Genomic DNA, 64540 nt, shown 5'->3' on the forward strand with positions numbered 1-64540 from the left:
TAATTACCGAAGGTGGTGCACGGGGAGATTTATTCTATGGACATATAATAATATTATGAACCCACATGTTCACCCCACATACTATTTACAATACAGTAGGTCTATTGTAGCCCCAACATAGAGAACCCAAACAATCGACCCTTGGGTTCATTTGGGCAAATCCATAATATAAATGTTCTTTAAAATGGACCTGAAATGGAATTTCGATTTTCAAGAAATTCACACATGTTATTTAAATGTATCGAATTAACACAAACCCATACAAATAAAAACAAAATGTATAGTATTTTGAGTAAAAACGAAATTTTAAGATACCATGGTAAATTAGCGAAAATTACTCACGCCATTGCAATATTCTATTTCAACGGCCGTCGGAAGCCTCTATATTCACGACGTCACATACACACGATGATATCGAGAGCGTGTATGCCGCCCGATAGTCAGTGAATGATCGACGGCCTGGGAAGATACGCGAAGCGTTGACACTAATACTAATTTATTCAATATCTAATGTTGTTGAAATATAGGTCCCTAAAATGTACTTCGTTTGTTCTAAAACCCGAATTTAGAAGGCCTACCTCCCAAACCTTTACTAGGCCTAGGCCTAGGCCCCCAATCCAGTGCGCGGAGTCGATCCACCACCCACATCATGCGGCGAGGCTCCGTTTCATGTGCATCCAAGGCAGGCCCGTAGCCAGGGGGGGTTTTTATGGTTCAGGCGAACCCCCCCTTTACAGCGAACCCCCCTTAACCAACTGTGAACCCCCATCCCCGACATGCCCAATACCTCACCCTCATCTCCAAAAATCCTCCAAATACGTGCCCCACAGTACAAAAAATTGTTTGTAAATTGAAAAATTCGTAAACTTGTTCGTGAACCTTCTTCTCTGTATGAGCGTCAACTAGTGATACGTGTCTGTAAATTTCTAAAAGCTGCAAATGAATTTCCGATTATTTTAACCTGAAAAATAAATGTTTGGTCCCTGCATGTAACATGATATTGACGCGTCTCATAGCGAGCTGGCGCACGAACGATTCGTACAAAGGACACCGCCAGACAACTGCGTACCTATAATTGTTTAGATCACTGGCAGTCAGGCAGCATGCATAAAGTATATAGCCTTCCGACCTACATCAGTATTTATGTGTGACTATGAAGTATAATGTATCATAGAGGATTATAGTGAATATTAATATTTTACACTATAATATCTATGGTATCAAGTACTGACGGAGTTCACATTATGGCATCCGATTATTTTTTTCTAGACCACCAGCCGATACGTACTAAAATGTATCAATATCACCTATTTACATATTTATATTCCTCAACAAATTGCTGTAAATAAATATTATAGATAGAGCTAGCAAATAGCATTTGCCTTCACCCAGTGTGCTTTTTTCGGGGCTGCTCCTAGATATACGTTTGCATTGAACTTGAACGCAAAACAAAATACGGAGTAAATGATCAAACAATCGGCGGTTCCGCACAGAGCACGCGCATCTAACATACGGCAACAAATAGTTATCGTCATTTAAATTATCGACGTGTTTGAGGAGGAGGAAAAAAGTATGATCTTTTTGCTCATTGGTTATATAGCATGCTGCACGAGAGTGTCTTTTCCGGCCATCTAGGGGTGTCATTTAACAAAATTCGCTTCGCATCAGGCTGGGTGAGAGGGGGGGGGGGGGGGTTGTCCCAAATATTAAGTGTCCGAACCCCCCCTTGACAGATCCTGGCTACGGCCCTGCAAGGACCAAAGCGATATCAACAACTTGCTGCGCTCATTGTCAAGCCAAAGTAAAATATGAATAAAATTCGTTTTCGAACTGCCTGATTCGTGACAAATAAATTATCATCTCATATTACTAATTTAATTCTGCTAAACTAAAAACTAAAGAAACTAACACATTTTAGCAGTATAAATTACAAACGATACAAAATACACGAACGGAAAATATGGATACGCATCATTGCGCACGGAGCTGTATCCCGGACAACGTTGCCAGGCCAACTTCAGTATTGCCAGAAAAAACCCGTTGATTTTAAGATTTTAAATCGTCATTTACTCGATGAATAACCGTTTATACGGTAATAATTTTATCTAAAAAAATTCTAAATACGTTTCTGCAAATTCACAAGCATTTTTTAGAAAATACTCCATAGATTTCAAGAGTTATAGCCAAAAAACTGCAAATTGTCCATTGGAGGGATAGGAATATATTCGCAAAGTGACGTCACCCGCGAATTTTTGATTTTTTATTTTCAAATGGGGCTTTCCCCAAAAGGGCCAATTTATATTTTGTAACAATATACATTCTAGCAACACTTAATAGCCCCCAAAACATCATTCTAAAATGAAAAAAATCGAAAATCCATTTCAGGTCCATTTTAAAGATCAAGGGTGCACATTTAGTTTCATTCCATATGGTTAAATCTGTTTACCCCATTTTAATTTTTAATACAGGGCCTTATGTAGCGGACCACATAGAGATCCCAAAAGGGTCCTTAGAGGGTTCATATTTGGGTAAGTCCTTATGGGTTATTATAGAATTCTGTGTGTACAGGAAACTTTTTCCTGTATGGGCCAGCCTATTGTGACCAAATGTTTGACCGATTTCGATTACACAGAGCCGGTATGACCCATAGAGAACAGAAAAGATCTGATCCTATATAAGGATCCCATGTGAGATTATTCGGAAAACTTTATAGGTTTTTTCATGAAGAGAATGTACCCTTTCCCCACCCCTACCATATAGGCTCGTTGTACAGTATTTAAAAGGTCAATACTCACAAAAGTTATTTTTCAAACATTATAATCCATTAGAGTGAATATAAGTATCTATTATTATTATAAACAACAATGTTCGCCTAGTATCAACTATTTTTTTTATTTAGATGAGAAAAGTGGGTCAAATGTTAATACACACAAAATACATGTTCCAGTCATTTTTTGAAAACATTTTGCATTATGACATGTATAAACATATACATTGCGAACAATTTGACACCAAAACTGGCTCCCTACGACAAATATTTATTATTTATTTATTGATTTATATTATCAAAGAGAATAAATTTATGTCAAAGGTCAATAACCATACTTCCGATCATTTTCAAGCAAGATCTTCTGTTAAACTGAATATAAACATATATCTTGGGAACAATTTGCACCTAGTTTTAATTTTCTCCGACCTGCCGTTACTTAGATATGACGAAGAGAGGTCAAAGGTCAAAATTGCTAAAAATGGGGGTTTCCTGTCAATTTTACATTCTGTTATAACCATATACATTGTGAACAATTTGACACCAAAATTAACTCAATATGTCTAGTAAATCCAGAGATATAGCATGTTTGCATGAAAATAGCGGCCATTTTGTTTATGCTAATTACGCAAATTGCTCAATGCAATGCAGTCAAAAAATTCTTCATTCTGATGATATCTAGAAGCAAAATCCATAAAAAAAAAACTATAAAAAACATTGCAAGGTTAAACCCCTTGGCTGACTGGTTCTTGGGAAACTCTCGCCTCCAACCGTACATCCTGGCGTTCTAAATTGGTAACTAGTCACCATTTATCTGCCAATGCATATGTTGCTGAATGTGAAAGGCTTCGCAGTATCCGTCACCAACAGAGTAGCTAAAAACCTAATTGCAGATGCTGAATACAAATAGTTTAACAAATAAAAGAACCCAACAGACTCATCCGTAGCAGAGAAGTACTTAGCTTAATTAAATAATATTTTGGACCTGGGGGTTATCGTCTGCCATGACGGGATTGGGCCATATAGTAGATATTAATTGTGTTTTATTTTTTCATATTATTTAGAGAGCATATTTATTTGAATATACATGTTACCACATTACAACCAAACAATATATGCCTTCACGAATAAACTCCTCCTATACATGGAATCCAGGGATGTGATACTACATCCCACCTATCCGGTATAGGAAAAGGGGTGCTTACAATGGAAAAGGTGTGCTTCTGTTAAACCAAACTTCTCTTAAAAGGAAATTTGCATTGGTAGCTATATACTGTATAAAGGGAACTATGAAGACTTTGGACAACCTAAATTATTGAAGGTTCTGTGAGAAATTAGCAAAAAGCAAAATTAATATAATAAATAAAATATATTCACCAACAACTAATGCTGCAACTATTTCCATGATACAGCAGTGGATACTCTTAATGACGTGATATGTGTCCACTGACGACGACACTACCACTGTTTGTGAAGAATGTCACGGCATCAGCACATGCTCAATTTCTATCTATAGACAGAGGATGATAACCTGAAAATGAAAGTGAATGGATAAATAGATGGCAAGATTGTAGTTTATTGTTGTCACAGACTACAATGTAAATGAACTAAGTTTTAGTAGAGACAGTGGTCATATGCATTATAATGCATATGACTATGTTGTCTATTATTATAACCGTTGTGATATTTTGATACTTAAATTAATATGTATATTGCAGTTGAAATGTTTGAAACTAAGAAATATAAAAGGCACTGTAAAAACAGCTATCAAGTGGTAGTGGTGTTTATTATCAGTCCGGTTGTATATTTATTATGTTACTCTGTATTTTGCTATATTATCTGTGGAAATAAATGTTATTACTATTCGCAACCAACAAAACGGACTGAATTCTGCTTTCGGGCACGCTCTCCAGACTGACCCCATATAAAAAATCTACGATCACTGCTTGATCCTTGTCGAAAAGGAGCCCTTCTCCCCCTCCCTGCAAAATTCTAGGCTTCCGTGTTACATATTCATTCTGTATTTTGACGTGCTAGCTCATTCGTCTAATAACTCTATTACACGTGTACGTATTTTGTATGTCCTTATGCTAAAGGTTAATATGTAAAATGGAAATAGGAAGGAAATACATCTTGGTTTGTAAATTACGGTATATGAATAGAGTATCCTGATCAGGCGTTTATTGTTTGCGTAGACGTCACGTGCTCCGTATTGCAAATTCTGACTATCTGTCACTTGGTCACATTCATTTCTTGGGGTTACGTCAATATGAACTTTCTCGATTTATTTTGTGGAATAAACTTCCAAACTAGTATTATTGGAATTACAATGTTGCTGTTTCTTTTGTACATTACAAGGGATCTGCGTCGTAACCTGCTGCCAGGACCATGGGGACTTCCTGGCCTTAGTATAATTTTATTCATGGGAAGCCAACCACAAAAGACACTGACACGATATTCTAAGAAGTATGGGCCAGTGTTTTCGGATTATTTTGGAAGCAGACTGGTGGTTTTCGTCAATGATTTCAAGTCCATGAAGCAGATGTTTGTTAAATCGGGAGACACTTTCAATGATCGTTCGAAACTGCTTATCGTTGACGAAGCGTCTTACGGAAAACGTAACGTATTGACTTATATTGCTTATCTTTCTACAAAACAACATCTAAAAAGATAATGATCACCTTTACTATTGGCCTCACATTTTCTTAGACCACCATATTTTGAAAACTCATGTATTCTACTTTGACTCAAGGCGCGAAGCATACAGTATTCCTTCTTTGACTTGTGTATTTACCCAGCCGAAACAATATAATAATCTCATCATTATGATTTACTTTTTAAGGACTAGCAAGTGGCTATTTGCATCTTCAGTTAAAAGGGAAAAGAAGGTTTACGATGAAAATATTTCGGAGTTTGGGAATAGGTAAATCAGAATTTGAAACTACTATTGTACACGAACTAGAATACCTGAAAAGTAAACTGATAGAAGTAGCTGATACGTCAGTTGAATACGACCCTAAACATAATTATCATTGAAAACGCCGTTTCAAACATCACATGTGGAATCGTCTTTGGAAAACGTTACAAGTACGACGATCCAAAATTCAAACGATTTCTCAGTTTAATGTAGGAAAATTTTGAATTATTATTCCAGTCTGCAGTTATGAACTTTCTACCGGTTTTCAAATATATTCCTAGGAGCGCTTGGAAAACGGTATTGACAAACCTTTATACGATTATGAATGAATTCATTAAAGTTGAATTGAAAGAGCATACATAAACCATTGACGTCAACAATCCACGTGATGTTATCGATGAGTTTTTAAAAGCAAAATCTGAACTGGAAAAACGTTGGTGAGAATACTGATGCATTTGACGATGAATCGGCCGAACAAGTTGTTGTTGATCTTTTTTTCGCGGGAACTGAAACAACCGCAACATCTTTAAAATGGGCAATTCTGTACTTAGCTCTCTATCCAGAGATTCAGGCGAAGGTGTATGAAGAAATAATGTCAGTATGTGGACAGACCGACCCTCCAACATATAAGGACCGACCGAAACTTGTTTACACTGAGGCAGTGATGATGGAAGTGACCCGTATCCGACCGGCCGTTGCTCCATTAGGTAAATCATCGTCTGATTATCTGCGCATCCATAGGCTATACTGTAATGTTTCTGAGTCTAGTAATATTTAAAAAAAAATAACATGACCAATTGGACAATTTATATACCTGTTATTTTCATTCATCTTTCATAAAAAATATAAAGTCTAGAAATTAATTACAGCCTAGTCTTAAATTATCGTTTTGAAATACTAGTATTTTTAATGTGTATTGACATTTTTTACATTAATGTTTCCCACAGGTGTGCCGCATGGTGTTCTGCACGATACGTACTACGAGGGGCATTTTATACCAAAAGGTACAACCGTTATGATGTAGACAGAGCTTTATACTAAATATTTGGGCAGTGATGCATGACCAAACCACTTGGCAAGAACCAGACAAATTTAAACCAGAAAGATTTATCGATGAAAAATGTAATCTCATTAAAAGTGAGGAGTTAATTCCATTTTCTATTGGTAGGTATTCAACATCAAGTTTATCAAAAGTAGGCCTAATGGTACATGATACATGATAAAGATGTATTATCTCCCTGTAAAATAATGTTTACAATTGTTGTTGTTGAATATACCATTTTAATGTTACGTAACTATCCACTTTGACCTAAAAATTGATCTAAACAAAACTTATTTACCTGAAAAAACTGTAATTTAAAGCAAAACAAAATTGTCAAATTGGCTGCCAGCCAATGGATTGGTTGAATTTAACCATTTATTATGTTATTTTATAAATATAAACATTATTTTTTTGTTTTTTTTTCTATGGAAGTGATTAACTTTATTAAAACTACAAAAATAACCTACAAACGTCTGATTTAATAACCTGATCTAATAATTCATTTGAGAGGACAATACACCTTTAATAATCAAACATTCATATAGCGCCAATTAAAAAAAAATGATAAAAAAAAAAGATGTTAATCAAAAATGATGATTCATGATGATACATGACACTAATAATGATACATGATAATAATAAAGATTTCTAATCTTTCACTAACGCACCCAAAATTACCCAAGGCGATTTTAATAGCTCCACATGACGAAGCTTACTCAATCCAATTCCAATCTAATTTAACAGTGTATTAATTATTACTTAAATTGTATATTATTCTGTCTTTTGCATTTTTATTTCCCAATAGGTCGCCGTGCCTGTCCAGGGGAGCAATTAGCCCGCATGGAAATGTATCTGTTTTTCACACATTTAATTTATCAGTTCAAGTTTGAATTACCTCCAAACAAGCCGAAACCAACAACAGAACCACATGTTGGATTAACGTTATCGCCCAAACCGTATCAACTGATAATCACCAACAGAAATTAAATTTTAATAATTGATAATCAGCAAAATATGATCATTTAGGTTACAGTTGAAAAATTGTTATACTTTATAAGTATACTATACACTATACGATATATAGTATACTGTACACTATATGATATAGTATACTATACACTATACGATATAGTATACTATACACTATACGATATAGTATACTATACACTATACGTTATAGTATATTATACACTATACGATATAGTATACTATACACTATACGATATAGGTATACTATACACTATACGATATAGTATACTATACACTATACGATATAGTATACTATACACTATACGATATAGTATACTATACACTATACGATATAGTATACTATACACTATACGATATAGTATACTATACACTATACGATATAGTATACTATACACTATACGATATAGTATACTATACACTATACGATATAGTATACTATACACTATACGATATAGGTATACTATACACTATACGATATAGTATACTATACACTATACGATATAGTATACTATACACTATACGATATAGTATACTATACACTATACGATATAGTATACTATACACTATACGATATAGTATACTATACACTATACGATATAGTATACTATACACTATACGATATAGTATACTATACACTATACGATATAGTATACTATACACTATACGATATAGTATATTATATAACACCTATATAAATTCCTGTCATTTGATTGGACGAATGTGGGTCACATGGCGTGCAATAGTACGCACTATTCAACGATCGTTAAATAGTACTTTTTGAAACATTTTTGTGTACGAAAAAAAAAACGTCTCGCGGATGAAAAAAAATCTAGTACACAAATTATCCTATGATATGGCTATGTACTGTGAAATACAACAGCGCCACCTGTCGTCTGGTCTCAGTTTCATTTGTAAACACCACCGCGAGATATGCAACAGCAGCAGATATTTGTGTACGATTTGGACATTATGTACTAATTTCATTCAAAAAGGCATTTAAATTAGCTTTAGATCGTTTTTAGGATTTTGATTAATTAATGGGGACATCCCTACAAGAAAACCATAATTAGCTTAGATAAGTTCCAATTGTCTGTCGAAGTTTTGCCTTTCAGCCAAGCTAGTACTAGGCTACTAGCTAGGTCTAGCCTAACCCATGCTAGTATTAGGCTAGGCCTAGCCTAGGCGTTTTAGCCTTGCTAGGCCTAGGATTGTTTGGTCGTTTGTTGACATAATTAACACAAAAGTAGGTGTGTTTACGAAATCCATATAAATATAACATTTAATATAACATTATTAAAAACCAAATGTTACTGTTTTTAATCAAATGTGTGTGAATGAAATGTAGTAAGCTTTGGCTAGGGCTACCTTTTATTTGATTCAAATAACTAGAATTTATTTAGATGTTATATAAAACAAATAATGAATGTTTTGTATTCATGTAATGGTACAAATAATGGCACTTGGTGAATGATGAAAGGTTATATCAACTCGGCTTTGCCTCGTAGATATAACCTTTCATCATTCACCTCGTGCCATTATTTGTACCATTGCACTCATAAACATTCATTATTTGTATACTATACACTATACGTTATAGTATATTATACACTATACGATATAGTATACTATACACTATACGATATAGGTATACTATACACTATACGATATAGTATACTATACACTATACGATATAGTATACTATACACTATACGATATAGTATACTATACACTATACGATATAGTATACTATACACTATACGATATAGTATACTATACACTATACGATATAGGTATACTATACACTATACGATATAGTATACTATACACTATACGATATAGTATACTATACACTATACGATATAGTATACTATACACTATACGATATAGTATACTATACACTATACGATATAGTACACTATACACTATACGATATAGTATACTATACACTATACGATATAGTATACTATACACTATACGATATAGTATACTATATACTATACGATATAGTATACTATACACTATACGATATAGTATACTATACACTATACGATATAGTACACTATACACTATACGATATAGTATACTATACACTATACGATATAGTATACTATACACTATACGATATAGTATACTATACACTATACGATATAGTATACTATACACTATACGATATAAGTATACTATACACTATACGATATAGTATACTATACACTATACGATATAGTATACTATACACTATACGATATAGTATACTATACACTATACGATATAGTATAAGTATAGTATAAGTGATAATAAAGTTACCGGTTATTATTATGTTCTATAACATAAATGTAGTAAATTAGTTCTTTACATTTATATATTTCTCCGTCATGTGAATTTACTAGACTCAACAATAATGTACTTAATTTTCCATAGATGAAATCTAGGTCAAGAGAAATGACGACATCTATAAACAAAGTGGACATTGGTTGTCTCCATTAAAGTGTCTTTCGTTACTGATGTCGATACCAACTCTATCCCGAAATTCCCTCAATCAAAATAATACAGGTGCAAATGAATCGATGGTCGTCTCCAATGAACTGTCTTTCGTCTGCGTAAAATGGTTCGATACCAGCTAGCTCTATTCCTAATCAAAATAGGCCTAATATAGGAAGATGGAAACCATCGCATCTTTGCACGCATTTGTGATTATAGATACAAATAAAATTTTATTCAACTACTTTATTTGAACATTTTTATTTCCGTTTAATCAATTTGTATTAAAATATCAACTTTTCAATCTAGAGATCATGCTAAAGTTGTTTGCAAAATTGAGAGAGTAGACCACCAGTGCATTAAATTTTCTAAAACATTGTTTCGCATTGTCAGTTTTAGGTAACTAGTTCTTAATATATGTTTCAATAACTTGTTAGAAGTTCGAAACAAGAGCTTGTATACTTTTTGACTATAACTATTATTGTTGTAACGCTTATTATAAAACACGTTTTTTATCACTTCTCTCCAACAAAAAATGTGAGTACTTTGACGTTCATTTACACACGCTCAAAGTTTGCAAGTCGGATTGTTTTACACATACTGGAGTTGACTAACACTAGGGGACTTGTTGTTGCCCGAATACCATCACGTGTGTTGTTGATGACTTGATAGCTATTCGGGTAATAGTTTTATATAGGTATTATAAGTTTATATATATACTGCGTTTGTACTTCGATAACCAAAGAATAAGAGGACACGATATTGATAATTAATGTGATACCCAGACAAGCATCTTTTTTTTGTTGTAATGTCAACATATGTTCATACCCTATATGTACATACCCTCTCATGGAGTTAAATAAACTTTTGTACTTTGTAGCTCAATATCACACCCCTTGAACATTATCATTGTTTCTCCAACTCGAGTTGATAAACCCGGATCGAGGACCCGAGTTCGGCGCCCTGGTGTGTTTTGACTTCTCTAAAATTTAACTCGGTGTTTGGATGTGATAGAGTAAAAAGGTAATAGTACGAATTGCTTTAAAACAGCATAGCGCTCCGATTATGGGACGCAGAGTAGAACAGTTAGGTTCTATACTGCATTTCGACTTAATATTTTTTAAATATTATAATTATTAGGTATAATCTTGAGCTCGAAATACAATTTATTTGTTATTTTTAGGGATCTTACGACACAAATATTTCTACTTCTAATTTGATTCATAAATTCTTTTTCATTTCTGTTTAAAGACTTTCTTTTTTTGAATATATGTTGAAGAATTAATATATAGATATATATATATAAATCGTGGTGAATTTAACGCAGACCATGAAAGCGAAAGTGCTCGATACAAAATGTAGAGCCAAATATAAATAAATAAATGAAAGACGCTAGTAAATTACCAACTGAACATTTTATTGCACTACAGGCTGTTTCATGAGTATGAACTCAATCTTCAGGTGCTTGGCTCTGAATGATAGTCACAAGTCATAGTCACTTGTGACTATCATTCAGAGCCAAGCACCTGAAGATTGAGTTCATACTCATGAAACAGCCTGTAGTGCAATAAAATGTTCAGTTGGTAATTTACTAGCGTCTTTCATTTATTTATTGATATATATATATATATATATCGCCAATAAATATCATTAGTTTATGATACGAAATCAACCAATCAAATTTCACGGATACACTCAGAGAAGTGTTATATAAAACACATACGTCACATCCTCCGCATTGCTAAGTTGTTGATTGTTGACTTCATTCACTGTTATCACTTGTTACAGCATTCAGCATTTCTAGGGGTTACGTCAAACATGGAGTTTCATTACGACGACTTATTTTCTAGAATCAACTTCCAAACATGTATTATTGGAATTACAATGTTGTTGTTTCTTGTGTATATTACAAGGGATCTACGTCGTAATCTGCTACCGGGACCATGGGGGATTCCTGGCCTTGGTATAATACCGTTTTTGGGAAGCCAACCACAACAGACACTGGTAAGATATTCTAAGAAGTATGGTCCAGTGTTTTCAGGATATCTTGGAAGCAGACTGGTGGTTTTCGTCAATGATTTCAAGTCCATGAAGCAAATGTTTGCTAAATCAGGAGACACTTTTAATGATCGTCCGAAACTGCTCGTGATTGATGAAATAAGTCACGGAAAAGGTAACGTGTTTCGTGTACAGATATTTTCTTTAGCTTTCTTGGGTTACTGTTATACTGTGTTAAAAGGGCCATGAAAATCAAATAAAAGAAATGATAATGTTTCTGAAACATGCTATTGGGAACTTTAGATATGCGACGACCTATAAGACCTTTTAATATAAAAACATCTTTCAAAGGTCGTAGGTCATGATAATGTCATATTGTGATAACATGATATCATTCTTGTATGTACGTTGTTATAAGGTTTGCAATACACCAAGTGTTTATAGTTCTGAAAAGAACTTGTGAGTTTCTCAACGTTTCGCTCAGGAGTGAGATTACAGAAGAGGAGAGCAGGACACATCATCCATAATTATGCATTCTCACAAACAACAACACTGAGTTAATTTGAAAGAAGCTAAACTGATTGCTACTGTTCCTTCTTGGCATTCCAGAGAAGACATTGAAATCTACGAACACAAATACCTTCATCAATACATTTGTTATTAGTGACATTTGGCTATCTTCAACAATAATCTACATCGACTGTAAACCATGCCATAGTCTTTGGCCTTTTAAGACTCATGGTTTTTGTTTACCCAGTCAAGACAATGCTATTGCTTTTAGCGTGTCTCACTTTTCTGTTCACACCTCTTTGAAACACGAATCTTGCTATAGTTCACACCAGTCCCACTCAATTTCACTTTTATTCTTAGTTTCCTGGACTTTCTCACTCCTGAGGACGATCAAAGTATATTAATCAAAACGTCGAGAAACTCAGTATCCCTAGTTCTTTCCCGAACTATATATACTTAGTGTACCACAAAGAACATTATTATTGATTCCAATATGCAAACCTTCAAACAATATATTCTCAGTTTTTTTTTTGGCCAAACCGATCTAATAATCTCACAATTTTTACTTGATAGGATTAGCAAATGGGTATTTGCATCTCCAGTTAAAAGAGAAAAGAAGATTTACCATGAAAATATTTCGAAGTTTGGGAATAGGTAAATCAAGATTTGAAAATACAATTGTAAACGAACTAGAATACATCAAAACTGAGTTATTAGAAGTAGCTAATACGTCAGTTGAATACGACCCACAACATATCATCGAAAATGCCGTTTCAAATATCATATGTGGGATCGTTTTTGGAAAACGTTACAAGTACGATGATCCCAAATTCAACAGATTTCTAAGTACACTGTATGCAATATTTGAAATGCTATCTCAGTCTTCAGTTCTAAACTTTCTACCGATCTTGAGGTATATTCCCGGAAGCGGTTGGAAGACGGTGATGAACAAAATAGATACGATTATGAATGAATTCATTAAATTTGAATTAAAAGAGCATACAGAAACCATTGACGTCAACAATCCACGCGATTTCATCGATGAGTTTTTGAAAACAAAATTTGAACTGGAAAACGCTGGTGAGAATACGGATGCGTTTGATCAGGAATCAGCCGAACAAGTTGTTGTTGATCTTTTTGCCGCTGGAACCGAAACCACCGCATCAACTTTAAAATGGGCAATTCTGTACTTGGCTCTTAATCCTGACATCCAGGCTAAGGTGTATGACGAAATTGAATCAGTGTGTGGACAGACCAATCCACCAACTTTGAAAGACCGACCGAAACTGGTATACACTGAGGCAGTGATGATGGAAGTCACCCGTATCCGACCCGCAGTTCCTTTAGGTAAATCACTGCTTTGTGTTTAATATCATTGCAAAATTCCTCCTCAGTCTATCAGTATCTTTTCGTTTCCATGACGCTCAACACGAGTTATTGTAGGAGTTGTATTGATTGATTGATGTATTGTATGCATTATGCGCACAACGTTTCTAAATATGAATCTGAAATGTGCAGAATAACTTTCTGCTCAACCGCTATGCGTAGTCTGGAGTAATAATAACATTAATTTTCAAACGCAATGTTTACATTAATGGTTCCCACAGGTGTGCCGCATGGTGTTCTGCACGATACGTACTACGAGGGGCATTTTATACCAAAAGGTACAACCGTGATACAAAATGTTTGGGCGGCGTTGCATGACCAAACCACTTGGCAGGAACCAGAAAAATTTAAACCAGAAAGATTTATCGATGAGAGATGCAATATTATTAAAAATGAGGAGTTAATTCCATTCTCGATTGGTAAGTATTGAATACAACTAATTTGTAATGCGTTTAACAGAAACCTGCCATCTAAACAGTGACAAAATCGTGTAAGTGTAAACTAAGCTTAACACGAACTCTACGAAAATCCAAAATCAGTTGACGTGCGCGCCTCGTATCTTATTGTCTGCGCTTCCCAGAACAATCAATTGCTTATATTTCTGAAAATGATGAAGACACAAAGCAACCAAAATTGATTCGTTTTCTTCTGGAATTTTTCAAATGGTGGGATTTGGCGTTTTTTGTTTGCCGTCAATTAGTTAATTGATTTGAAAGTTTTTATTATAATATTTTTATTAATTAAATTAAAATTTTTCCAGGTCGCCGTTCATGCCCAGGAGAGCAATTAGCACGTATAAATCTGTATCTGTTTTTCACACACTTAGTTCATCAGTTCAAGTTTGAATTACCTCCAGACAAGCAGAAACCAACAACGGAACCACATGTTGGAATAACCTTATCTCCAAAGCCATATCAACTGATAATCACCAACAGAAATTAGATAGGCTTAATGAGCTGCAATAGTCTTGCATTCATCTGTATAAGTTTGATTTTTCTTATCTAAGTTTTAGTTCAATTCTTACGGATTCTTAGTACATTGTTTAGTTAAGCTTGATGATGATAATGAATTCCTACATACTTATCTACATACTACAAGGGGATTAAAACCTTAGAACCATTTTTATCCTTTTTACAGTTCATCAGTTCAAATTCGAATTATCGGCAAACCAGAAACCAACTACTGAACCATATGTTTGAAAAACGTTATCGCCCAAAGACTAATAAATACGAACAGAAATTACACAATGAGCAACCCTAATTTTTATACGTTTAATTTGTCTTGAAGTTCAAGTTTAAAATCATCTATTTACCATCTATATCTTAATACATTGCTTTGTGCTGTCCCATATATCTCTCAACAAGTGGCTTTAAAAACAGTTTTACCTTTTTTATCTTTTCTGCAGTGTTTATATTATTATACAAATAATGAGTGAAATAACTTTTCCAGTTAACATGGTGGAGTATACCCGCTGCCTACTCGGGCTCGAATCTAACCCCTAGCCTTCCGCGCAAGCTCGGTGGTCTAGAGGTATGAACTGGTGATCTGGATGTCGTGGGACCGAGTTCCACCGGAGAATTACTTACGTATATTTTCGCAAGTATTCTCAATGTACTTAGTATAAAGTACAAATTACGTCAGAGTAGGTCAAACACATCTGACCAACTAACTAAAAATACCGGTAGGCATACGGAAGTTAGTGAAAGAAACATACTATATTCATTGCTTGGTACTTTTCTATATTACTCTCAGCAAGTGGCTTTAGTCTCAGCAAGTGGCTTTAGTCTCAGCAAGTGGCTTTACTCTCAGCAAGTGGCTTTACTCTCAGCAAGTGGCTTTAACAGTTTACCTTTTTATCTTTATTTAGTTTTTGGCTTAATCTGTTATATTATTATACAAATAGGAATGAACAAATAAGTTCTCCAGTTAACTTGTGAATGTCTACCATTTTTAATTTCTCGTCTCGGTGTTTATCTATTCTGTATATCAACTGGTAACGAACTAAAAATAGGCATACGTAAGGTTCATGAAAGAAAAAACAAGGCCATATACATGGCTGCTGTCGCGTGCTCAAATTTGATTTAGTGTTTACCGACCGACCAACCAACCAAACCAACCGAGTGAGCTGTAGAGTCGCGTTTGCACATTCAGAACCAAACATCTGAAGATTGAGCTACTCCTCGTCAAACAGTATGCAGTGCATTTAAATGTTCAAGTCTTTGAGTATTTCTTTGTAGTGTTATATTTTTTTATTTATATCTATTCTTATACTTAATGACAATTTCGGTGCAAGGCATTGATTTACGAAGTGTTTCAGTATTAATATAATATATAGCCCAATAGCAACATACACCAAACAAATGACATAATCCAACGAATGTGAACTTCCACCTGATTTGCTATACGGCTATAATGTTTTATGCTTACTTTTCATTTAATATTTTGATTATACTATCCAATCACACGGTGCTACATAATATGTCCTACAAAGGTTATTTCTAAAGTCAATATTCTTACTGTCAACATGGAGATAAATATGCCTTTGTAACTAGTTGAATGTCACCCTGCTGATATTTTAAATAAAGCATGATTCTATTCTGATATATAATACACCTGTGCAAACAACAACGTTAGAAAATGAATACTAATGGTCGAAACGCGCACATGGTCCTTTATATTAATCCATGAACCCATAAACCCTAGCGTTTAATATGAAAGAACGTTGCGTTTCACCTACTAAATTTTCTCCTGTTTTAACCTGTATTATTTAAACTACTCACAAATAAGGAGATATGATTGATAAATTGATTGGATATTTTGATTATACTCTCCAATCACACTGTGCTACATAATATGTACTACAAAGGTTAATCAAATTCCGTGGAGATAAATGCACATTTGTATGTTTGCGTTGACGTCACGTTGCATTATAAATTGCATCTCACTCACATCATTCTCAGCCAAGATACTCTTTCTTGTAGTTGCGAGATCACACTCCTAAATCATGGAGTTACTTTACGACGAATTATTTGCTAGAATGAACTTCCAAACCTGTCTTATTGGAATTACAACGTTGTTGTTTCTTGTGTATATTACACGAAATCTGCGTCGCAACCATCCACCGGGACCATGGGGTCTTCCCGTCCTTGGTATAATACCGTTTTTGGGAAGCCAACCACAACAGACACTGGTAAGATATTCTAAGAAGTATGGTCCAGTGTTTTCAGGATATCTTGGAAGCAGACTGGTTGTTTTCGTCAATGATTTCAAGTCAATGAAGCAGATGTTCGCTAAATCAGGAGACACTTTTAATGACCGTCCAAAACTTCTTATGTTTGACAAAATAAGTCACGGAAAAGGTAACGTATTTAGTCTTTATTTATATCTAGGCCTATAACTTGTATTTCTCTTTCGTTGGGGCATCCTACTTTTATTTCATACCGGTATTGTACGATCTGCCAATTTTGTCAATATATATATATATATATATATTTGAAACGATGAAGTTGAGGAAATCACATTACATATGATAAAAAAGAACTGACAATAAATTAATACAATTGAATGCTTGTTTGAGTATTTTCAGTATATTTCTTTAAAAGATAATTTAAAGTTTAAACTTATATACACATACTTATATACATTGACGGGCGGGCACCGAACAAATTCTAATTCTTACATTGTTGACGACTGGAATAGCTAATTACCAATGATATGTGAAGCAATCACTGCCTCTCGCTTTGTTTTAAATATATGTACGCGTTTTTAAGGCCAAATGCCACAGGGTAACGGTAAAAGGTAAAGTAGGCGGAAAACCACGTGGCTTGCCATCATTTACATAGCGCGTGAGGTGGAAAGTATAGATTCTTGTAGGCCTCGAGGCTACTGCATGTTACAAGCACTGCTGGACTAGAATAATATGCCTGACTGTCATTAGAACTAGACCAGTAGCCTATGTTTTAGATGGACCTATTCCTACATGTCGTACATTCAGTCACGTCGTAGTTGTTGTTGTATTTCTGAATAATAACAGGTTCCAAAACTAGGCTAGGCATACTACGGCACTCGTATTTATTGTCATATTGAACTCGACGGACTCACACAAAAAAAGTTGTCGATAGATAACGTAAAATCAATCATGTCTTCGATTGACCAGAATATACAATTACATGGCGGTATTTTCACAAAATCGAAGTGTTTATCCTAAGCGAATTTCCGTTCAACCACCCGTCCGCTCTGAGTTATGTTTAAATAGTCATAATAAATAACATAGATTCTAAAATGTGTTCGTTTTCCACTTACCGTTACCACTCGTCGGAGTAAAATGACCTTTAGGCGTAAGCTATGACTTTATAAGTATCTAACAATTTGTATTTATCTTTAGGGTTAGTGAGTGGGTATTTGCATAACCAAATAAAAGAAAAAAGAAGATTTGCCATGAAAATATTTCGAAGTTTCGGAATGGGTAAATCATCTTTTGAAAATACAATTGTACACGAACTAGAATACCTGAAAAGTAAACTAATAGAAGTAGCTGATACGTCCGTTGCATACGACCCTAAACATATCATCGAAAACGCCGTTTCAAACATCACATGTGGAATTGTTTTTGGAAAACGTTACAATTACGACGATCCAAAATTCAAACGATTTCTAAGTATACTGTACGCAAATTTTGAAAAGGTATCCCAAGCTGCTGGCCTGAACTTTATACCAATCTTGAGATATATTCCCGGAAGTGGTTGGAAGACTATATTTAAAAACGCAGATACGTTTATGAATGAATTTATTAGTGTTGAAATAAAAGAGCATACAAAAAACGTCGATTACAACAATCCTCGTGACTTCATCGATGAGTTTTTGAAAGCAAAATCTGAACTGGAGAATGAAGGCGAGAATACTGATGCGTTTGACGATGAATCGGCCAAACAGATTGTGGCAGAACTTTTTATCGCTGGAACTGAAACAACCGCAACATCTTTAAAATGGGCAATTCTGTACTTAGCTCTCTATCCCGAAATTCAGACGAAGGTACATGAAGAAATAATTTCAGCATGTGGAGGAAACAAACCTCCAACATACAAGGACCAAACAAAACTTGTGTACTCTGAAGCCGTGATGATGGAAGTGATCCGTATCCGGCCCGTTGTTCCATTAGGTAAATAATAGTAGAGCCTATAAAAAACATAGGTCTTTTAAAGTTTTGTTTTTTTAATTATCAATACCACCCCACTTTTAAGGCCAATAAGCAACTTTGATAACTCCAGAGGGCGCAATATTTCAAAGCTCAATCAGGAGAAAATGTTTCATCGAGGCGCGCGCGCCTACCGCGATGATGTAAATTTTAGAACATCGGGCTAGCCACGCGCGCATCGATGGAACATTTTCTCCCGATTGACCTTTGAAATATTGCGCCCTCTGGAGCTATCGAAGTCGCTTATTTGACAATTCGCACCATACGTATTTCATAATTATTCCAAAGTCTTAGTATTATTAAACGTTTATGCAATGCATTATCGAATAAAATTAACATCTAAACATTTAGTGACTGTTTTATACCTACCTCGAATATATCATTAAAAATAATATACCAACACATTTTAAACACACTGTTTTTATATTCAGGTGTTGCACATGCTGTTCTACAAGATACGTACTACGAGGGGCATTTTATACCAAAAGGTACACCCGTGATACCAAATTTTTGGGCAGTGATGCATGACCAAACCACTTGGCATGAACCAGAGAAATTTAAACCAGAAAGATTTATCGATGAAAATTGTGATGTAATCAAAATTGAGGAGTTAATTCCATTCTCAGTTGGTAGGTTATTTTCAGTATGCCTATCTACCTAGTTTTAGAACTATACTAGAGTTCAAAGTATTTTCTCTAGAAAAAATATGTAATCTTATTTACTATATTATGACTTTCTTCATAGGTCGCCGTTCATGCTTAGGGGAACAATTGGCGCGCAAGGAACTATATTTGTTCTTCACACACTTAGTTCATCAGTTCAAGTTTGAATTACCTCCAGAAAAGCCAAAACCAACAACGGAACCACATGTTGGAGCAACCTTATCTCCCAAACCTTATCAACTGATAATCACCAACAGAAATTAAATCAAGATTAAGCAACCGAAACTACAACCCACCTGAGTAGATTCTTTTCATTCAATTGGAGGGTTGTGGGTCACATGATATTCAATAACTACTCCATTAAAGACTTACGTGATCAAACGCGCAATTTTAAATTACACGTTTGTGATGACGTAAGGCATTGATATAATTGTTAAGGTCTACTGTATAAAACTACGGTAGTTTGAGTGGTAGTGATGTGACGTCATCGTGTCCATGGGCACATCACATCACGTTTGACAGTGTAGACAGACGCCTGAAACTTTGAAAATGACGTCATTTTAATTTATAAACCGAACTAAATCGGCGACTAAATCAGGTCAATCTCGACTAAATCAAGACGGATTTGGATTAATTTTTAATATGGTTTTTAACGAAGTTTATAAAAAATGTAACATTATTGAGTTGAAATTGACATTATTAGCTTAATTCGATATCCATAGGTTGTATTTAATAATATTAATTATATATTAGGGCCTAGGCCTAATGCAAATCATGTTTATTTACAACCGTATAATTACATTATTTTCTTCGCGGCAAATCCTACTTGAATTAGGCTACTACGTTACGCCATAGCGACAATGGGAGGAGAGATGAGGTAATTCACCACGCGAGGGATCGTCTAGGGGCCTAGCTCTTTCTGGTCAGGCTATGAATTAACTACGTGGTTCGTCGAGATGATACTTGGCCAGAGGTCTAGAAAATATGAAAGTTACCGTACAACAATGGTTCCTATACACATTGTAGTTTTTGTTTTTTGTTAATCGGAAGTACTTCATTGTTAATTAATCATTGCTTACCTTGTTCTAATAATAAACTATTCGAATGATAGTCCTGATGTCTGAACAGTTTTCACGCTGCTGCTCTAGCCCGCTACGTCACAAGAGATGACGTAATCGGATATAAAGCAAGCAGCAGTTTTAGTACTGAGGGACTCACATTTTTGCGAAAATGCATACTCCACTATAATTTATAGGTCCCAGCTGCTAGACCCAAAAACGTCTGGGAATAGAGTCTAACGGTTGAACGACAAATCCCAAAGCATTTCTGGTATTTATGAGTCCCATGATATTATATAATACTGTAAATCGCTGTCAGAAAATCATTGAATTATTATTAAAGCAGTCCATGAAAGTTTTTGTTTGTACTAAAGTGACAGAAATTGAGTCTGTGTTTCATATCAAAGTTATTCACTTCTGTAACAACACAAAAAATATTTATTCACATATAAAAAGAGAAAAGAAACGTTTAATTATAACTCAAAAGTATTTTTTACTTTAAATTACATTTTTTCATGTAAAATAACTATTATGTGACAATAAAATGACACATTCAAAAACAAATTTGAAAAATATTTTTCAGAGGGACAATATATCTATAAAACTAAGTATATTACAAGGGATCTACGTCGTAACCTGCTACCGGGACCATGTTCGCTAAATCAGGAGAAACTTTGAATGATCGTTCGGAACTGCTTGTAATTGACAAAATAGGTCAATATTCGTACTGTCAACATAGAGATAAATATACCTATACCTTGTACCTAGTTGAAGGTCACCCTGTTGATTGTTAAATATAATCGCTAAAGCATAACATTCTAATACCGGTATTTAATCCATTTAATATTCCTTTGTGTATTATACTATGCACACTATACAACGATACAAAATAAATATCCATGCATGACTCGCACAATGTGTTTTATATTAATGCATGAACCAATCAACCATAGCGTTTATTAATACTATATGCAAGATAAAATGCTATGTTTGCGTTGAGGTCACATGCCTTATATATTGCATAATTTCCGGGATAATTTCTCGCTCATTTACATCATTCTCAGCAGAGATACTCTTTCTCAGAGTCGCGAAATCACACTCTTCAATCATGGAGTTTCTTTACGACGACTTATTTGCTAGAATGGACCTCCAAACGTGTATTATTGGAATTACAGTTTTGCTGTTTCTTTCGTATATTACAAGGGATCTACGTCGTAACCTGCTACCTGGACCATGGGGTCTTCCCGGCCTTGGTATAATACCGTTTTTGGGAAGCCAACCACAAAAGGTACTGGTAAGATATTCTAAGAAGTATGGTCCAGTGTTTTCAGGATATCTTGGCAGCAGACTGGTGGTTTTCGTCAATGATTTCAAGTCAATGAAGCAAATGTTCGCTAAATCAGGAGACACTTTTAATGATCGTCCGAAACTGCTTGTGATTGATGAAATAAGTCACGGAAAAGGTAACCACGTGTTAGTAGGTCTATAGTCTATATTTATCTATTTACCTATATTATGAGAAACAATCACTGTATCTAGCTTTGTCTTAGATATATGTACGCGCTAGGCGTAAGCTATGACGTTTTTTTGTTAGCCTTTTGTGATTGGTTGCCAAAACAAAGTTTCTAATAATTTGTATTGTATTTCAAGGTATAGCAAGTGGGTATTTACATTTACAATTAAAAGAAAAAAGAATATTTGCCATGAAAATATTTCGAAGTTTGGGAATGGGTAAATCAACTTTTGAAAATACAATTGTACACGAACTAGAATACCTGAAACGTAAACTGTTAGAAGTTGCTGACACGTCAGTTGAATACGACCCTAAACATATCATCGAGAACGCCGTTTCAAACATCACATGTGGAATCGTTTTTGGAAAACGTTACAAGTATGACGATCCAAAATTCAAAAGATTTCTAAGTATACTGTACGCAAATTTTGAAATGATTTCCCATTCTGCTGCTCTGAACTTTCTACCAATCTTGAGATATATTCCTGGAAGTGGTTGGAAGACTATATTTAAAAATGTAGATACGTTTATGAATGAATTCATTAATGTTGAATTGAAAGAGCATACAGAAACAATTGACTTCAACAATCCACGTGACTTTATCGATGAGTTTTTAAAAGCAAAATCTGAACTGGAGAATGAAGGTGAGAATACAGATGCATTTGACGATGAATCAGCCAAACAAGTTATCTCGGAACTTTTTATCGCTGGAACTGAAACAACCGCAACAACGTTAAAATGGGTAATTCTGTACTTAGCTCTCTATCCCGATATTCAGGCTAAGGTGTATGAAGACATAATGTCAGTATGTGGAGGAAACAATCCTCCAACATATAAGGACCAACCAAAACTTGTGTACTCTGAGGCAGTGATGATGGAAGTGACCCGTATCCGACCTATTGCTCCATTAGGTAAATAATTGAGCCTATATAATATATGCCTGTAATTACATACCTCGAATATATAATTTTAAAATAATAAATATATACGAACACATTTTATACACACTGTTTTACATACAGGTGTCGCGCATGCTGTTCTGCACGATACGTACTACCAGGGGCATTTTATAGCAAAAGGTACAACCGTGATACCAAATATGTGGGCAGTGATGCATGACCAAACCACTTGGCATGAACCAGACAAATTTAAACCAGAAAGATTTATCGATGAAAAATGTAATCTAATCAAAATGGAGGAGTTAATTCCATTCTCAGTTGGTAGGTTATTTTCAGTATCCACAATTATAGATAGTTTAAGAACGACACAGCGATTGTTCAAAATAATTTCATGTTATGCTCAGTTATCCACGATAAATATACTCAACAAAAACACCAATTCTACCCACAATTTAAAAGAACCACTAAAAAATAATTAAGTTTAGTTAGTAAAGGGGTTGAACTTTGGCGTGAAATACCTGAGACTCTTAAGTTACATAAGAATCCTATAACTTTTAGGCCTAAAATAAAATACAAAGATAAATTACTTTTGCAATACTCTGATTAATCTTTTTTTGTTGATAAGAAAAAAAAAAGATTTCTACTTATAAGCTGTGCTTCAGACATTCCCCCTTTCCATTCTTTCGTTTTGTACAGTAATGAATATTTATATATGTTTATGTTTTTGTTGTGAATGGAAATAAAGAAACAAAACACTAGAAGAATGTATGTATTTTTTTCCCAGAAAAATATCTAATACAGTGTATACTTATAATTCTCTCCATAGGTCGCCGTTCCTGCCCGGGAGAACAATTAGCTCGCAAGGAACTATATTTGTTTTTCACACACTTAGTTCATCAGTTCAAGTTTGAATTACCTCCAGACAAGCAGAAACCAACAACGGAACCACATGTTGGAATAACCTTATCTCCCAAGCCATATCAACTGATAATCACCAACAGAAATTAAATAATAATAATTATTGACGAGCAGCATTTGTAAATTTCAATTTAATCTACATTTTACTGGGTTTTTAATTTGTTCTTATTCTTAGTGTTTTACTCTATTTTTAGACACTAATTATAAAATAGTTTATCCTGTTAGTCTTGTTACACTTTCTGTGATATAAATCAATTAAAATTGATTTTTTAAACATTTTGAACTATCTATCATTTTAATCTTTTAGATTATTCCGTTTAATTGCATGTGTTATACAATAATATCAAATTATGATTTTGACCAAATAAATAAAAATGAAAACAAACAAAAATATAGGCCTATGCAGTATCGTGGGCAATACGGTAAGCGTTGTGATTAATGGTACTATATTCCTACATCTAATTTAGGGCTAATTTTCTACCGTTTAATTTAATATTTGGATTGCAGCTGTTCACCGACAGCACCCTGTGCTATTATACGTTGTTGCTTGTTTGATTCAGAACAAAAAGCATCATATTTTGTCTAGCTATCTATTTAGATCACGTGGTCTTTGTATTCTGTGTATCGATATACAACTTTTCCCACCCACCAAGTTCCCTCGCCAAAACTTTCTGCCGCCAGGTTCCTTCGCGCCAAACGCTTGTGCGTGGTTCGTCTTACGCGCGCGCATCTCTTACGTGATGTTCCTTCAACGCGAAACTCCAAATATATCTTCATGATATCGGTCTTCGTCCTTTAAAGAAATGTTTATGTAAGTTAACTAACAATATAGAAAATGACTAAGGAAATGATTTCATATGCCTATATGCCTACAAATTACTTAAAAAATATTAATTAGTTCTATTCGAGGAAATATCAGAGTTATTCAACATTTCTTTGAAGCTGGTTTGTGTAAAGCTCTGTCTACACTATCAAACTTAAAACTAAAAAAATGTGATATGACATCATCATTTCCATATATGGGCACATCCCATTTTGTTCACATAAAGTTTGATAGTATAGACAGCTTTATAATATTTAAACAAAATATGCCTATATTGTCACACTATGGTAAACAACGTATATGTAGAAAAATTAATATGGCTAATATGATATTGATATTTCCGATTCTACGTAAAGCTCTGTCCTGTCAAACTTTGACAAAAAAAAGTGTGATGTGGCTAAATATGGCATAGTGATATGACATCATCATGTCCACATATGAGCACATCACATTTGTTTGTCACATAAAGTTTGATAGTGTAGACGGAGCTTAAGATGAAGTAAAATAAAAGTAAAAATAATCGTTACCTTTAGTATCTGTAGCATAGCTTCGGCATTTGCTAATGTTGTGCATCCGTGAATTTGTATAATGTCCAATAATGTCGTTATTACGCCTCTCGCCATGTTTGTCCCACCACATATGTACACGTGACCTCGCTGCTCGATCATTTTCGTGTATACAGTTAATGAATGTTCAAGTAATTCATTTTGTACGTATCGCTATTTTAAGCAAATGTTTACATGTTATATATTAATATGTGTTTTCAATGCTTTCTTTTTAAATTGTTATTTATTTTTATGTCTTTAGGATGTGGCCAAGGATTACTAATAGTAATCAATAACTGTCCTATCAGATAGGTGGTAATCATCTGATACAACCAGTGAACCAGTTCACACCAGGGAAACCCCTACTTGTCTCGAATGATGAACTGGGTTCACGGGTTATAACTGTGTACACTGGACCTACGATTCATAGTCCTTACGGTTTATAAGTCTGTTTGGTGGATGCGAATATCCTCTACTCTTGGTGGGACCCATGGAAGATCAATGACTCGGAAGATCAATGACTCGGAAGAGTCGTTTTCATTGTCAAATTAAATTTGAGTATCCACTACCCCTAAGTCGTGCATTTGTTTTGTCTTACAGCAATGCCGTAGAGTTTAAATGAAATAGGTGATGTTAAAGTATGTTGCTTATATTACATTTATTCTAGCAAACCGAAATTGATAACTTTAGTTACAGAAAACCGATATTGTAAATGAATTCCTTTAAAGTGACGTAGTTGCTTCTGCGGAATAATTGGGGTTTTGTTGTTGAAATTTCCGCATAAACTTAAGGATAAAGCTAAAAAAGGTATTCCTACCTTTTGACCATTTTCTGTCTGTGAAAATGCTACATTAACACTTTCTAATACACCTGACTGCAACAGCGCCTTCAATTCATTTTCGTAAACGTAGTCAATAGAGGGATGACGACAGCCATAAAACAAAGTGAATATAGGTTTCTCTTTCAAACTGGCTTTCATCTGCTGGTGTTGAAAGAAGCCTCGAAATGGCGCAATACCTGCTCCATTCCCAATTAGGATAATAGGTGCAAACGATTCGGAAGGAAGATGAAAACCTTCGCATCTTAAACACAAAATCAATGACATTAAATAACGCAAAACACTTTTTTGTCAAACTAGTTTGATAGTGTAGACATAGCTTTAGAAACTTTGATGAAAGAAACAACCATGATTAATTAGCAAAAGAATCTTAAAAAAGTATAACATGATTCTAAAGAAAACAAAAACCTGAAAGTGACTCGTTTTATTGTTTTGTAGATTACCTTTTGATAGATAATGGAACGACATCTTCTGCCTTCATTTTTCGAAACCATCCGGAACATAGGCCATAACTGTGTTTTCCATTCTTAGCTGTTGTTTTTACACCTAAAAATAACAGTAAATTATAAATGTGAAATAAATTCTAATAACTTTTAAAAAAACGATAGCGTATAGGCCTACATTAATTTGGAAAAAGGAGGTATTAAGCTCTGTCTGCAATATAAAACTAGTTTGACAAAAAAAGTGTGATGTGCCCAAATATGGTAGTGATATCATCGTGTCCATATATGGGCACATCACATTTTTTTTGTCACATAAAGTTTGATAGTGTAGACAGAGCTTTATGTATCCTTAAAATTCCAAGTTGGTAAAAAGTCTGTGGAAAAAATTTGAAACCATGTCGGTATTATTGCCGCTCAAGCACTATACTTAAAACTGAAAGATATACTTACCATTAACTTTACCACTAGTGAAATGCTGCTGTAAAGCCACTGTTAGGTGAATCTCATTTGCATAGGTCAAAAGGCATGAGCTGACTGAATAGTATCGAGGCCTAATGATAGGAAACTTTTCAATGATGAGTTCTGCAGTAATCTTTACGTTGACAAACACGTCTAGGACGTCACATACAGATGGATTTCCAAGTGCATGCAACGTCTCTTTGTATAAATCTTGTTCCTAGTTGATAAATCATGAACAATAAACGTTTCAAATATGTGTTTAATGAACAAAGGATCGGATGAGGAAAGATGGAGAACGATTCACGCTTGTCATTGGTCAACTCACTAGTGGGAACCAAACTTAACGGGCTAGACTCGATAAGTCAATTAGATTTTATAGCTCCTCCTTATGCTACTTTACCAAAAATAAGAAAAAGAAAATAATTTTGAATTGAAATGAAGAACACAAAAACACATACGGTAGACAGTCGTTGAAGAATCTGTTTCTCAGCAGAATCTGACGACATTAATGCAAAAGTTGTCAGAAGTTCCTGAGTTGGGGGCGCACTTATGTCTATAAAATGTTTCAATGCTGTTCGTACTGAGCAGGGCGGTAACCTGCTGCATTTTCTCCATGATTTACTTGCGTCTAGAATAAAGTAAGAAGGTATATTGCAACGGTCGGTGGATTGTCGAGTTTAAATACAGGAAATGTATACAAGGTAGTATCAAACTTATTTGTAATCGTGGCACTTGCATTACTAGACCAAACATACATATGCAGTTTGCGTATGTAAATGTAGACTACTGTTTTTTTTTTATTTATACGCTGTGCTTTGAAAATCGTTTAATTTGAAATGTAACCGTAAGATATATGACAACTTCTTTATTTTCTTTGAACGATGAACATTTCAATATGACAATACAAAATAAAATTTAAAAATTCTACAAGCAAATGCTTATAAAAAAAGAACCCTATTTAAATACCAATCTCAATAAATAGACTATAAATACCAAGTTTTTCAACTTCAATGACGTCATCAAAAGTCCGTGTGTTCATTCTGCCAATAATTTTGTTCACAAGAATTTCATCGTTAGAGGGATAAACGATGACGTGGTCACCTGGGTCATACAATAAACCAGTTTCTTCAACATGTTCCAATCGAATAAGTAGCGTAGACCGACTGAAGAATAACAAGGTAATGAGAAAATGAGAAAAAATAATAATAAATAAATAAGAGAGTCAGTTTTTCTCTGTAAAAGAACAAATAAATTAAAAAATACCACACAACCAAATACAGTAGAGCTAGCAAAACAGAGTTGGAGGGGCAGTCTTCACATCATCTGAAGTTGGCTCCAATTACGAAGAAGAAGAATCAGCAAATTTCAATGGTTATATCGGTCGGTTGGTTAGTCAGTCGGTCGTTCGGTAAACACTAACTCAAATTTGCACACGCGACTGGGCCAGCCATGTATATGGCCTTGTTCACTTACAATTAGAAGTCTTGGTTTGGCTAGATTGGTAATCATGCTTCAATATTTAACTTTAAAAAAACCTTTGGAACGTCAAAAGAATAGATCTACACTTTTAGGTTTTAGCAGATCTAATTAGTTTGAACATTTACCTTGACGAATGTGATTGTAATTCTTTTTTTGAATGCAAACGACACGGTACAACCTTCCTCTTGTGTATCGACGAAAGAGAATCTATCAGATTTGGTTCTGAAGACTGACTTTTGACAACACGATAGTCTTTAGGATCCCATTCCAGTTCTTTCTTTATTTCATCGATTGACTTTAGTAAGATTGTCTGATCATACAAGGAATTCTCATTGCAGATAGTCTATAAAATACAAATGATTATTATAAGCTTGAGTTTGGCTTATTTTCAATTTTTTCAAAGTGTCCAATAGGCCTGCTAGTGTTATTATCAGAATTACAAACATTTTACTCCGGGATTTAACTCTAGCATACCTGAATCACTTTAAGCGTCCAAATCTGAAAAGACTCCGCCTGTTTGTACAGCTCATCCCCCTCACCGACTTCAAGTAATTGTTGTGCTCCAAGTTCGATGAGATTGTCGTTAACATCATGGGCAAATTTACAAAAAGTATGGTACGATCGAGATCCAAGACCAAACACTGCAAATCTAAATATTAAAAAAGCGCCATCTAACGGCCACACAATGAACCAAATTGTCTGCTATACTTCTAGTTGAAAATTCCTTACCTGACATTCTTGAAATTCCTTTTACTATCATTTGGGTTGCAATCGTTTCCATTTTGATACGTGACTTTTGTACGTAGCAACGACAATTGGCGACCAAATTTCTAAATGAATCAAGATTATAAAAAAAACAACTTGTTATACATACAAAAGATATACAGGCTAAATTATCACGTGAAACAAATACTTACCTACATGTAAATGAAACATCGTTGCAAAAAAATCACACTAGATACATAAAGCTTGGTTCTCAGTACGACGCAACGCAAAGACGCAGACGTAACACTAACGAGTTGACCGATTACAAGCGACAGTTTAAATAATCCATCGCTTGTGATTGGTCAAATCACTTATGTTGCATTACGTCCTGTGTTGCGTCTCTATTGGGAACTAATTCACAATACGTTTGCTGCCCTCCCTCTACAGTTTATGAATGTCAATACATACCAGTTATTGTTTTTACCTTTGCATTTTGTGGAGGGTCACCATTTCCAAATGTACTTGTGATTATCAGTAAGATATGCTCTCTGCTCAGTCGCGTTGTGTCGTACTGATCCATCGGGTATACCTTAAAGCAGCAAAATACAAGTTTAACGCCTCCACCCTGGACATTCGCCCAATGAAACATAAAAAGAGTACTATTTATCCGCACATGACGAAAGGTGGAGCTGCTACCGTGCAATTGATCGTTAGACGTAATTGCGCTAATAGTTACGTAATTTATATCGGTATGCTTACCTCAACATAAAATAAATTCCGATAGAATTCGGCAAATCTTCGTGCAAATTTTTCAGACTGGCCTGTCTCTGTTCCGAACAATATACATACCCTTTCACGTTGGGCAAGTGCCTTCATTGTCATGTATTGCACGCACATGATAAAACTGAAATGACAACATTAGTCAATTGTATTTTTTTTCTTTTCAAATTGTTTAAAATGTTTTTCTTTTCCAGCCTGTGTTTAGGGATCACAGCCTATAACAAAAATTAATGACACAAAGAAAAGAGAATGTCACATTTTATTTGTAATTGACATTAACTTCAGTGTACATGTCCGAATGGTCAACCATTCATCAGCTTCAACCACGCCACGTCACTTGTTTTGTCACGTATAGCCAAGAGACGTAAATATGCTTAGTCATATTAACTTTTTTTTTATCACTTTTTAACTTTTTATCATACTCATTCAACAGCGAGTAACTCGCCAATTACAGGATGGATAAACTATTTAATAATTTATCGTGCTTATAAACTAAGTCTCATTTGAGGCTTAGGGAGTGGAGTTGAAAGAGTCATGAGTTACAACCCTGCACTAGGTCAGGATTGAACCCGGGACCTTGGGATTGGAAGGCAAGCACGTTAACCACCAAGCTACAGCTCCACTACAGCTCCACTATTAAGTGTATATTGTTGTACTTTAGTTGATAAAGACGTACTAGGCCCTGAAATGAGATAATAAACATACGCCCTCAACTGTCACTCACATTGTAACTTCTTTCAATGTGTATCGCTTCTGTTTAAATTGCAATTTCAATGTTGGATCCTGCCATTCGTGCGACTCAGCAGCATTGTCCTGTAAAAAAATGTGTGAAATTGAACTAAAAACCGTCGTTCAAAAATTCAGCACGCCATATTCAACAATCATTGCTGTGTTTAGAGACAGTTGAACGAATGCAATTATCTTTTTTTTTTCAATTATTACTAGTGTGTTTATACCTGGTAATCAAATGAAGGTTTTAAATGATAATTCGTCATCTCCTGATGAAATACCTTGGTGGCGCTACCAGACAGTGGGGGAACTATCCACACCCAGTCAGCTGGACAACCTCCCCTTAGCGTCTGCTCTTGTTTAAAATGTTTCATGAAGGCATCAGACGCTGTATGATGATCCCACAGTGTAACGCCAGCTGTCTGAACAGAAAATAGAACAGGTTTAAAATCAGTTTTATGAATGGAGTTTAAATCAATACACTTTCCAGGAAGTTCTATAAATGGAGTTTGGACTATAATTTTGATTATTTAAGTTATCATATCAATTTTGTTTTTCTTTTTTTGTGTGTAAACCCTTATATTTTGTTTTTCTTCTGTGTTTTCTGTGTATTCAGATTTCTATGTTTCATATGACAATACTGTAACGTACGGCGAGAGTCAATAAACTAAACCTAAATCTATTATAAATTATATATTTATAGTAACATTTCTTCAAACGTCACTCACCTGAAAACTGTAATTAACAGCCAGTGTTGTCTCCACCATTGCTTTGTCCTTCCAAAACGATGAGTTGGTTGACGTATCAAGACACATTCGCTTTGCTATTGGCTACCAGTACAGAAACATAACAATGAGAATTTTATAAAAACTCACATAAAATCAATATTCGGATCGAACAGGTTATGCAGAGAAAAGGAAACTACATCTAATAAATCAATCAATCAAATCCGAAATTTTAAGAGGTCTAATTTAGTTTACTATGTATTGTTATTTTGTTCAAAGTGGGGTCAAAGTGGGGTCAAAGTGGGGTCAAAGTGGGGTCAAGGTAGATTACCACCGTCTATTTGAACCAAAGGTGTCTATACGTAGCAAATATTATTATTTCTGTAATCTAAAGATGTCTACATTTTGACCCTCAGTTGCATGCTGCCATTGTATTTTTTGTACGGGTGATTGCATGATAATAAAGAATACGAAGTAACTGTTTTACGAGAATAACAAGGTGTTTCTACGTAACAAAAAAATATTAGTTTTGTAATCTACAGACGTACAATGATATTTTGATATAATAAGTATACATACCTCTAACATATTGTACCGTTGTGGATCACAAATATCGCGTGTACCTATCTCTGTTACCATGTACCAGCCGCTGAATGGTGCGGCTGGAAATTGAATTCCACCGCAATCGAATACCATATCAGACACTGCTGGTACGGCGTACCACTGAAGGCCTAGTTCATTAAACCATTCATATCTAGAGAAAATAGAAACAGATACACAATTGCGTAAAGTAAAATTTGGGAACCAAGCTTTAAAGCAAATAATACCATCTTTAGAACTTACGTTGGATGTGATATTGATACTTGCAAAACTAAATTCGAAGGTATCTCAAAAACGTCTGGATCATTTCCATTTGTTGATAACACTAATGGAAGAATATCAAACATCCCTCTCTTTCCTTTCCATCCAAGTAATTGGCAAAGCTGAAACAAGATAAGATTTTATAATTTAGCACGTACAGTTGTTTCTCAATTATATATTATGAGAAGAATACACACGTCTATGAAAATATTTGGATTGCGCCAAGATGTGAGACCACGACAATGGTATTTGTAGGCTAGCATGGTAACCACCACGCACGTTAGATCAACTGTGCGTATGCACATAATGACGCGAAAAATGAGCAACCTCTAGGAGCTGGGCTGGTCGATACGCGCACAAAGTAGATGAGTAGACTTACACGAACATTGGAATGCGAATGTCAATGTTATGTTAACATGAACCCAGTTACCTCTAAAGTACACATACTTTTGTAAATTCAACATTTACTGGATCACCGATGGTCGTTCCGTCTTCCCTGATATACCCGGCATACCGTATCAACTGCGAGTTCCATATACGGCAATTCTTTTGTCCTGGTTGTCTTGCTGGGAATATTGTCATGGCCGATCTAGCAACAAACAATTAATTAACACATAGATTAGAATAATAAGACATTTTAGTGTCTAAATAACGCCAAACGTTTTTGCGCGCCCGTAAAAGGGTGTAATATCACTGAGTCACATCTCAATCGTACATATTCGTCAATAATAGGCTCAAATTACCTAATTTTTCCTTTATTCGTAGCAAATTCCAAGTGTCTACAAATGGCTTCAAACATGTCTTTTGTTGATGAAATATTACGGCAATCATATACTTCTAGAGTGTTCCACTGTTGTCTTCCAATGCATCTAGGTGCGTTTCGCCAAGCTAACTTGGCGCCAAATACGAGTTCTTGGCGGGAAAGTTCATAATGACCCGTTTTTGTAATAGATTCTTCAACACACTTTATTCGAGCCAAGTGCAAATCTGTTCCATTTCTAAGATAGAAAGATAGTAACGGTACGAATAAACACGAGGTGCAGTGCATATTATACGAATAGTTACTTACTATATTATAATATAGTCACAAGTAAAGTATTTATTTTACGTTTTGCATCATTTTTACATTGTATGAAATATTTAAATCTAAATGTTTTCCCTCGTACAATGTGTTTGATATTAAAAAATCTTAATCGTATCCCGTAACTTCTTTGCTATATCTAAATAAATGAATAATTATTTTTAATCAATTTCAATTCAGAATGATAACTTGTAAATTGTAGGCGGTATTCATTCATTGTATTTATATCCATTTTGTCATCGTGCTAACAAACAAAGCAAATACCTGTACTATAATTAGCAAAATTATATGTTGACACGTAAAAATATGGTAAAAATTGTAGATAAACTAATATACCTGAAAAGGATTTACATAAGGCATGAGGTAAAGTACAATTTAAAAAAACAAACAAAAGAACAGTAAAACAAACCGACTTATAATAATCTAAAAATATGTCAAACTTGTAGAACAGACACTCATATGGAATTTAAAATGGACCTGAAATGGATTTTCGATTTTTTTCATTTTAGAATGATGTTTTGGGGGCTATTAGGTGTTGCTAGAATGTATATTGTTACAAAATATAAATTGGCCCTTTTGGGGAAAGCCCCATTTGAAAATCAAAAAAATTCGCGGGTGACGTCACTTTGCGAATATATTCCTATCCCTCCAATGGAAAATTTGCAGTTTTTTGGCTATAACTCTTGAAATCTATGGAGTATTTTCTAAAAAATGCTTGTGCATTTGCAGAAACGTATTTAGAATTTTTTTAGATAAAATTATTACCGTATAAACGGTTATTCATCGAGTAAATGACGATTTAAAATCTTAAAATCAACGGTTTTTTTCTGGCAATACCGAAGTTGGCCTGGCAACGTTGTCCGGGATACAGCTCCGTGCGCAATGATGCGTATCCATATTTTCCGTTCGTGTATTTTGTATATCGTTCGTAATTTATACTGCTAAAATTTGTTAGTTTCTTTAGTTTTTAGTTTAGCAGAATTAAATTAGTAATATGAGATGATAATTTATTTGTCACGAATCAGGCAGTTCGAAAACGAATTTTATTCATATTTTACTTTGGCTTGACAATGAGCGCAGCAAGTTGTTGATATCGCTTTGGTCCTTGGATACACATGAAACGGAGCCTCGCCGCATGATGTGGGTGGTGGATCGACTCCGCGCTCTGGATTGGGGGCATAGAGGCCTAGTAAAGGTTTGGGAGGTAGGCCTTCTAAATTCGGGTTTTAGAACAAACGAAGTACATTTTAGGGACCTATATTTCAACAACATTAGATATTGAATAAATTAGTATTAGTGTCAACGCTTCGCGTATCTTTCCAGGCCGTCGATCATTCACACTGACTATCGGGCGGCATACACGCTCTCGATATCATCGTATGTATATGTGACGTCGTGAATATAGAGGCTTCCGACGGCCGTTGAAATAGAATATTGCAATGGCGTGAGTAATTTTCGCTAATTTACCATGGTATCTTAAAATTTCGTTTTTACTCAAAATACTATACATTTTGTTTTTATTTGTGTGGGTTTGTGTTAATTTGATACATTTAAATAACATGTGTGAATTTCTTGAAAATCGAAATTCCATTTCAGGTCCATTTTAAGCGGATTAACAGATGTTAGAACAATGAAAAAGTCGAGGGAAAAATAAAATAGTTATTACTTACTGACCAATGTGCCGGTAATACGAATCAATGAATTCAATGGCTTCTAGACTCACATCAGCGAATGATAATTGCTTCGTGACATTGCCTGACTGTCTCACCAGTGCCCCTATACAATGCTGCTTAGTAGACACAAATAACACACAAAACAGTGTTTTAGTTTAATTTAGCAACGAAATCTGCTGAATATTCAAATACACAGGAAATAGAAACCACGATAAAAAAAATATATTTCCAGTGCTGTATATGCACATACTATCTATTTGCAAAGTATCGAAGGAATATTTGGTAATACAGCATCTCATTTATATCACATGTGGTGCCTGTATCATGTAAGGTTAGGTTACTACTAGAAACACATGTGATGTTGTATTTCTATGATACAGTAACGAGAATGGAAAACAACTTACCTTATTGCTTTCTGTGTGCAAAGTATCCCGGCTTCTTGTGTTCGAAATGTAGTCTTGCAGAGATATGTGTTCCTTTTTCTGCATTCTACAGCCTCTGGACCTATCCTCCATTTACTTCTCTTTGTTAGAATATTAAGCAAGCACAGACTTCGACTCAAAGACTAAAGATCCTGATGAGGTGTTATTTACATACAGTTTATGGAATTTTGTTATACAAACCTTTTATGAGTGTTCCTACCCAAAGTTCATACATTGTGGTAAGGTTTTATCTTGTTAAATTATATGTATAAAGAAAACGAATTACTACACTGTAAATAGTTTAAATATCGCGATCAAATATTTAATTTAATTATTGTTCATGGTCGTAAAGTCTTGTTATAAAGTAGTTTTTCCGTGACACCATTCCAAAACAATAGATATAAATCCACAATATCAATACAATCAAGCCAAATTACTGTTTTATTATTTTCTTCTCAAATTTTTTATCTCTTTTATACACAATCCGATATTATTATTTAATTCTTTAACTTGTGAACATGCCGTAGTCTCCATCATAATAATAATATAATTTTTAATATCAATATATTTTAAAAATAAACGAACAAGCTAGAAACATAGGGAAACTATACCCAGCAATAAAATCTGGAGATATAAAAACGTTTTTGATTCAACATTGCGTTACTCCTTGCCTTGCCTTAAAATAGTAACATTTCTTCTTCGTCAAAAAAAAAAAAAATAAATAACACACACCGAGACTGTTAATGTAGCTTTTTATATCATCTGTTTTAAAACATTTCAACACTGATTTTGTAAAAAAGAAATTTAAAATAGTAGAAAGATCAATATTAGGAATTAGATGACACAATATCATTTCACGATTCCAGGCAGCATTCGGTACTACTGTCGTGTATTAGGAGAAGGTAAGAAGGCTCCATCCCAAGAAAGAGGGCTATGAAGTACATGAAGTTTGTAATACCTTAGTACCTTGATCTTTACGTACTCCTTGACAAGTTTGAACACTTTCAACAGGTTACAGTCTGACCAAAATCATGTCCAATCTTAACAAATTAATGTATGGTTTCAGAAATAGTCCTCAAATAAGCCCTAAACCTCTTCCATAACATGTTTACGTTAAAAAGAGTGATTCTATACATATAGTTGTGGAGTCAACAGAAATAAAATTTAACAAATATTTGATACAACTATCCGCTTTTGTAAAGAATCACAGATAACAATGTTGTTGAAGAGGATGATAATAAAATGTAGTACCTGATACACCACCATGCCATGGTTGATTGTTATGGACTTTGCCACAGCTTAACCAAACACACTGGAATAGGTTAAGTCTTCCTTGTACAGTTGAACCTCCCGTAAGCGGCCACCCTCGGAACCGGGAAATATGGCCACTTACGGGACCAAATGCACTAATTAGATAAACAGAACAAACGGGCTTTTGAAAGTCTCCGTTAAGGGGGGTGGCCGCTTACAGGAGGTGACCGCTCACGAAGGTTTAACTGTATTCTCTTTTTGACAATCCAGGGAATAGGAGGTTAAATATGGTTTTTGAGGATGCAGCCTACGCGCAACGTAACTAATTTAACCAATCACAGTTCGTCACTCGGTAATTCATTTCTATGATAAAATAACTTGAATGTGTATAGGCTACGTGTGTACGTTGAGTTATAGGGTAGGGAACCAAGCTAAACGGAGAAAATATATAATATATACTTTTGACATAATACTTTTTAAACGTTTACGATATTCACAAAGTAAACGTCATAGGATTTATGGCAAATGTAAAAAAAATTACCACATCTTTTTAAAATAATTTTTAGTTTACTGTGCCATTTTTAATCATAACCCCAGAACAAGAACTGAATTGAAAAAATCCTTCACGAGATTGACTTGCAGTCAACAATTTATACACATATGGACCAAATTTTTTGCAATGGCGTTATTCAATTGAATATTTTTTAAATGAAAAATAAATGTATAAATAAACACGTTAAAAATCACCATTTATCGCTTTATGCTGATGAACTAACATTAAATGTATATAGGAAATGACGCTTTTTTCTCACTTTTATTTTATTTATGTTATATTTTATGTAACAGTGTCCTGCGAAAACATAATTATATACTAAAATTCTAAAGTTATAAACGATGACTAAATAAATGTGAATGAATGAATAATAATAAGTGAAAATAAAATACTCACTTTAAACTGGAAATCATACAAAATGAAAATGAAAAAATGTGTTTCAATCTCGTAGCTCTTGGATGTATGTCTATTAAGGTACCTTTTTATAATAGCTTATAATATATATCTACGCATTTCTCTAAAAATAAATACTCAAATAGCTAACAACAACTTTAATTCTTAAAAAGTGGGTTGTCGTTTTTCTTTTGGTATGTCATTGTTGGTGAGACTTACGCCCGTATTCTTAAACCGGACTTTAGTCGTAGTTCGAAGTTCGACTTGAAAAAGTCGTAGTTCGAGCTATTACTTCAAATTCGATTAAAAAACGAAGTAGTCGAAGTTTGCAGTTCGACTTAATGAAGTAGAGCTTTTAGTCGAGTTGCACACGTCTGGGTAACAAAGGCTATACATTGGCCAATGACAAGAGAGTATTTGAGGAGCAGACGACATTTTGCGCATTGATATCACTTTCCATTTCTTACAACACTTTTTACGCATCAGGACTATGCATGAAAAATAATTTTAATCGTTAATTATTAGAACAATATCAGTATTAATTTAACAGTGAAGTATATTTGATTAACAAAAATAGAATCTTCAAAATATATTTAGGAACCATGGCGGTACGGTAACTTTTATATTTTCTAGGCCCCCAACAAAGTATGATCGCCACGAACCACGCACTTCATAGCGTGACAAGAAAGCGCTAGGCCCCCTAAACATTCCATCGCGTGGTGAATTGCCGCATCTCCCATTGTCGCTATGGCGTGACGTAGCTCAAGTCGGACTTGCGCGAAGAAAATAATGTAATTTGTATACAGTTGTAAATAAAGATGATTTTCATTATTATAACAATTAAGCTAATATAAATATAGATATTTCATTCTTCAATATCTGGCCAATATAACAACTCAATGACTGTTACGTTTTTTATAAACATCGTTTAAAAACCATTTAGTCGACCATTTAGCCTGCCCCCTCCAGGACTAAAAAAATCGATCAAAATCCGTCTCGATTTAGTCGAGGTTGGCCTGATTTAGTCGGTGATTTAGTTGAAGTTCGGTTTATGAATTAAAATGACGTCATTTTTTTAGTTTTAGCTCGAACTACGACTAAAGTCCGGTTTAAGAATACGGGCGTTAGCATTTTAATGCCCTATGCTCTAAATGTCTGGTAATTCAAAAGGCCTTTATGTTATTCTCCACAAACAGTACTAACAAGTGTGGCGCTATACAAAGACTTACGCCCGTATTCTTAAACCGGACTTTAGTCGTAGTTCGAAGTTCGACTTGAAAAAGTCGTAGTTCGAGCTATTACTTCAAATTCGATTAAAAAACGAAGTAGTCGAAGTTTGCAGTTCGACTTAATGAAGTCGAGCTTTTAGTCGAGTTGCACACGTCTGGGTAACAAAGGCTAAACATTGGCCAATGACAAGAGAGTATTTAAAGCCGATTTTCCACTAGGCGAATTTGTTCGCGCGAATCGAAAGCGTCATGCTCTGCGCATGCGTATTCGAGTTTCTGTCTGTCATACTCCCTTCTGCGACGAATTCTAGTTCCTTGAATTTTCGCTGTAGCGAAATTTACTAGTTCGAAGTGTTTCTACTTTTTGCGAAGCGAAATATTGCGCAACCAATCAGAGCTCAGGAAATGAGCTATGACGCTTTCATGAGCAGTCATGCGAATCGAAATACTCAGCAACCACGCGAGGAACATGAACGTCGCAGCTATTCGCTCATGTAGTGGAAAGAGAGTAGGCGATTTTTGTCTCTTCGAAACGTTTGATTCGCGCGAACAAATTCGCCTAGTGGAAAATCGGCTTGAGGAGCAGACGAAATTTTGCGCATTGATATCACTTTCCATTTTCTTACAAAACTTTTTACGCATCAGGACTATATATATACATGAAAAATAATTATAATCGTTAATTATTAGAACAAGATCAGTATTAATTTAACAGTGAAGTACTTTTGGTTAACAACAAACAAAATCTTCAAAATATATTTAGGAACCATGGCGGTACGGTAACTTTCATATTTTCTAGGCCTCCAACAAAGTATGATCGCGACAAACCACGCACTTCCTAGCGTGACAAGAAAGCGCTAGGCCCCCTAAACATTCCATCGCGTGGTGAATTGCCGCATCTCCCATTGTCGCTATGGCGTGACGTAGTTCAAGTCGGACTTGCGTGAAGAAAATAATGTAATTTGTATACAGTTGTAAATAAAGATGATTTTCATTATTATAACTTATACCAATGTATATTTAATTAAGCTAATATAAATATAGATATTTCATTCTTCAATATCTGGCCAATATAACAACTCAATGACTGTTACGTTTTTTATAAACATCGTTTAAAAACCATTTAGTCGACCATTTAGCCTGCCCCCTCCAGGACTAAAAAAATCGATCAAAATCCGTCTCGATTTAGTCGAGGTTGGCCTGATTTAGTCGGTGATTTAGTTGAAGTTCGGTTTATGAATTAAAATGACGTCATTTTTTTAGTTTTAGCTCGAACTACGACTAAAGTCCGGTTTAAGAATACGGGCGTTAGTGCACTACTTAAACTAATATTAGGTTAGGCATACGTGATATCAACAACTTGCACTATTACTAAAGTTACCGCAACAAAAATTCTCAAAAGAACAAATTATGAATTGATAGGATATGTTCAATTCAATATACTTTTTACAAAGAAATACTTAAGTTCGTTCATAATAATGGTGCCAGCAAAAATAACAAACATTCTGAAAGAAAATAATCCAATAATTTCACCTAATTTTTTTTGCCATAAAAAGATCGCGTGATACATTTGTATTAACATTACTATATAGCCATAAATATCACATCATCCATGACGTTAAATCACTTGTAAGATGCAAATCTATATTGATTTGATATTATGTGTATTTTATCGGTTCTATTATAATGTTCTATTATAGAATTAACATTTGATCTTTAACTGTTGTAATTGTTATACTTTCTGTACACTTAGTTTACACTTTTGTTTTATATTGAGTGTCTACACCGTATAAATAAATAATCAAAGTTAGTATCATGAATACGTCTTTACAAATGTCTTCGTGTAATCACTTTGAAGGGCGTTCTTACTTTAACTTTAACTTTATTATCGCAATTCATTATTTAGATAATATATATCATATAAAAAAATTACAAAACACAAAAATGCAATCAAAGGTTAACAAGGTGGAGGAAATATTTTACCAGTTCATGAAAAAACCATGTTTTTTAGTTTTACATAATTGGTAAACAACATTCATTCATTCTAAGATTGTAAGATTTAATGAACCAGTCGTTTCGGTAATACTTTTTAAGTCTAATTTCTTCTTCTAAATCTTTATTTTCTGGAAATATTGCTTGCGCCGGCACTACCAATATTATGTGGCCATATATGGAAATAATGATGTAATCATTACCATATTTGGGCATATGACTACCATATCAGTGGCATGGCAAGGAATAATTGGCCCACGCGCACCCAGATCTATTGAAATAAATAGAGTAACATCATTCACTTCATCTGTTTGATTTCTTAAATAAATTGTTGAAATTAATATTTACTTCATTTATGAACTTTGACCGGAAGCGTGTACTGTCCGTCCATCCTGCATTTTATGTGTGCCATAAAGTTGTAAACAAATATTCCGAAATCATTGTGAATTCGATTTGATAAAATCATTTCAAACCAGTATGTATTCTTACAGATTGTTGTTTTATAATAAGTAATTTTTAATCTTTTATCAGACTAGTGTGTTGTTAACATGCTATTCTGTGTTGTGCAAAGTTTTCTGGGTAATTTTACAGTTTTATTTATATCTTTATATGATGATATGCCAGTTTTCCGAAGCAAATTTCTGTTAATTTCAGTTTCAATGGACAAAGATACTGACTATGACTTTATTGGTGAACCTAGAATTATTATTATATAGCATAAATAATAGGCCTATCAATCGAATGGACCGAAAGTGACATCACCAGGCTAATCACGTGGTACTTCTTTATCTTGTATAACAATATCTTTCTGACCTTATGCACTTCTTGTTTTCCCAACAATCTTTCTTGTTAGTTGTCTGGAAATGATGGTGTTTTAAAAGAAAAGATATCAAGTCACTTATACGGTAATATTCTTACTTTATTTTTTCAGTTAATATTTCGTTAGTGGAAGTATTTATCACGGGTTTCGTCATTCTCTAAGTTAATTTATTTGCTTGGCAGTTACGTCTTTTTTTGGCTTTGTCCTCCTTGACTACAACGAACAAAGAAATACGGCTATGTTGGTGGTAAAGTTTACTACAAAATGGAATTTTTATCAAATCGAATTTACGATGTATAACATGTCTTATCTACCAACAAATAATTAACAACAAGGTAAATTTGAGCGTTGATACCACAATGACGTCATGATCACATAACACAATCCAATTCGGCTCGCCATTTGCTGCTGGCTTCAAAGAGAAAATAGATCATACGCGTATGGCGTTTGTACGCGCGTGCGTGCGTCAACAACTATGCATTTCGTGTTGAATTTGATATTAAAGTTTTATACTTGGTAATAAAAAAGTTATGCACGAATTAACCGCAATACGGTGTGTAACTTAATAGTAAAACGAGGGATGGATTTACTTAAATTGTTTATCACCCTATCGGTCAGATGTCATTTCGAAACCCAGTCCATAACACCCACCGTTGCGCCACATTCGATGTGGAATCTAGCCACATAATACTGATGTATTGGAATAGTGTCTTGAGTAGCTGATTCTGTCACATTCGATGTGGAATAGCCACAAAGACTACTGATGTATTGGAATAGCGTATTGAGTAGCTGAGGAGGAAGATACTTTAAGACTTTAAGAGGTAGGTCCGATATCCCGTCAAATTCATAGCAGCGTAAGTCACCTTTCCCCTAGTAAAATATTATCAGAAATGGTCACTGATTATTCTACGTATATTCATTATTATTATTCAGGAATTGATTCACAATATACAGTTGTGATGTTAGTTGGAGCAATTGTTTGATCTAGACTCGATATTATGTTAAGAAGGTCTCTTCATCTTAATCAACATATACACACTAAATCTAGACTGTATTGAGTTCTTTATGTTGGCTTTGTAGCGGTTTCTGAATGTTCAAACACATATCTAATAAGTTTTGTTTTTTCCTATTGATTTTGAATGATCTTTTAACAAATCAGAACTTCTCAAACATTCGTAAAATATCTAGAGACAAACTTTTCCCTTTTTTTGCGAAAACCCACATAAAAATGTTATTTTTCCAACGTCGTATTGAATTGCACACATCACAACATGTAACGTAGGCGCGCGCAATGAATTGATACATAAAGCGTGGTTCCACTCTAGCGACGCAACGTAACGCAATCTACGCAACGTAAGAATATGCCTCCAATCATTGTGTTTTCCCCCACCTGTTGCGTCAAATCAAACCAGCGATGTTTGCAGCACTGTTGCTGCAAACATCGCAGCTTGTGATTACGCAATACGGCACTTTGCGTTACGTTGCGTTCAAGTGGAAACCAGTTATTTGAGGTTTTAACGGATTTCTGTTAAGTAATTCGCTTCATTGGACCCCATGATACGTGGGCGAGTTGATTTGACGTTTATTTCCAAAGGTAATAGAATTTAAACTATGCTATATATTTCCATGGTTATATAGCAAATATCAAAAGCGAATGTTTGATAATAAAGATAATAAATCATACTGTATAAGAAGGCTTGGTGACGTCACTAGTAAATCACTACCCGTGGCAGTGATCCACACACCATACTGTATAAGAAGGCTTGGTGACGTTAATAGTAAACCACTACCCGTGGCAGTGATCCACACACCATAGTGTATAAGAAGGCGTGGTGACGTCACTAGTAAACCACTAGCCGTGGCAGTGATCCACACACCATAGTGTATAAGAAGGCTTGGTGACGTCACTAGTAAATCACTACCCGTGGCAGTGATCCACACACCATACTGTATAAGAAGGCTTGGTGACGTCACTAGTAAACCACTAGCCGTGGCAGTGATCCACACACGTACCATACAATGCCTGTATAAATACCATATGGGCGGCCATTAGGGCCAAAATCCTGGCATTCACTTCAGAAAATAAAATTACTATAACATGAACATTATTCTTCGTTATTGGCGTGACAATCCCTACTGCAGCTCAAATAATGGACGTAATAACTTTGTCCATGCTCAAACGAACCTAAGATAGGGTGCAGGTGAAAATAACTGGGGCTGAACATTATTATGTAGTTACAATATTATGTCCAGAACTCTAAGGATCTGTCTACACTCTATCAAACTTTATGTGCCCATCCATGGACATACTGATGTCCTATCACTACCATTTGGGCTCATCATTATTTACGATTTCTATATAAACAGTGTTTGTTTATACAACAGGTTAGAGTGTCCGGGCATTTCGTGGCCCTTTAAAATATCCGCATTGAGGTAGTTTACATAATACAATACTGTACATTGTTTCCGCTGTTAGTTGGAAATACGGTAATTTGCCTAAAGCGTGGTTACCAACTATTGAGACGCGGCGGACGGAAGGACGTGCGTAAGCTTAAAGGCGGCAACACAATCGACAGAAATCTACTGTATAGGGAAAATAACACCGCGTATGTTACATACTTGGAACATGGTGATGTAATGAGAATAAATGAAACCATTTTAATATAAAGTTTCGAACTCGGTTATTACCTGTCGTCAGCTGGTGCGGCCACAAATTACGTATGTCATGACTTTATATGTTTTAACTGTGTGTATTGTTTAACATAAAATTTATCAGCAACACGTTTAAGCCAATATTATTGAGACGGCGGGTCTCCGACGTCCCAATCTTTCTTTCCATAACTTTTCCAAACTTGGTTCAGTATCGTTTAGCGGTTAATACATACAAATATATTAGGTATTTATAACATGTTCTATAACCTCTTGGAAGATTTGCACGTGTAGCTCGTGACTAATTCATATGACTAAGTCATATGAGGATAAAGGTTTAATTTATGCGGTACCAGAATTTATGAGAAAATAATGTTCCGGTGTTATTTTATGTATTTAATAGAACAGTGCAACTAATGTTATTTCTCAGTGAAAGGTGTCATAATAAAACGGATATGTGAAAAGTAGTAGTAAATCAATTATTATTTTCAACATTTACATGTAGTTGGTTCCAAAGTCAATGACACGCAGGGTGCGCGCGAATCGTGGCTTTACGCGCACGTACACGATTCTGCTTACGGTGCAAATTTTGGTTAACATGGTATTTTATTACTAATACCAGACAGCAGAATCATTTTAAATATTAAATTAGGGAAACCAACGTTGAAATCAATATGTTTATGAATATTGGAATTTTATTATGGAATAAACTCTACAAATGTATACAAAAAATGTCTACTAGAAAATTATACAATATGAGAACATTAATTATAAATATTTAAACATTTCTAAGCCCTTCTTTTTTTTTATCCAGTTTGAATTTTTTGGTGTTGTGTTGTATTTTGGTGTTGTGTTGTATTTTGGTGTTGTGTTGTATTTTGGTGTTGTGTTGTATTTTGTTGAAAAACGGTTTGCAATTACAGGGACTGATTTTCATTGATATTTAAAATGGGTTTGGTTTGGCTTCTAGAATTTTCCCATTTCTTTGTTTAAATCAATTTTTATTTGTTAATATCATTTTAAAATTTTATATCTACAAAGAAAAAAAATTGTCATTGTCATAATTAGATACTTCACACCAATTATACATATAATAGTACATTTGTTCACACATCAAAACATTTAAAACATACTCATCTCGCTTGGGTGGGGCTAGGTGGGGCTAGTGCCTTTGGTATCGCCTCTGACACTTGCCAGTATTGTATCGCTATTGTTGTGTTCTCTTATAATACCCAATGTTTTATTATAATTCCTTGTCAAATTGCCCAAGGAAGAGGACGCCATATTTCTTAGAGCTGGACTTCGTTTTATATAGCACTGTACTATAGGCCCTATAGTTTTCCACAAGAACATAGCCAATATTAAATCTCGGCCGATACTAACAGGATGGGTGTCCATCTTTCTAAAAGGTTAGAGTTTAAAAAATATGTAAAGTTATTAAACTGCGAAATTTTTACAAATACATAATGACACTATATGACATTATATAGTTTTTTCCTTATTATATTTTTTTTGTCGTCAATATTTTATATTTATTAGTTTTCTTGTCATGTCGACAACTGTTCAGGTGGTCAATGCTTAAAGTAATTTTTACTTATTTTGATCTCCTTTCACAAATTGTGTTTTTTTTTCTTATAGTTCATATTTCTGTTCCTTTTGTTCAATGTGTGGAAAATAAACAAAACAAACAAACAAACAAACACACAATAGTTAGAATATTACCAACATTAAATATTCCTTTATCAGCGTGTTCTGAATTAACATCTTTGTGTAGAATGTGCTAATGGGGCCTATATGTAAGTAGTACAGTAAGACCTCACCCCTCCCCTCTCCCCTGTTAAGACCCCCTATTAAACACCTCGTTGAACTAATGAGGGGAGGGTTTAGCTTTTAATACTACGGTCAATTCCTATCAAGCGCATACCTCCTATTAAGGCAGATGTTGGGTCCCAAACACACCCTCTCATTTTGTTCTACTTTATTCTATTTGTTTACACCAGTTGGACAACAAAAACCTCTTTTCATTATCTTCCCACACTTTTAACTTATACGGTAAATATTTACACTTCTATTTATACTTATACTTCTACTTAACATCGGGACGACGTGACAATAAGCGATTCCTGTTAGGCCTATTCTTTTAAATCGCTTTCATATTTGTATCTAAATTGAATTGAAACAACCTCTAACAACCCACAATAATAAGCCTTTATTTATACAGAAACGCTTTCACCCCATCAAATCCAAAGCAGTGGGGGGTATACCTAGCATTCGAAACAAGGACACGCTGCCAGTTTAAATTATATTGTATATTTTATGAGTTTGAAATTCTTAACAAATAACCCCAGCAAAGTTTATCATATCTCAATATCTTGGTAAACATATGATATTGACAATATGATTATTGCAAGGTACAGTAGTATGTTGTGGGCGGCCACCACCTGGATCTGGATGAATACTGACGAAGGACCACATGGGTATATGCGCCAGGGGGTGCGTCTCTCGGTGTGCAAACATCATACTGAATTTGTTTTATAATTTTTTTTTTAACAAATTCAGTTCACCTACACAGCTTCTAAAGACGTACACATTGACAAGTTAATTGGTTCCAACTCATGAGAATGATCACTGTGTCGTGATTGGTCACATTAAGCCGATTTTCCACTTGGCAAATTTGTTCGCGCGAATCGAAAGCGTCAACTTATACGCATGCGTATTCATGTTTCCATCTTCCATATCTCTGTCTGCACATGCGTATAAGCTGAAAAATCGGCTTTAAGGCCAACTCAGCATCGTACGACGAGGCCTGACGAAACGTCTTGACTCGTCGGTGCTGTTTGAGTTGAATCCAGACGAGACGAGTTGTCTTGAGATAGCCGTCGGGCGTAGTTTTAAGGTCGTCGGGAGAATTTTAAACATGTTTAATTTTCTCCCGACGAGGCAAATCGTCTTACGAAGCAATCTGGTGTCCTTGCGAGGCGTTCGAATGGGAATTTGCAGTTACGCTAAGCTCTGTCTACACTATCAAACTAGTTTAACAAAAAGGTGCCCAAATATGATAGTGATATGATCATCATGTCCACATACGGACACATCACATTTGTCACGTAAAGTTTGATAGTGTGGACAGAGCTTAACAACAGAGGAAATATTATTCTATCCAAAGTTAAAAGTGATAGCATAATCCAAGGTAGGCCTAGCCATCAATGAATTAATACTGGAACAACGTTTTATTCACAATTTACAATTTCAATTATTACAATTTACAATTGTACACACAACAGTACACCTAAAAGAAGTGAGTGCTTGTCAGTTTGGTGACTATTATTTAAATGCATCTACTACATGTAGGCCTATACATACAGATATTGATTTAAGTGGTTATCTTTATACCAGTACCTTTTGTTTTATTAATTCATTTTAAGTAATTTCATTTTCACTTATTATGTCAACAGATCAGACGAATACATAATGTACAGTCCAAAGATAAAAAAGAAAGACCTGATTACGTTCGATTCTGCTCAGCTGATTAAAGCAAAAAAGTATGGAAGTCCCAAAACAAACATCACCACTGCGCAAATGCAAAAGCCACCTACAGGATCCAAAGTTAACTCCAATTGTAGAATCAAAACCAACCAAAGATTAACAGTGACTAGTCAAGCGTATCGACATAGTCCAAGTCCAAGACCAGTACCGGCACCACAGTTGATTATTGGCCAGTCAATGAAACGACGTGAACATCCATCGAAAACTACTAAAAACATAATCATGATTGGAGAGTGTAACGTAAACCCAAGTAGTACTCCTAATGATATTAGGAATGACGAAGACAGTAAGAAATCACAAGGGCCAACGGTTGGGGAATGTCCTGTCATGTCCAGATCGTCAACACAGCAAGGGCCAACGGTTGGGGGATGTCCTGTCATGTCCAAATCGTCTTCACAGCATCAGAAGTTTGTAAAGATACAGAATTTTTCATCTGGAAAGCAATACATCGATACCTTACACCAAAAAAGAGAGGTTGGTTGTTTTCCTAATATTCAAATTTGACTCACTAACATGCTCATTACATATTTCTATATGGAAATGGAATACATAATATTCCATGTTGTGAATACTCTCAACTTTAAGGTTGGTTCCCACTGGACGCAACGCAAGGACGTACGCGCAACGCAAGCGAGTTGACCAATCACAAGCGACAGTTTGAATAATCCTTCGCCTTGCGTTGTGCCTACATCATTGCGTTGCGTCCTAGTCAAGGGAACCAAGCGTTAAAGGTATAAATATTGCAATACTGTTTTCTATCTTCATAATACTTGCATATGGTTGTTGACTTTGACTAAATGCGTGTAAAGTACGTTTATTGTTGACTTAGTTTATGCATAATAACTATAATTGTAGTTTGGTATTTGACTGCTTATCGCATTCCTAGTTACAATACAATTAATACATGAAGATCTGACCAAGACCCGTAGTGACTTTTTGCATCGTGTTTATACACACCAAAACGTTTCTAGATCCTGGTCATCGGGAGGACGAATTTATGCAACTTTTACCAACCGTGGGACTACAGTCACCGCGCTAATAAAATCGCTTGATCAACTTGGTTAATTTCTCAATATTACTCAGACTGACTACAAAAATAACTGTTTTCTTTTGTTGTTTTTTTGTTTTTTCCTTGTGAACAGTTATTGCCGCTAACCGCCATTTTATTATTTCATGCATCTTGAATAAATTAGTCGGTTCTTGTTGTTTACGTCCTTCTTGAACATTCAAACTGTATTAGCATATGTATGTCTTTTTTCAATTAAATTCCGTATTTTGCATATCTGTACCACCTTTTGATATTTGCATATCTTGTTTTCTTCCTTGAATATTTTAACTGTATTAGCATATTAGTGTATGTCTTTGTTCAATTGAATTCCGTATTTTGCATATCTGTACCACCTTTTGATATTTGCATATCTTGTTCTCTTCCTTGAATATTTAAACTGTATATGCATCTATGTATGTTCTTTGTTCAATTGAATTCTGTACTTGCATAATTTGTACCGATTTTTCTCTCCGCATATATTGATTTCACTTGATCAATTGTACACCTATTTGTTTTATATTTACTGCTGTCTAATATTGCATTTTGAATTTTGCCTCGTCTCTAAACATGTCCTGAATCGATCTCGGCTGCTCTTTCATTTGCTAGTTTTTTATTTTATCAATGTTTAATATTCCGTCTAATTGTTCTGTGTCGTCTCGTCCTAAGCATCCCTCCAGGGGCACGCATGATGATATTGTATTTAACCCCTTCTCGAACGCTGTAAATTTAAATTCTGAAAGAGATCCTGATAATCAATTTTACGCCAATAAAATTATTTCTAAATACTACCACTCTGATGATTTTATAAATGCCACTAAAAATATTGATAGAAACAACTGTCTATCAATGATACACTTTAACTCTAGAAGCTTACAACGTAACATTGATTCTATATGTACGTTTCTTAAATCCATTAATTTTACTTTTGATATCATTGCAAGTAGTGAAACATGGCTTGACACTGATAATCCAGTTGTTCAAATTCCAAATTACGCTTTTGTTTCTAAAACAGATAACTTAAGCGCGGCGGTGGTGTTGGTATATATGTCCACGAACATCTTTCATTTAAAGTTCGACATGATGTCAGCATGCCTGAATCTGTTTGTGATTCTATCTTTATCTAAATTGAACAATCCTCACAATCTAATATTATTATCGGTTGTATTTATAGAGCTGGTAGTTTTGATTTCAATTATTTTTCTGATTTGTTTGATGATATATTAATTAAATTAAATGGTGAAAAGAAATCTGTTTACTTACTTGGAGACTTTAATATCGATTCAATTCAATACCAGTATGATAATCGTGTTAATATGTTTATGAATTCTCTTTTTAGCAACTCATTTCTACCTCTTATTCACAGACCTACTAGAATGACTGATACAACGGCAACCCTCTTAGATCATATGTTTTCATATCGAAATTCGTTTTGATATGAAAATCTAAGTGGAGCTTTCTTCTGCGATGCTACCGATCATCTTCCTGTGTTTAATATCGTTTACACTCCAATTGATAAACAATATAATAATCATGAACTTCCACACTCTAGAAATTTCAGTCCCGAAAATATTAACAAATTTAAATTAAAACTCTATTTAACGTCATGGGATCATGTTATTTCCAATAATGATCCGAATTCAGCTTACAACTTATTTGAAACATCTTTAAATGACATTTATAATACCTGTTTTCCTTTTAAGTCCAATTTTAAAAAGAATGTAAGTATTCAGCCAAGTAGCATTCTTAAATCGATCAAGCACAAGCAAAAACTTTATTCCAGATTTTTAAAAAACCCAACGTCAAAGAATGAAACGATGTTTAAACAATATCGTAATTTGCTCATTACTATAATTCGCTCTTCAAAATCTTAAGCTCTTCACCAAACATCAACACAATATTAAAAAAACTTGGTCTACAATACTTCTCCCAGCAAAAGCAACAATGTAAAACGTATTAATTGTAATGGCACCTTAATTAATTTTGCGGTATGTTCTATGACGTGTGCTACCGTTGTGTGTAGCTTCAATAAATATTATCAATAAATATTATTATAATAGTTTATCCTACTATAATTTCTTATTATGAAATAATTATGGAATTCTGAGAAAGACACAGCAATGAATAAAATACATTTCCATTGATACGTTATGTGTATTAGTTCCGAAAAGAACTGTTGAGTTTCTCGACGTGTTGGTCAATATACAGTAGGCTACTTTGATCGTCCTCATACATTTCCGTTTTAATTTCCTATGTTTTTATATTATTTCTCTTCTACTATTTCGGTTGAAAATCGTTGATAATTAAATACAGTTATGATTTTGTCAACTGTGTTTAGCTTTCCTCAATGACATTTAACCCTTATTACTTTCTGTTGGTTGTATTGTACTTATACACGACTTCAACACTTTACATGTATTGTACTTATACACGACTTGAATACTTTACATGTATTGTACTTATACACGACTTTAAACTTTACATGTATTGTACTTATACACGACTTGAATACTTTACATGTATTGTACTTATACACGACTTTAACCTTTACATGTATTGTACTTATACACGACTTGAATACTTTACATGTATTGTACTTATACACGACTTGAATACTTTACATGTATTGTACTTATACACGACTTTAAACTTTACATGTATTGTACTTATACACGACTTTAAACTTCACATTTTATTTTACTTTGGCTGTATTGTACTTTATTATTTATCTAAAGACGACTTTAATACTTGACATTTCTTTCTATGACGTTGCTTCTATTCTGTATGGGTACAATAAAAATAAATTGGTTTGTTGATTATAAATATGGTTTGTATAAAGTATACAAATTACAATTGCACAAAACATTGTATTCCTTAGATCGTAAAACCTTTAAAAGAAGCCAATGCACTTATATTTTAAGAATTCTCTTAAAGCCGATCTATCAGACAGGAGATAATAACAATTCAATAAATTAACAATTTATTATGTAGAATTACTTATGATCAGACTGTGTCTCCATCTTATGATCAGACTGTGTCTCCATCTTATGATCAGACTGTGTCTCCATCTTATGATCAGACTGTGTCTCCATCTTATGATCAGACTGTGTCTCCATCTTATGATCAGACTGTGTCTCCATCTTATGATCAGACTGTGTCTCCATCTTATGATCAGACTGTGTCTCCATCTTATGATCAGACTGTGTCTCCATCTTATGATCAGACTGTGTCTCCATCTTATGATCAGACTGTGTCTCCATCTTATGATCAGACTGTGTCTCCATCTTATGATCAGACTGTGTCTCCATCTTATGATCAGACTGTGTCTCCATCTTATGATCAGACTGTGTCTCCATCTTATGATCAGACTGTGTCTCCATCTTATGATCAGACTGTGTCTTCATCTTATGATCAGACTGTGTCTTCATCTTATGATCAGACTGTGTCTTCATCTTATGATCAGACTGTGTCTCCATCTTATGATCAGACTGTGTCTCCATCTTATGATCAGACTGTGTCTCCATCTTATGATCAGACTGTGTCTCCATCTTATGATCAGACTGTGTCTCCATCTTATGATCAGACTGTGTCTCCATCTTATGATCAGACTGTGTCTCCATCTTATGATCAGACTGTGTCTCCATCTTATGATCAGACTGTGTCTCCATCTTATGATCAGACTGTGTCTCCATCTTATGATCAGACTGTGTCTCCATCTTAGGAAACCAAATTTCAGAAATGAAGAAACTGTGGTTTGGTATCATCCAACAATCTTTTAACCCGAATTGTTCTTTTATAATTCTATTCAGACAACTGTAACATGTTCGGAACAACGTTGCTTCGGCTCTATGATGTTTCCAGAAAAAGCTTCGACAGATTCAAGACCAAAAGAAATAGTGTTGAGCCACGCTGTTGACTTTATCAATGAGTATTACGACCATATTAAAAAGTACGTTTTTACCATTGTACCATGATCGCCACGCTTAAACTCAAATTGTGCTCCACTTTTTCGTTAAGTTCGTCTCTAAATAGATGTTATAAGCCCGTTTTGAAATTACAATTTACTTTTGCACCCCATACACCCTTTCTACAACACAACAAATACAATTGTTTAATTGTCTTTCATAATAATTTGTTCTAACTGTATTGAAATGGAGTGAGAATCTGTTTGGGCTTTAGCCTATTCTCACTCCTGGTTATTTTTCATTGGTGACCGAATACATATTATTATTATTATAACCAACTTTCACGTTCTTTGGGCATCCTACAAATTGGTACTTAAAATACTCATAAATAATTACGAACATTATTACAATTTTTAAGACGGTCAACCCCACTATATGAAGGTAGGATGAAGGAAGTACAGAAGAGCATTGAAGCAACAGGAACGTACAAACTCACAGAAAAAGAACTAACATTTGGAGCTAAGATGGCTTGGAGAAACTCCGCCCGATGCATTGGCAGAATACAGTGGTCTAGATTACAGGTATACGACGTAATTTAATTTCTTACTAACGTTTTCATTTAAAGTGAAATTTGGAAAAAAATGATGGTAATGATGATGTTATTACTTCCTGTTTTTTGGCTCTTTATTATTTATGTTTAAATTGTTATTTTGTTTACCTTGAGAGAGAAAGAAATAAATGTTATTATGAATGAATAAATGGTCGAATAATGTTGATTGTGATGTTGAGTATTGGTGTGACAATGTTGATAACATTTATAATGTTATAAATAATGCTCTTAACACATAAGTATTATGTAACTTGTTATCATAATGTTGTATTGATAAGGTAAGGAGAGTGTAAATATTGATATGTTATCAATATAGGGTATTGTGCTATATACACCACACCTAGAAACCTATAATATCAAAACAATTGATATTAATAGATGCCTTATATTATTATATAGAACATAATGCAAGTGTCTTACATTTTAAATAGCAAACAATATGGGTTTTACAATGGTCAAGAGATGCATAACAGCTTGGTTCTCACTAGCGACGCAACGTAACGCAATTTACGCAACGTAAAACGTGGTTACCACTAGCGACGCAACACAAGGACGTAACGCAACGCAAGTGAATTGACCAATCACAAGCTATGGCTTATTCGCTTGTGATTGCTAACTGTCTATAACTTCGCTTGTCATTGGTTAAAACGCTTGCGTTGCGTTTACGTCCTTGCGTTACGTTCTAGTGGGAACCAAGCTTAAGAAAGTTCCCTTCCAATCATTGTCCCCGCCTGAGTGAAATCAAACCTACTATGTTTGGAGCACTATTGTTTCGTCGGTTCCCACTTACGCAATACAGCACTTGCGTCAATACGTCGTATCGTTACGTTGCGTCGCTTGTGGGAACCAAGCTTAAATGGTAATGTCCAACCAAACCAAGTGAACACACACTTTGAACAACTTTGTTTACGGCTGTACTATGGTGACCATTCTCGAATATACCTTTGATCGACATAAAGTCAATTTGTTTGATAAGATATTCAAAATACAATGAAGTCTACAATCAAATCATCATTATTATCTCGTTAGTTTGGTTTAGTTTAAATATGGTTTGTTAGCTTCTGTGGGAGTATTTATCTATTTGTTTCGAGGGATAGTGCCCATCATGACTAATCAATGTTGTAGAGGTTTAATCCACTCCACGTCATTTTCATAAATAGGAAATAAACAGACATATACTCATTTAAGCTTCCTTTCCACGTAACGACGTAATGTCAGCGTAACGCAAGTGAGTTGACCAATCACAGGCGACATGTCGAATGATTCTCGGGTCGTGATTGGTAAAATCATTTGCAGCGCGCTTATGTCCTTGTGTTGCTTGGAAACCAAGTTTTTAAAAAAATGACATGCTTTGTCTTTCTTCGTCATGTATTCAGATTTTGTAAATAGTCTATTGAAAAAAACATTTAACATTATTAAAAAGTTAATTCACTACAGTGTATTTTTTAATACTGTTTAAAATTTAAAATGTCAAAGGTCAACGCAAATGGTCACACCAATGCGTAAAGTCCACACTAAATAATAATCAACATTCAGAACGCTGTTATGAATACGTGTACGTAATAACTATATTATATTTATTTTTGTAGGTGTTTGATGCCCGGAATGTAAGCACGGCTTCCGAGATGTTCCAAGCTATCTACTCACACATTGTGTATGCAACCAATAAAGGAAATATAAGGTGTGTTTGATACACGCAGGCCTGTTTATACTTATATTTACCTATCTACCTTGTTCAAGCAGGGAAGAGTTCAACTACATTTAACATAAATTGTAATTTAACTCTTCCCTGGTCCAAATACTTTCACTTGCACTGATGTGAAGGACTAGTGTTACTAACTGTTTAGGTTGTTTTACTTTATGGTTTTGATTTACCTTTTCGCTTTTTTTTTGTATCTCCATTAAGATCCAGCCACTGATACCCACAGCATTTTAATTTTTTTCTGTAATTTACCTTTGGATTTATATATGTTCAAGTACATATTTTTACCTGGCAACGTTATGTATGCAAAGTACCGAGTAAAATATTAATCAAAACATGAAACACATTGTTTCAAAAGTTCTCTTAAACATGACAACATGGTAATGTAGACAATGGCAAACAAATACACATTCATTAAAGCATGGTGGAACAGATTATGTTAGAAAATAAGTGTTATAAAATCCTGACGACGTAGCAATGTACGCGTAATGTACTGGTACTGCACGCCTTTCATTTGAACGTTCTCAGAACATGCAATGGATCTATCAAACTCATATTGGTTTCGTAATAATAGTTATAGATTATTCTAGTAATATCAACAAATTCAGCTAGACACTTATTGTGTGCAAGTTTATACAATTTGACTCAGCTGCTAACGCAAGGCACACATATTACCACGTATCCATAGTGAATAATCCCGGGCTAACCGTAATTTTAATGCGTCTAAATAACAATTATGAAACTCTACCAAATCATTATAAAAACACATACAAAGTGACAACATACTATTAACGTTAAAGAAACATACCTTTATATAGACGATTTTCCTGGATAGCCTAAAAAACTATTATTATTGTTTCCATTGAGGTGGTTATTTTATAATCTAAAATAAATAATCTAAAATAATCGAATATAGGCCTACTTTGCGTTTACACATAAATATAACAAAAATATAAATGTCAAAATAGGCCTAAGTGAATTAAAAAATGACTAGTTATTGTTTTAAAGTACTGAGTTGTGATTTAACCATTTTCTTAAATTACTCTTGCTTTTAATTTGTTTAACATTCTGTTATGCATGAACATTTTTAAATATTCATAAAAAAAATGAACACGGATTTAATTTGCTTGTTTATTATGCATATTGCACGTAGACTCAAGGAGTGTGAGATTACTCTGGTAGAACAACTATACTAGGTCCAAGGATTTATCCTTGGTGGCAAGTTTGTTCTAAAATACTTCACCGGCAAATATTCATTTACAATTAATTAAACTTATCCCATCAATGATTTAATATTCTACATCATTCTGCTGACGAGAGAGAGAGAGAAAAAGAGTAGATAAATATAACATTTTTACGGTTATTTCCCTCCAGATCCACGATGACCGTGTTCCCGCCAAGGGCCAATGGAAAGGACTTCCGCGTTTGGAACAACCAGTTAATCAGTTACGCGGGGTACGCGCAACCGGACGGTTCCATTATTGGCGACCCGGCAAATGTGGAATTCACAGAGGTAAATATTACTTGATTGTGATTTGAATAGACCGCTTTGAAAGCTGTTGTAATCTATGCATTGTATAATTTATCCGGTATTTATATTTAAACAAAAACCGAGATATCCTCTTCTAGAGAACGTGATATGTCAAATCGACCAATCAGCGCTTTAAGTTCGGTATAATAACAATTCCAACTGAACTGTATCACTTAAAATTCAAAATATTTCATTATGTTTTATGATGATCTCACCAGGTGTGTAGGAGTCTTGGTTGGAAAGGTGCTGGTGGCAACTTTGACGTCTTACCCCTTGTACTCTCCGCCAATGGAAAAGAACCAGAGATGTTTGACCTTCCACTGAGCGCAGTTCTACAGGTCGAATTTTCTCACCCTTCGTAAGTTATAAGCGGTATCAACACATATTATTAATAATAGTTTAATATGCCGTTGATGGTTGTGTCTCAGTCTGTAACGGTATTTTAATATGACAATTACAGGAAAGCAAATGTTTGGATGGAATATTAAAAACCACAAATTCATGTAAAAGGACCCTTAGGCCTAAGTGTTTCTATTATTATAGTAGGTCTATGGTGCTATAGATGACAATAAAGTAACATCAATTAATCATTGATGCGAATAGCTTGCGCGACGCATGGTGGGAAGGGTTTGGGAGCAAACGTCACGACGCGTACGTACGTGTCGTGACCCAAAGCCGTCCCATCATGCATTGTGCAATGACGTTCCTCGCGAAATCAATCTATTTGCAATAAACCTTATAGATCAAGTATTTTTAATTGTAGTTTTGATTGGTTCGCTGCTCTTGGATTAAAATGGTACGCGCTACCGGCTGTTTCCTGCTTGCTATTGGACATAGGCGGGATCGAGTTTACCGGAGCACCTTTCAATGGATGGTATATGGTAACAGAAATTGGTGGAAGGGATCTCTGCGATCCACAGCGGTATAATATGGCAAAGGTAAGAAAATTCCCTTCATGTTTTAATGCACACAAATAAATTTTCTGCATGGAAACGTTTGTATTCTTGCAATTTAAACTTTTGGTGCAGACGGATAAAGTGACGAATCTACAGAACTTCAAAATAAAATACATTTACTGTACTACCAAACATTTATCTAATTTTCAAAAATTTGCTAATGGACATGCAGGACGTGTTACAGATTATTATCTCCTGAAAAAATAATTTTGAGTAAAAATGTCGATATGAAAGTTATTTATTACCCGACTAAACTAATGTAAAAAAATAGTAAACCGGACGCCCATAGCTTAGAACATAATAACTTTTATGTTTTTAGGATTTATATTGTGATTTAATTTTTTTTTCTCCAGAAAATAGCACAAGGCATGGGCTTGGACACCAACAGTTACGCGTCACTTTGGAAAGATCGTGCTCTCGTTGAAGCGAACCTAGCAGTTCTGCACAGCTTTCAGGTAACTAAACATTCTGTGTAGGACATGTACATATATAGATACATTTATACCCGTCTTATGTTAGTCCAGTCGGCGTTTCGATTTTTTTCTGGAAAAGAAAGAGCTCAATTAGTATACGTATGAAACGCCATATATGCCAAAATGTTTATCTTTTTACTAATATTAAAGTAAAAACTTCGTCTAGAACACAGACTAAGATATAATATGTATGAAAGACAAGCGAAAAGAACACAATAGTATGTTGTGGTAAATAAATCATGCAGTTAAGGTTGAAATAAAGTGAAATCTCATTAATTTACTAGTTAACATTTCGTTCAATAGAAAGCTGGAGTCACAATTGCAGATCATCATTCTATGGCGGACTCTTTCCTAAAACACATGGACAACGAACAACGCTTACGCGGAGGCTGTCCTGCTGATTGGGTGTGGATTGTACCACCAATATCTGGAGGCATTACACCAGTGTTCCACCAGGAGATGCTTAACTATAAACTAAGACCTTCATTTGAGTACCAGGTAGAGAACGTTCTTTAAAAAGAGTGGACAAAGTTTGATTAATAATTCTATAACATGTATAAACTGTTTCATTGTTTGAAGGTTTTTATGGCGAAATCATGACTGTATTGATCGAAACGTCGAGAAACTCAACAGTTCCTATCTGAACAAAACATACGTGGAGTACCGTGGTATATCAACATTTTCTAACTACTTAACGTTTTATAACGATCTTATTTTCTAAATGTAATACTTAATAGGCTGATGCTTGGAAAATCAACTCTGTAAGAAAGAAGGCTGAAGAAAGTCCAAAACACAAGATGAAAGGAATCACCTTCAAGAAAATCGCCAAGTACGAACTTTAATTTCTTAAAAATAAAAGGTTGACCAATTACACTGCTCTCCACAGGAGAGCAGGTATAAGTCGAATTGGCAAAACTTTTGATGAGTTCAATAAGTGAATTTTCTAAATGACGAATGACATTTTTTTTAGAATTTATCAAATTGGATGTTTATTTTTTTCAGCGCGGTTTCTCTTTCTACTGCAATGATGAACAACGCCATGGCTAAGCGTATAAAAGCGACGATTCTCTATGCCACAGAAACCGGAAAGTCTGAATACTTTGCCGATAGACTTTATGAGGTTTACAAGTACGCTTTTAATCCAAGAGTAAGTATTTGGTAGATTCAATAATCGTGGAAATTGAGGGCCTATCCCAGCCCCTGTTTTTCATAGTTGACAAAACATTGTGATTGTAGAACTACACGACGCTCCACTCGGCTGTTATGCGCCAATCGATATGCGCGTTGCCGCGTGAAAACGAAAATTGACGTTCGATTGCATTTGCTGGCGCCAGACCGGAACCGTGCCGGAACGAACCGGTGTGAAAGACCCTTAATGCTCTTAATTAAAATGTTTAATTTCTGCTGACTGTTAAGCATGTACTGGAATTATTAACAATTTACTACACGTACCAATAAACATTTTAAGCCAGAACAGACGTGGCTATCTAGCTGGTCTCTCCGCCGGGAGACTATACAAAATACAATATTTAACTCTTTACCAGCATTTTATTAGCCTGGACGTGTCGATTATTATTTTATCTTTAGATAATGTGTATGGAGGAATATGATATTACTGATCTTGAAAATGAGAACCTGCTATTGATCGTCACAAGTACATTTGGCAATGGAAATCCTCCATCAAACGGCGAGGTAAGTGATGGCTTTCTGACGATTGGGTTTATCGCAAATATCTTGATTTCGCGATAGACGTCATTGCACAATGCTTGATGGGAAGAGTTAGGAGCAACAGCGCCATCGTATAATACAAACTGATAGTGGAGCTGTTGCTCCCAAACCCTTCCCATTATGCATCGCTCACGCAATTTTCGATAAACCTTATTGACATCTTGGCTACGTATTCGTAATAAATTTGTCAAATAAAAGAAGACGACACTACACTTACGCGCGCGCCTATGAGCTGTCGATGACGCGGTGAAGGAATAAAAAAAAAATGAAGAGAAGGTCGTGCAACAACACCCTCTCCCCATGGAGGTATAAACCTCCATGCTCTCCCTCTCTTTATCTAAACTCTTTTTGATTTTGAATAATCTAAAACTGGCGTTTGCATTATTTCTCAGAGCTTCTATGAGAATTTGCAAGAACTGATGCTTGATGAAGAAAGATCTTTAATGAACTTAAGCATGCCAAAGTAAGTTGTATAATTATTATTATGATATTTATTTTAGCAAATAGAAAAAGTGAAGGAAAGAAAGTAATGCTTTAAAAACACGTTTCAGATATTGAGAGTGGGGATGAAAAAATATTACTTATGTTACAATTGGAAATTTGGAACCATTACATAAATAAAGATATACATTTTAATAGAAAGAGGATAATCGTAAATAGGCAAAGCTATTCGACTTCCGACTCATTTACGTACCTATTCATTGGTTGGCTGAATGGGGGTTTGTGAATTATAGAAGGTCAGAGCCATATATATAAAGAGTTACGACATTGAAGATTAGAAGCCATGTTTGTGTCAAAGAATTCGCACGCTGAGGGCGCGCGCGTCTATTTTGTATAGCGTTTTCCTAGTGTAGTTCATGCATTATTTTTAAATTTTTTTTGTCTATGAAATAACGCTTATATTCCGTTTTTATTTTAGTAATTAATTTTATTAATGGTATTAATTTTGTAACATATATATATTGTATTTATAATAACAAATAATAAATGCTAGGACCGACATGCAAGTCAGGATACATCAAAGCATGAACCAATACAAATTCACCCCTCTTTTTATACAGTATGCTCTCCGTGTGTTTTTGATACACACTTTCCGAGACTCGTTCATCATTTCATTTGTAATAATTTGCATTTAATTATTTTAATATTGTTCATACCCTATTCAATATATTAACAATTATATCCACGACACTTTCTTATTTTATTTAGTCATCAAAGCATGCATTATGAATTGAAAATATTACATAATTGTTATTAATAGGACGTAGTTATGGGATGTTTCGTTCCAAAATCAATCAATCGAACTTTATAATGTACTAGCGCACGCGCGCGCAATATTCTTTGCCGCAAGTACTTCTGTACGCTGTGCACATCGATATTTCACCGTAGAATGTGCAATTACATTTTTTTAAATATAAGAAAAAGTTTAAAGTATTTTCTTGCTCCTATACTTTACATGCAACGGAGACAAGTTTGACACAAATTGATCTGCATCACGTGACTATAATCCAATGTCGTAACTCTTTGTATATATGGCTCTGTAGACGGTTGTAAAACAACGCCCTCTTTACAGATTCATATTTGCAAATTTCTGTCAAAAAGTACAGATCTTTGATACACTATAATATTTAAGTACATTAATGTTATAGTACGTAAGTAACGTTGAATCCAATTTTGGTACAGGGACTATAGAAAGAAGCATGGAAAAATCAGGTACTTTATATAAATAATTACTAACACTATAATAATGAAATGGTTTCTTTGTTGTCTTTGCTGTCTTTGCTGTCCTAATAAATAAATGTTTAACATAATACGTTCTGGATGGCGATTCAGCTTAAAAAAACATTTGACACACATGGCGTGCCATAGACCTGAGCTGAAATAATAAAAACATTCGTAAAGAAATCTAATCTCTTTATTCAGTCTTTGGTATACATGTGTTGCTTGGACAACACTGTATTGTTGTTGGTCATAATAACTGAAAGGTACTAAAATTAACGTTATAACATCATAATGTTTTGTATTCTAGTATTATTCACCACCTTAGAATAATGATACACACATAATACGAAGAAAAACAACTTTCATAGCTATAACTTCTAGCTATACTAATAACTGCACAAGGTCAAGGAAAAGAATTAACAACATTGATAGTGATGAAACATAACTATTTATTTATGCACATTTCTTCTTTTTGAATTACAATTTGTTGTATTGGTAATAATAATTAATGATGTATAAGCTTTAATGCCCATAATGTTTTAATGTTTATATTTTTAGTATATACATACAATGATTTCAACTTTTGCTGCTTTTTGTATTATATTTTTATAAATAAATAAATTTTTCCGCCTTCATGAAAAAAGCATGAATCTTTGGTTTGTCTTAAGCTTGGTTCCCATTAGGACGCAGCGCAGTGACGTAAGCGCAACGCAAGCGAGTTGACAAATGGCAAGCGACAGTTCGAATATTCCATATTTGCACAGACGTTCTTGTGTCATATTTTCTATAGTGTAACAGCAATATTGTTTTCTCTTAGGTTTGCAGTGTTTGGTTTAGGCTCCAAAGCGTACGTTAAATTCTGTGCATTTGCTAAGGATCTCGATCGTATTCTCATTCGTCTCGGTGGTGAACGCATTTTCAAAGTTGGTGAAGGAGATGAACTCGGAGGTCAAGACGTGTCATTCAATAATTGGACACGTGATGTATTTAAGGTAAAAATTCGATAATAAATCAAACGGTTTCTAAAAATAAGATGGATCGATCAAAATGAAAAACAGTGAAGTAAAGAATGTATCACTTCCATGAGAAGATGCTACTTCTTTTTTTACAATATTGCAGAACATATATTTTTACTGTTTATGTTGAATTTCAGAAATCGCAAGAAGAATTTTGTCTTGAAGATGACGAGAACTATAAGGAAGCCGTCAAGATGCTGACAACAGAGGGACAGCAGTGGGACAAATCAAATTGGAGATTTGTTGAGACAAATAAGAAAGGAATAGATGTCTCAGAAGGACTCGGTACTATTAATAAAAAGACAGTCAGCGCATGCAAGATTTTGTCAGTAGAAAACTTGCAATCTGAAAAATCTGGGTAAGTCTGGGTTCTAAAAAAAGCATAATGACTTTTAACAAACAGCGGATATGTTTTTCCCCCGGGAAATAAGAAAGAAGCGTATAGGTTTACTGACGGCTTATACAGGAAAGTAAATGAGAAATAAAGTTTAAAACACTTTCCAGTTTTCCATTTTAATGTTGAAAAACAAACCATCCTGCTCAAAACATAAAAATATGGAAACAATTCGTGGGAAGCGTTGGAATGACGGAAAACGTTTCAATAGAGGAGAGAATGTCTAAGTTTTAAAACTTCTGCTTTCAGTCGTTCTACTATTCTAGTGAAGATGTCAACAGGAGGCCTAGATGACATGGGTTACGAACCAGGAGATCATCTGGCAATATTCCCAGCCAATGAAGACAGTCTTGTCAATCGAATAATCACAAGAACTGATTTACAAGGCATTCAACCAGATGTTGTCACTAAGTTGGAGAAACAAGAAATGAAAACGACTCTTCTAGGTAAGCTAGACTCCTACTCTACTACTTAAGCTCCGTTCACACTATACAATGCAGTTACGTTCTAGAAGGCAATGTTATCAATCAATCAAAGGACAGTTGTCAAATTAGTATCGGTTCGTGTACAAACGGAACCAATACTTGGAACAATTATTGTTGACGACTCCACCAGGAACCATGAAACGTAAAATTCAATGAATTACCACATCACATTTTAAATATTTTTAATTACTGTGACAGTATTAGGCCTACTCATAACCTCAGAACAGAAACTGAATTCGAAATTCCCTTCACAAGACTAACTTGCAGTCAACAGTTTATACACATATATGGACCAAAATTGTGGAAAGAATTCACTTGTAATGGTGGTAATAAACCGGTTATCTTAAAGAAACAAAATAAATGTATAAAAAAACAGGTTAAAAAATACTTTTTATCACTATATGCTGATTAACAACACCTTTGTTTATTTAAGTTCTATATACTTGTTCTTATGTAAAGGGTCCTACAAAAAAACGAAGCTACAGCTTTTTTATGCAGGATCCCTTGTCTCAGTTGTACTGTAATTATGATGTACTGTAATTGATGACTAAATAAATGTGGAATAAATGTGAAAAATGTGAAATCAATCAAAAAAATCTCTATTTTTTATTCACGGAAAAGTACAGCATACGAGATAAAAAACTT

General features: G+C 34.6%; 6 protein-coding genes and 1 pseudogene across 7 annotated transcripts in view; 5 read left to right on the forward strand and 2 right to left on the reverse strand.

Annotated features, from left to right (window-relative positions):
• Window positions 1-5096: 5096 nt before the first annotated feature.
• Window positions 5097-7713, forward strand: LOC140043448 (cytochrome P450 2U1-like; annotated as a pseudogene).
• A 4299-nt stretch (window positions 7714-12012) lies between these two features.
• Window positions 12013-15030, forward strand: LOC140043449 (cytochrome P450 2U1-like). The gene is made up of 4 exons (XM_072087959.1): window positions 12013-12367; window positions 13276-14049; window positions 14310-14507; window positions 14849-15030. The coding sequence occupies exons 1-4, from the start codon at window positions 12013-12015 to the stop codon at window positions 15028-15030; spliced, it is 1509 nt and encodes a 502-aa protein (XP_071944060.1).
• Window positions 15031-17092: 2062 nt separating this feature from the next.
• Window positions 17093-21342, forward strand: LOC140043451 (cytochrome P450 2U1-like). Its single transcript, XM_072087963.1, has 4 exons — window positions 17093-17447; window positions 18473-19246; window positions 19714-19911; window positions 20027-21342. Exons 1-4 carry the CDS (start codon window positions 17093-17095, stop codon window positions 20206-20208), a joined length of 1509 nt encoding a protein of 502 aa, XP_071944064.1. The 3' UTR covers window positions 20209-21342.
• Window positions 21343-22081: 739 nt separating this feature from the next.
• On the forward strand, window positions 22082-24520 carry LOC140044421 (cytochrome P450 2U1-like). Its single transcript, XM_072088918.1, has 4 exons — window positions 22082-22465; window positions 22653-23426; window positions 23538-23735; window positions 24241-24520. Exons 1-4 carry the CDS (start codon window positions 22111-22113, stop codon window positions 24420-24422), a joined length of 1509 nt encoding a protein of 502 aa, XP_071945019.1. The 5' UTR covers window positions 22082-22110; the 3' UTR covers window positions 24423-24520.
• Window positions 24521-26977: 2457 nt separating this feature from the next.
• Window positions 26978-29655, reverse strand: LOC140043454 (nitric oxide synthase 1-like). The gene is made up of 7 exons (XM_072087966.1): window positions 29649-29655; window positions 29394-29560; window positions 29045-29262; window positions 28407-28603; window positions 27899-28068; window positions 27432-27657; window positions 26978-27084 (listed from the first exon to the last, which is right to left on the reverse strand). The coding sequence occupies exons 1-7, from the start codon at window positions 29653-29655 to the stop codon at window positions 26978-26980; spliced, it is 1092 nt and encodes a 363-aa protein (XP_071944067.1).
• A 1469-nt stretch (window positions 29656-31124) lies between these two features.
• Window positions 31125-36130, reverse strand: LOC140043456 (nitric oxide synthase, salivary gland-like). The gene is made up of 9 exons (XM_072087968.1): window positions 36116-36130; window positions 35878-35996; window positions 33463-33717; window positions 33167-33308; window positions 32702-32841; window positions 32438-32612; window positions 31862-31963; window positions 31361-31555; window positions 31125-31217 (listed from the first exon to the last, which is right to left on the reverse strand). The coding sequence occupies exons 1-9, from the start codon at window positions 36128-36130 to the stop codon at window positions 31125-31127; spliced, it is 1236 nt and encodes a 411-aa protein (XP_071944069.1).
• Window positions 36131-48462: 12332 nt separating this feature from the next.
• LOC140044422 (nitric oxide synthase 1-like) overlaps window positions 48463-64540 on the forward strand; it is a 19795-nt gene continuing 3717 nt past the window's right edge. The window contains exons 1-17 of one of the 2 annotated variants that reach the window (XM_072088919.1): window positions 48463-48802; window positions 53183-53322; window positions 53697-53859; window positions 55478-55569; window positions 56965-57103; window positions 57340-57479; window positions 57885-58059; window positions 58431-58532; window positions 58854-59048; window positions 59288-59379; window positions 59553-59697; window positions 60138-60242; window positions 60671-60741; window positions 61962-61991; window positions 62818-62992; window positions 63154-63374; window positions 63660-63856. In XM_072088919.1, coding sequence (XP_071945020.1) covers window positions 48506-48802; window positions 53183-53322; window positions 53697-53859; window positions 55478-55569; window positions 56965-57103; window positions 57340-57479; window positions 57885-58059; window positions 58431-58532; window positions 58854-59048; window positions 59288-59379; window positions 59553-59697; window positions 60138-60242; window positions 60671-60741; window positions 61962-61991; window positions 62818-62992; window positions 63154-63374; window positions 63660-63856 — 2479 coding nt within the window. In that variant the 5' untranslated portion in view covers window positions 48463-48505. The remainder of the gene's footprint in view (window positions 48803-53182; window positions 53323-53696; window positions 53860-55477; window positions 55570-56964; window positions 57104-57339; window positions 57480-57884; window positions 58060-58430; window positions 58533-58853; window positions 59049-59287; window positions 59380-59552; window positions 59698-60137; window positions 60243-60670; window positions 60742-61961; window positions 61992-62817; window positions 62993-63153; window positions 63375-63659; window positions 63857-64540) is intronic. The other variant, XM_072088920.1, reaches the window with a different exon arrangement.

This window comes from Antedon mediterranea, chromosome 3, assembly GCF_964355755.1.
Source record: "Antedon mediterranea chromosome 3, ecAntMedi1.1, whole genome shotgun sequence".
Taxonomy (NCBI): Eukaryota; Metazoa; Echinodermata; class Crinoidea; order Comatulida; family Antedonidae; genus Antedon; species Antedon mediterranea.

What these genes read in the sequence shown, in the direction of transcription:
- LOC140043449 (XM_072087959.1), top strand. Translation starts at nt 12,013, where the DNA reads ATGGAGTTTCATTACGACGACTTATTTTCTAGAATCAACTTCCAAACA. An exon ending in CCGACCCGCAGTTCCTTTAG is followed by an intron (nt 14,050 to 14,309) that starts GTAAATCACTGC and finishes TGGTTCCCACAG; the next exon opens with GTGTGCCGCATGGTGTTCTG. An exon ending in GTTAATTCCATTCTCGATTG is followed by an intron (nt 14,508 to 14,848) that starts GTAAGTATTGAA and finishes AAATTTTTCCAG; the next exon opens with GTCGCCGTTCATGCCCAGGA.
- LOC140043451 (XM_072087963.1), top strand. Translation starts at nt 17,093, where the DNA reads ATGGAGTTACTTTACGACGAATTATTTGCTAGAATGAACTTCCAAACC. An exon ending in CAAAATAAGTCACGGAAAAG is followed by an intron (nt 17,448 to 18,472) that starts GTAACGTATTTA and finishes ATTTATCTTTAG; the next exon opens with GGTTAGTGAGTGGGTATTTG. An exon ending in GTTAATTCCATTCTCAGTTG is followed by an intron (nt 19,912 to 20,026) that starts GTAGGTTATTTT and finishes CTTTCTTCATAG; the next exon opens with GTCGCCGTTCATGCTTAGGG.
- LOC140044421 (XM_072088918.1), top strand. Translation starts at nt 22,111, where the DNA reads ATGGAGTTTCTTTACGACGACTTATTTGCTAGAATGGACCTCCAAACG. An exon ending in CCGACCTATTGCTCCATTAG is followed by an intron (nt 23,427 to 23,537) that starts GTAAATAATTGA and finishes TTTTACATACAG; the next exon opens with GTGTCGCGCATGCTGTTCTG. An exon ending in GTTAATTCCATTCTCAGTTG is followed by an intron (nt 23,736 to 24,240) that starts GTAGGTTATTTT and finishes TTCTCTCCATAG; the next exon opens with GTCGCCGTTCCTGCCCGGGA.
- LOC140043454 (XM_072087966.1), bottom strand. An exon ending in TTCTTCAACGACTGTCTACC is followed by an intron (nt 27,658 to 27,898) that starts GTATGTGTTTTT and finishes TTTATCAACTAG; the next exon opens with GAACAAGATTTATACAAAGA. An exon ending in CACTAGTGGTAAAGTTAATG is followed by an intron (nt 27,085 to 27,431) that starts GTAAGTATATCT and finishes TGTTATTTTTAG; the next exon opens with GTGTAAAAACAACAGCTAAG.
- LOC140043456 (XM_072087968.1), bottom strand. An exon ending in TAAATGTTGAATTTACAAAA is followed by an intron (nt 32,842 to 33,166) that starts GTATGTGTACTT and finishes ATCTTGTTTCAG; the next exon opens with CTTTGCCAATTACTTGGATG. An exon ending in AACCTTCATTTGATTACCAG is followed by an intron (nt 31,218 to 31,360) that starts GTATAAACACAC and finishes ATTTTTTTACAG; the next exon opens with GACAATGCTGCTGAGTCGCA.